We start from the raw sequence: 72,089 nt of genomic DNA, 5'->3' as shown, positions 1-72,089 counted from the left end.
GTGACAGAGCCGGGCTTTCTTCTGTACCTGGGTCTGGTGTGGGTGAGGCCAACAGTGTACATTATAGGGATGGTGTGAGCCACATGGGTGACTGTGAGAGGATGTCTAGGGTCAGAAGACACGGTGGCTCACTAGGCCCAGCATGGCCCCTCCTCTTCCAGATGTGGAAAGTTGCTTTTCCTTAGTTAAGAGGGATGAGGGTTAAGCCTCATTGGGAGATGTCACTAGGAATCCAGTGGACACTGGGACCCACAGAAGAGGAAGAAGGAAGTCAATCTCCCAGTCACAGGTGAATACACTCATCGCTGTTCCACGAGGAATTGCAATAATTGATTTGGGGTGTTGGAGGGTACGGTGCCCAAACGGCACCCTCCCTTGGGTACCACACTTTTCCATGTTGGACATCAGAAGGCACGTTTTCAGTTGTGAGGTGAAGATGAGCTCAGGGTGGAAATGCATATAGGGAAGGGAAATGCATATAGCCATCCTTCCAAGGATGCTTTCAAGAAGTGTGGTTTTCCCTTCCTACAGATGAGCAAACAGAGAAGGTACATTTCCTGTCCAAGGTGACACAGTTCCAAAGCCACAAAACTTGGCCTCTTTGTCATTTCCACTGGGCCATGGTGACTTTTCTTAGACTCTGCTTCGGTTTCCATCCCTCACAGCCAATCCCTGAGCCCCAATGCGGTTGAATGGAAGGGTGGGCCATCCATGTAGGAAGGTCTGACTTTGGGACACAAATGTATTTGATGTTGAAGCATTTGAGAATGCTGGAAATGGGAGGGAGTCCCTTTCTCAAAGCACAAGATGAAGGGACATTCTGGGGCCGCACCCAGGTCTGTTTGTATTTTACTCCAAGACAGTAGAGATTATAGGCATGCATCACCTTACCCAACACTTGAGTTCTATCCAACCACGCCCCCTGAGCCTGTGGGTTTGGTAGGTCACTCAGGCTGTAGAGTCATTAACATTTTACACTGTAGAAGTATTTCCCATTTGCTTAAAAGGAAATCTTAAAAGTGAAGAGGTGTTTCCAAACTCTACTGAGGCAGAGCCTCTGAATTGGAGAGCTGGACCATGTAGTCTCTAATCTCCTCAATGTGCAACGTGGAGGCCCAGAGTCAAGAGAGGAGGTTCCCAGGATTCCAGGGGAGTTTGACACAGAGCCCGAGTCAGCACCTGGCTGCCACCACACTCTATCCAATGCTGGTGCCTCCCGGCTGTGCAGCTTCATAGACGAATAAGAGTTGATTGAAAGGGTAAAGGATCATAAAAAGCATGCCATGCCTGAAGAACAACTTTAACACATGTAAAGAGAGGCCCAAAGATTTTTATTTTTATTTTCAGTTTAACACACATCAAAACCCAGCAGGTCTTCCAACACCAGCAATTTGCATTTTCTGAAGCCACCTCAGTGAGCAGCTCTGAAATAAATTAAAAAGAATGGTCAAGGCTGAATGCACACGGAGGTTTCCATGTGCTCAGCTCAGCAGATTCAGGTATGACCCCTACAGAGCTTGGACTCTGAACCGGCACTAACATTCTCTATGCTCAATGACCATCTCGCACAATGAATTCATCTGTGTAATTGTGCTTAGCTGTCCCAAGATTAACTCCATGTTTGCATGAAGATCAAAATGCTTGCTTTTAGAAGTTTGGTTTTCTTCAATTTCTGTCTTATCTGGGGAGGCATGCATGCTTGGAATTTCCTGGGCTTTTCTTTTTTAAATCTCTTGGAGGGATTGAGAATGGGAGGGCAAGATGGGGTGGGGTGGGATGTTTTACCTTCTTATTGTTCTTTTTTTTGAAACAACAATTGACAATTTTTCTTTGATATTCTTTTGTCAAAGGCAAGCCAGACCCTAGGGATCTTAAAATGGATAATAGCATTATGGCTTGAACCCCTGCCCCCTACTCCTATGCTAAGTAGGACATGACCTAGAATTCTGCTTTATTAAAAAAAAAAAAAAGATCTAAGGGCTGGGGATGTGACTTAGTGGTAGAGCACCTGCCTAGCATGGGAGAGGCCCTGGGTTCCATTCTCAATACCGCCAAAAAAAAAAAAAAAATCCTAATGGATTAAATTTACATACATACATGCACAGAGTACCGCTCTGAAGTTCCTATCTCGATATATATTTGTGTATGCATATACTTCTGCTCCACTTGCACTTTGAGTTTTTGTTTAGTGCCCCTTGGTAGTGAGATGTCTGCTCTGTGTTTTTCCAAGGACAGCCACTTCCGAGCCTGAAGGAGGCCGACCCACATTCCTGCGCTGGAAGGGTGGTGGCCTGATTCAGATCAACGGGGTTTACTTTCTGATTTCACCTCACTTGCACTTGAGTGACAAGTTCTGGGAGAAAAGTTGGCACAGTGCACCGAGGTCTATGATAGGGAGCTGTGGGGGACAGACAGCAAGCCGTCTGAATGGGGTGGAGTGTCCCCACTTAATCATTACCGCTGCTGACATTAGTGAAAAACAAGCAAGGCATAGTGTCTGCATGGGACCTACAATGAATGGATAGGCGGCCAGATTCTTAGGAAGTGGGAGGTATAGAGGGGCAGATGTCGGGGAGAAGCCTGTGTGATATTGCAGGTTCAGTGTGCACTTTTTTTTTTTTTTTTAAGTGGCGGAAGAATCCAAACCTCCTTGGCTATTTCAAAATCCTAATATCAGGGAGGAGCCGGTGTTTTTCACCCTTCCTGTGTGAGCCCAGGACACAGAGCAGCTTTGAGAACAAACACATCCTTTCTCAAAATAGGAGGCCAACTATTTACTTATGCAAGCGATGCTATGAGAAGGCATTATAGATTGAGTCACAGCTGTTGAGCTTTGCACTGACCACCAAAAGGCTCCTTCCCAGGGAGGAAAAATCCTGAGGCTCTCAGTGGACTGGCTCAAATAACAAGTCAAGGGAAGAGCTGCCTCCGCCTACCTGTTGAAGCTGCCCAGGCACACCCCAAGACAACTTGCAAACACAGACGACAAGAAGGGACATCAAAACCTGCTTTTAAAAATCATGTTGTGACCTGTTCAAAGTTGGATAAGCAGAACTAGAGCATGAATGGAATCCTAAATAAAAAAAATCATTTGTTCAATCCAGTCATTCAACAAATATTGAGTGGGATATGCCGACGTGGCTTGACAGGGGATGTGTGGTAGGATTATCCTGCACCCTGAAGGGGCCCGCTTGAAATTCGAGGTTGCATTTAAATTGAGAGCCTCTGGATGGAAGTGCTTAGTCTGTTCTGTGAAATGAGATCTGGGCTGGAGACACTGGGAGATGGAGAGATACTGTACATTTGGTTGAATGAGTGATGCCAGGTCCCTCCCTTCTGCAGAAATTCACGGGTCCAGTAGTCTTCCCGGGGCATCCACTGCTGGGTGTTACTTAGGAAAGAGCCCAGCGAGGTCACTGTCACTTCAAGGACCCAAAGAGAACAGCTTGCAAGAGGATCTGCCTCTACTTCGTGTATCTGAGATTAAATTCAGATCCTGCAGCTAGAAAGGGATTCCCAAGGAGGCAAAACTCTCCCACTCGGAGCAGTCAACTTTGGTCCTGAGGAAGCTTCAGGAGGGCTGAGTGGAAAGAGCCATGCAGTGGGGGGTAGGATGTGGGTTGTCCCTTGCTCAGTTTCCTGTCTAATGGGTGGACTCAAGTTCACTGAGCTTTTGTCTGACTTCCACCGTTGCCCTGCCCTGGTGGCATCTCCCTGTCCTCTTTGCCTGGCCTGGCCTGTTTCAGACTCAGAACTGGCGCAGCACCAGCGAGTTCATGGTTTTACAGACCCCGAAACGTGCTTTGCAAATAAATGACGAAGATAATTAAACGTATTGCATGCAAACCCCAAGGTCTTGGGCAAGGACAGACCTTTGGAATTGTAAGAGGAGTGGTAGAAAACACCTGTCCTTGAGTTTTAGGAGGGGCAAGTGACCACGGACAGGAGATACTCAGGTGCTAGGAGAGCTGTGTGCCAGTGCGTGGTACTCTGGGTGGTGGGGTGGCAGGTGGGCAAATCTTTAAGAACAAATCAAAATCTCTAGCGAGGAAACCATTCAGTCTTTCCGAATCCTTAAGGGGTCTATAGCAAGGCTGGGACATTTTAACAACTTAAACTTGGTAATCTGACCCTTCTTCTCCAATAGCACTCTCCCCTAGACCCCACTTTGTATCAAACAGAGAAAATGGGGCTCAAGGTCAGAGAGTTTATGAGTCTAAAATCTTATATATCGTTCTGTTTTATTGTCTTTCTTTTGGTGCCTACTTCCCATGGTAAACAATATTATTTTCCCAGTTTTAAGTAGTTTAACAATTCTCTTAAAATACACAAATTCAAATTAAAAAAAAAAAACTGAGTTGATCCTATAAAAATATTCATAGTGTAGGTGCTACCCAGGTATGACAACATAGGACAAATGGCTCCTGGGACACCACCAGTAAGCTCTAGGTTCCAAGAAATAGTCCTGCCCCAAATCCCTGGACCTCCTTCCCCAGCCAAGCCTTGCCCAAGCAGCCACTGTCCTGGTATGTGACCTTGCCCCACTTTACCTTTGCACTGCCCGTTGAAGTCTTCAAGGCCAAGTCCAAGCCTCACCTCCTAGAAGCTTCTAGAAGCCAGCAGCCTGCGTTCAAATGCCAGCTCTGTCACTAACAGGGTGACCTTGAAATATGTTACTCAGACTCTTTGAGCCCCAGTTTCCTAATCTATAAACAAATAAATAAATCCTATAACATTTACTTACAGTTTTATTTTTCAAAGATTCAATGAGACTATGGGAGTGAAACTGCCTAGTTTATAGAAGGAAATTAGGAAATAGCTCTGTGATCCCAGCAATTCAGAGGCAGGAGGATGGCAAATTCTAGGCTAATCTCAGCAATTTAGTGAGATCCTGTCTCAAAATAGAAAATGAAAGGGCTGGGGATGTAGCTCCCCTGGGTTCAATCCTCAGTACCTAAAAGACAGAGGGGGCATGGAAATCTCCATGACCCATGTGGTTTCCTTCTGGACAAGCTGAATTCACTCTCCCTTGTCTCTGGTCTCCTTACCTGTACGATTACCTTGGACCAGAGGTATCTGTGTTGTGGGGTGGGTCAGAAGCTCATTTTGCTCGTGCGATATCTCCATGCCTTTAGCACATTCCTGGTTCAGATAATGACACTGAGCAGCCCCTCCAGGTGTGGCTCCCTGTTTCCTGGGATATTTGCTTCTGAGTGTGCCTGGGCAGCTCACAGCATCTCCCCTGCAGGCCTCATGGGCACCCCGAATCCAGCCCGTCTCCACCTGAGCTTTGTGGAGCCTCACCTCCCCCCAGTTAGAACAGTGGTTCTCAACTGTGGGTGTTTTGGTGTCCCTGCCCACCCCCGCCCAGCCTAGGGACATTGGGCAGTGTCTGGAGATATTCTTGGATATTATGGCTAGAGTGAGGGATTCTTACTGGCATCTCAAAGGCAGAGGTCAGAGATACTGCTAAATGTGCCCCAATGCATAGGAATGACCCTGTCCCGTGTGTCAGTGGTGCTGTCGCTGAGAAGCCCTGACCCCAAGGCACCCTACAAGGTGGGCCAAGGTCTTCTCTACTCACAGCCCTCCCTCCCATGGCCCTAGTGAGATGATCCAAGGTCTTCAGGTAGAGGATGAGTCTTGCTCCCCACCTGCTGTGCCCCTGCTTTTTCTGTCCCTGCTCTCTGGCCCTTCTCTCTCTCTGTGTCCTTCACTGATCTGCTGTGCCTCCTGCTGTTCCTCCAATACACTTCTTGCACACCAGGTGCCCTGTACCCAGAATGCTCCTCCTTGGACATCACTCAATTCACTCCTCATTCCTGAAGTTTCTGCTCAAAGGTCTCTTTCCCAGGGAGGCCTTCCGGGTGGCCTCATGGAAAGCCACGGCCCTCACCCCTCACTCTCCCCCTGGCGCGGGCTCTGTGCTTCTCCATGGCGCAGATGATCACCTTACACCCTAATTCATTTATTGTATTTTTTTTTATTATTTTCTCTTCATACTAGAGTATAAGACAGACAAGAAAAGCTTTTCTTTTCCTTTTCATTTCCTTTTTTTTTTTTTTGCTGATTCATTTTCTTTTTTTTTAAATTTTTTTATTGGTTGTTCACAACATTACAAAGTTCTTGACATATCATATTTCATACATTAGATTGAAGTCATTTCTTGATCTTGTTCACTGATATTTCCAACTGCCTGGTGCTCAAAAATGATTTACTGAACAATGAATAAATCAATATCATTCTGTTCCCTAGTTGTTCCTCCTACCTCTATTTTCCAGCTAATTTATGAAGCTACCACTCGTCTGACACCCAGGTACAAAATCTAATCTGAGGTTAAGCTTGAATCTTCCCTTTTGCTATTTTTAACAGCTTTAGTGAAAAATGTGATTCACTTATCATACGACTCACCCATGGAGAGTGTGTAATTCAGTGGCTTTCTGTTTATTCCCAGTTAAGGAAGGATCACTGCAATCACTTTCAGAATGTTTGCATTGTCCCCAAACGAAGCCCTGCACTTCTTAGACATCCCACCCCCAAAACACACAGCCCCCTTCCCCCAGGCCCTGGCAACCACTCATCTGCTCTTCACCTCTATGGGTTTTCCTTTTCCAGACATCTCATGTACATGGAGTCCAACATTTGTGACTGGCTTCTTTGACTCGGCATAACTGTTCAAGTCTCACCCATGTTGGGGACTATATTACTAGCTCATTATTTCCATAGCCATTGGATAGGTAAACAACATTTTGTTCACTCACTCATCAGTTGGTGGACATCTGGGTGGTTTCTAGTTTGGGGCTCTTATGCACAAGGCTGCCATAAACACCTGTGCATGAATTTTTGGGTGAACATACGTTCTCATTTCTCTGGGGTGTTCCTGGTCACGTGGTAAATGTGTGAGGCCTTTCCAGGAGGAGAGGAGGAGCATGCCAGCTGTTTTCTCCTCTCTTTGAGCTGGCTGGCGTTCTCCCCCTTGAATCAGTGCCCTGCTCCGTATCCAGAGAGACTCCTCTGTAGTTCTCCCCTGGAAGGCTGCAGGGGAGTCCTAATGGGGATCTCTCCAGTGGGTCACCCTCAGCTGCACCCTCAGCTTCCAGGGGAGGGAGTATCAATGTCCCGGAGCCCGGGCCACACCTCACCTGATTACAGCAGCCTCTCTGCAGGTGGGACCAGTTACTGGTGCTTCCTGATGCTCCCCAGGTGACTATAATGTGCAGCCAGGGGTGAGAACCCTACAGGGCCTTCCTTCCTTCCTTCCGTCCAGGCTTCACCTGCCACTCAAATCTGTGGCCCCACCCTCTTCTAGAAACCCCTCATAACACATCCTGAGCTCCCAGATGCTCACCACACGTGCCCACCATTCATCCACCATGCTTAACCACACGCACTTTCCCAAGTGCCAGCTGGTCCCTGACTCCATGCCTTGGGAGACCACCCCCAACCTGAAGTGTCTTTCTCCATCTTTTCATCCTCCACTAGGAGGTCTTCCTGGCTACCCTCTCTTGATGGGCTGGGTGGGACCCTCTGTCTCCTCAGCCCTGAGCCAGCCTCTCTGCCACCCCAGGGACAGCCTCACTGAGCCTCACAGCCTCACTCTCGAGGCCAGGGCCCATGTGTTATCCATCTTTCTAGCTGCAGACCTGCAGGTGGTGCTCGTGTTCACTGGTGGCATGTGGGGGTGGGAGGGGGAGGGGGAATGGATGCCTACTGGTCCACCTGGGAGCAGGGACCCCCTAGGCAGCCTTATCAGCTGTTCACTCACACTCTTCTGAGCCCCCAAAATAATCCTAGGGTATGCAGCCGGCCCCAATCTCCTCCCTTCCCCTGGACCACAAGTTCCAGCACATTCCTCTCCCAGGGTGACCTCTACCTGCAATTCCCCAGCCTCAGCCAGGTGCCAGGAGGTGTTGGCACTGCAGGGGTCAGGGTGGGGCAGTCTTCCTGAAGCTAAAGACAAAGGCCCCAACCCAGACAGATGGCATACAAGTCTACCTTCAAAGGGCCAGACTGAGGTGAACGTCCTTGTCCCTTCTCCACCATGAATTTCCAGGCTCAGGAAGGCAATTGCCCTCCTCATGACAAAGCTGTAAAGAGCAGATATGAACATGGGTAGAGTGCAGACTGTCCCTCTGGGCGGGGCGAGGCCCACCTGCTCGCTACCCATGGGGCTTCCTCTCCCCTGGCTCCCCACACTGATTTCTCTGTCTCTGGGGGGAGTTGGAGGCTGTAGGGTCCAGCTGCTGCTGTTGGAGGCCTCCATGGGTCTTTGTCCTGGAAACTACTAGGTTCCTCCCTGCTGCTCAGCCCACATTGAAGACCTCCTTTCCCCAAGATCAGAGGAGCACTGTGAAGGGAGTCCAGCCCTGCTGCCACCATGTGACTCTGGTTGACTCATTTCCCCTCTAGGACCTTCGTTCCCTTGAGGTTTAGCGGTAGGGCTGGACTGGACAGCCCTGGAAGGCTTTGCTCCAGTGGAGAGCGCCGCTGGGTGAAGGTTCTCCTCTCAGGTCTGAACTAGCAGAAGAACCATGTTTGGCAAGACCAGCGTCAAACATGGCCCAAACCAACAAGCCTGGCAATAACTACTCTTTGTATTTTGATTTCTTCTGTGTTTGGCCTCGCCATAGCATGGTGGCAGAGCCATGCAGGGGACAGCACTGGACAAAGGAAGCTCCAAGACCCGAATTCATGCCTGCTCCACCCTCGATGAGCAGTGTTATCAGGGGTAAGCCACTGTTCTCTCAGAGGCCTCAGTTTGCTCATCCCTGAAAGGAGACATTTGAGCTGTGTGTGGTGGGGCATTGGCGCATGCCTGTAGCCAGAAGTTGAGGCAGGAGGATCGCAAGTTCAAGACCAGCCTGCTTCAGTACTACTGAAGAGAGAGAGAGAGAGAGACTGGCTGATTGATTTAGTACTTTCCCAATTAATTCAACAGACTTCTTAGAGCCTTGGGGGGTGCCGGCCTGGGCCTCGGGGGAGATAGGAAGGTGAATAGGACAGGAGGAGCTACTTGAGGTCTGGCAGGAGACTGCCAGGTAACAGGCATTTGTGATGTACTGTTGCAGTATTAGTGTTCTATTTCTTTAAAAATATTTTTTGTAGTTGTAGGTGGACAAAATGCCTTTATTTTGTTTATTTTTATGTGGTGCTGAGAATCAAACCCAGTGCCTCATGCATGCTCTACCCCTGAGCTCCAGCCCCAGCCCCAGTATTGGTATTCTTAGGGAAGACAACTGGAATTATTAAGAAGGCTTGGTTCTACAATCTTCAATACCCCCTTTCTTCTTGGCTAGAAAATGCTTGCTTTAAAATTCAGTACTAGGGCTGGGAATGTGGCCCAGTGGTGGTCACTTGCCAAGCATGTACAAGGCCCTGGGTTTGATCCCTAGTACCACAAAAATAAAAAAAGAAAATTCAGCAACAAATAGCTACAGCCCACGTTCTCAAGCAAAAGGTGGTCAGACTCTATCCAGTCCAGGAACCAAATAAGACCAGTCTAGTATAAATTGGTCACCTGGCCACTGAGCTTTCTGATAGGTTGTTAAAGAAGTCTGGGGCTTGCATGAGAATACAAGTACGATGGAATGAGCAGAGGGGGAAGGCCCACACAGACCTGCAGGAATGAGCAGGGAGACATTCCCAAGCCATGCGGAAACAAGGGATTGGGTATTAGATCAGCAGTGCAGACAGCTAGCCAAGTGCTTGGGAAGTGATGAAGTCACATCTCGGCCTCACGCCCCTCATTCAAGGTGCACATCTCTATTAAAGTGTTACATGGTGGCACAGGAGGCTGAGGCAGGACAATTGAAAGTTCAAAGCCAGCCCCAGCAACTTAGTGAAGTCCTAAGCAACTTAGTGAGATCCTGTTTCAAAATAAAAAAGTAAAAAGGGCTGGGGATGTAGCCCAGGAGTTAAGTGCCTCTGGGTTCAATTCCTGGTAGCCAAAAAAAAAAAAAAAAAAAAAAAAAAAAAAAAAAAAAAAGGAGTTAGATGTCAAACAATAGAGAATTGGTTAAATTATTGTATATCAATACAATGGACTATTATGAAGTTATTAAAGCCATGTTTTAGAAGAATCATCAATGCTTACAACCTACCATTAAGTAAAATAGTAGATTACAAAAAATAAATGTCTTATGACCACAGCTTTGTAGTTCAGTTCCCCATGAGATATATGAGATTGTGTGCTTGCACAAACACACATTTGAGGTGTATTTAAGTCCACATGTACATACATACAAAAGTCTGTAATAAAACATTGAAATGATAACACTGATTTTTCTCAGGGGATAGCAGGTAATTTTAACATACACACACTTATGTGTTTTTCCCCAAGTATTCCACATTAAAGACAAGCTACTTTTGGAAAATACATTTTATTTAGAAAATTGTTTTATAATAGCTCTAATATTAAAATAATTGGGGCTGGGGATGTGGCTCAAGCGGTAGCGCGCTCGCCTGGCATGCGTGCGGCCCAGGTTCGATCCTCAGCACCACATACCAACAAAGATGTTGTGTCCGCCGAGAACTAAAAAATAAATATTAAAAAATATTCTCTCTCTCTCTCTCTCTCTCTCTCTCTCTCTCTCTCTCCCTCTCTCTCTCCCTCTCTCCTCTCACTCTCTCTTAAAAAAAAATAAAATAAAATAAAATAAAATAATTGAAACACTTTGATAAAGGAAAGTGAAGACAAATTCAGGGAGCAGACCCTATGAAGACTGGGAACCCACTGGATTGAGCCATCCTATTTTTCCCAGGACGGTTCCATGGATCAACCAAACACAACTTTGTAATTGCTCTGGCACCTGACACCTGATGCCTGGCCTTCTCTGGAGAGGAAAATCCTGGCCTACTGTGGGAAAACCACCGCTGGGCACAGAAGATGGATCAGGGGTGGCCAAGCTAGTCTTGTATCCATTTCGAGAGGAAAAATAAAGCTGATGGTTTTTGTTCTCTCAATTATGACTTTTCTCCTATAGTATTTTTTTTTGAGGAGCTGGGAGCATAGCTCAGTGGTAGAATATATGCCTAGCATGCAGGAGCTGATGTCCATCCCCCACCCGCCCCAAATTTCTTTAAAACATATGATACCTAAAGTTACTCTGATACGTTAGAACTCCATATGAGACTCAGACTTAGTACTGATTATGTATTTAACTATCTTAAGTTCTCTGTATCACCATTTCAGCAGACACTGTTTCAGGAGAATAAAGACTACAACAACCTAGGTCTGTGTTTCAAAGTTCCCAGGTGATTCTGCAACACCGCTGTGCACACAGGTTGAGAACCACCATTGTAGCATGTTCCAAAGTGGCAGTTCTCAGACTTTGCTGCCATTGGAATCACTTGTGCAGTTTTAAAAACTTCCAATGGCAAGGCCATGTCTCAGACCACTAAACTCAGAATCTGTGGGCACCTGCCCATCGATGGGCCTTAAAGGTCAGGCGAGGTGGTGCATGCTTGTAATTCCAGCAGCTTGGGAGGCTGAGGAAGGAGGATCATGAGTTCAAAGTTCAGCAATTTAGCAAGGCCCTCAGCAACTCAGGGAGACCCTGTCTTTAAATAAAACATAAAAAGGCCTGGGGATGTGGCTCAGTGGTTAAGCGCCCCTGGGTTCAATCCTCGTACAAAAAAAAAAATCACTTGGATGATTTCAATATACATCTGGATTTGAACTAATATTTTTAATGATAGCAACCCAATAAACAGCTTGTAAAAGCAGAATCTGAACTACTTTGTGTTCTCTGTCTCCCTCTGCTGGCCTTTCTACCACACTGCTGTAATTTACTGCCACTGGGTATCCAAGACACTGTTGCTTGCTGGTACTTTTAAAAATTTGCTAAGAAAATTAAAAAGAACCAAAGAGGACTGAAATTTTTAAGGAACTGAATAGCTATAAAGTATATTCTTGTCTGTCACAGGATGTTCTAAGAGTTTTAAATGCATTAAGATAGGGCTGGGATTGTGGCTCAGAGGTAGAGCGCTTGCCTAGCACACTCGAGGCCCTGGGTTTGATCCTCAGTACCACATAAAAAAAATAAAGATATGTGTCCACCTATAAGTAAAAAATAAATATTTAAAAATGCATTAAGATAAAGCAGCTAAGAAAAATTTTGCAGTATTTGACAAATAAAAAGCAGCCAATAAATGTTAGTTATGACCATTCACAATAAAGCACAAATTAGAGCCCTTCTTTTGAGTACCAGTGATTCATTTTTAATAAATGGTTTTAATTCATTACAAAATATTCTTAGTCACTTAGTCCTATCTGTCCCTGGGAAATTGGCTATGGGTAAGTAGTGAGAAGAAAAACTGGTCTTCTGGCTAGAAAGACAGTTTTGATTTTCTTGCTTTGACTGCCTCAGAAAGCAGTTGTTTTACTGTTTACTTCTATTCATTGTATTATTTTCTGAGTTGATTTATTTTCTTCATTTCTGCACATAATCATCTGTGAATTCAGTCTCGCAGGCTGGTGTTATGTGAGTAATGATAATTTGGAATTACTTGAAAAAAATTTTTTAATTTTATTTTTGGCTTATTTAATCACGTTGGCTATTAAATTGTGTACAATATCGGGAGACAGTAATGACACTTAGGTTTGCTTATTTTGGTTCTGATTTTTTAAAGGAGAAGTCACTGCTAAGATAAATGTTTTATTATATTGGTGAGGTATCTTTTAAATTCCTTATTGTTTTAAAAGGAATTTTGCTTGGAAAAAAGACACTATTTTTTATACTCTTATAGCATCCATAAAAATGACTGTTTGGCTTTTTCAATTTGGTGTGATAGCATTTTTAAATTAATGTGAGAGCATTTTATTAATAGAACTTGCCAGCATTTCTACAGTAAATCCTAGCTGGACATGGGGTAGATGAGAGCAACACTTCTCATGACACCCCCCAGAGAGGGTGTCCCACCAATGTCCTCCTCTCCCATTACAACCGTAAGCCTCTGCTCCTGATGGTGGTGGTGGTCCTCAGGGATGTGGACAGAAATGACAAATGCACAAACACTCATTATCTGACACTTGGTCCCCACTAACCCTGGCACAATGTCGTCAACCAGTGGAGCTGAGGTCCCTTTAGCTCAGGCTTGAGGACTCAACGTTCCACCCCACTGTGCAGATGGAGACATCCCAGCCCAAGGAGGATGCCAAAGAAAGAGCAGCAAGGGGCCCCTGCCAGGCCTGAGCCGGGTGCTTCTCATGTTGTGGGACCTGCTTCTGAACAACTCTGTGAGAAACTGTTAGCCCCACTTTAGAGATAACTTGCCAGAGGACATAGTTATTAAGTAGCAGAGCTGTCCTTTAAAACTGGGTGTAATTTTGGAGCTTGTACAAGCTGGATCTGTAGATTCTGAAGACTGGCTCTTGGGATGGGTGAAGAGGCAGAAGCAGAAAAAGGGTCAATGTGGCCTATCCCTTGCTTCCCCTTGAGGAACTTGTGGGGACAGTACCGAGGCTCTTGTTGGCAGACTGGAAATCCTGTGGTGGTGCCTCTCTACTGATGGATCCAGGTTCCCGAGACACCCCAGCTATCGCCTCACCTAAAAGTACAGCTGAGGGAATCCAGCTGTTGTCCTCACAGAGACTGCTGGAATGTTGGCAGTATCTCTGCCCAGGACGCTGAAAATGAAAGGAAAGAAATGTTTGATATTTATTGAGTGCCAGAGATGTTCTAAGAACTTTCCATGTATTAATTAATCTAATCATTTTAACATCATTACAAAGAAGATACCATTATCTCCATTTCACAGATAAAAGACTAAGGCACAAGAGGTTAGGGAACTTCCACAGACAGAAATCTACAGAGACTGGGTTTACGCCCAGGCTCTTTGTCACTATCATTTTAATGAAGTAAAGGCTGAATGAACCAAAGTAACTCACTACGCTCTTAGGTTGGAAAGATGGTGTGGTATCACTTTGGTCAACATTCACCTATGACTACCAAAATCAGAGTAACTCACAACGCTCTTAGGTTGGAAAGATGGTGTGGTATCACTTTGGTCAACATTCACCTATGACTACCAAAATCAAGGAAGCCTTTGTCTCTATGTTCAAGAGGAGGTTTCAATCTGCTCTCATCTCTGTAGGACACCCGCCTCACTATTGACTAATATCACAGAGGGGGTTACATGGATGTCTTTCTAGAGTTTTAGAAAAGGGTGGCAGTTAGCAGGTTTCATACTGATCTCAGAAAAGGTTTGAAGATGAGTCTCAATGCTGTCCATCTAATGAAGAAGGCTCCAGCTATTGTAGCTCCAATCTTTCTTTTAAATATCAATACGAATTTCAGAGTATAACATTTTAAAAAACTTCTTTATGGTGTTGGGGATTGAGCCCAGGATCTCATGCATATTAGACAAACTCTGAATCACTGACCCACATCCCCAGCCTAGAATTTAATGTTTGAATTAGAATTCTGAATCAGCAGGGCTTTTTGCATTGAAGTAAGTTCTAACTCTATTTTCTGGGTGGCTTCAGTACTAGTAGTGTTACTGAGGCACCAGCCCAAGGTGTTGACAGGTGTCTGCCCTCTGATGCACGTGCAGGAGGCCTCAGTAAGAAAAGCAGCATCCCTTTGAGACTGATGCCCAAACCCAACTCCTGGAATTTCTAGAGATGCTTAATCTTTTCTTTCCCTTTATGTGAACATTAACATCCATATCAGGCCTGGAAACCTTTGTAGAAACTACAGGTTCAAAGAAAAAAAAAGACATAAATAAAGGAGATTTTGTTTGAGATAAGCAAAAGATAAGAATGACATTTCACAAGTATTTTATCAAGAAACCCACCAGTAAAGCTCAAAAAACCCCCAGGCCATTAAGGTATATAAGCCACATTTTTACTTTTATGAAAGTACAAGTCAAGAAGCTGCCATTTAATGTATTGAAGACAAAGAAGTTCCAAGATTTGAGAAGAGTCAGAATTCCTGTAGGTTAGGACAGGTTGATTCAGTCTCCCGGGTCCTCTACAGCAATCCATATTCAGAATCATCTCCAAAGAAGGTTAAGTTTAAAAAATGTTCTCTGTGTTTTCACTGTGCCTGTGGTCTAATTCTTTGGAAACTAATTCTCTACTAGTGGAAAATGAAGACTTCAGGAAATCTGGGTGCTGTGTCCCCTTGTCACTGCCTCGACAGCAGTTTTCAACAACATGTTAAAGGACAGAAAAGAGCAACTAAAAGGCAAAGAGAAAAACTGAAAACATAAACCCTTAAAATAAATATCTAAATGGTAATTAAGTACTAGATCACCAGAGCCCATTCTCTATCTTGATTTTTATTTATCTTAGGTCAAAAGTAATTGTGGAATATTTTAATTGGTTCTTAAATGTCCCCAAGTTCCTTATTGAAATAAATTCTAATAAACTGTTGGCAGGCAAAAGACAAATGCAAAATCTAAATGTAAATAATTGTTGTGTGAGAAATGACTTTCACCACTACTTGGGCATTATCAAAATATAGTTTAAAAACCCTTCTTTGCAACCACTGAAATTACACAAGTAATCATTTTTGAAGGCACAAATTAAAAGGTGGAAAAACCACCATAAATTGAGGCTACTCTTCTCAAAAGATAATCTGCATAGGAGTTGGTGTTGTGGCCTAGGCCAGGGCTCCTGCATGCCAGGAGTTCACTCTGGCCCCTGAGTCGTGGAGAGGCTGAGAGGATCCTTGAGGTTGGCACTGGGGGAGCCTGGTACAGCAACTACTTACTAAGAGGAACTTTTTCAGGATTTTATCAGCTGATGCAGTTGTTCCAGTGCAGACTGACTAAGCATCTGCTCTGCTCAAAGCTCTAAGTGTGACCTGACCAGAGCAGGAGATTGTGGCCACACTATTTTCATTAGCTTATTATAAAAGAAAAAAGTTCCTGGAGATACACAACATTCTAATTCCTTCCTTTTTCTGAGACTAAACACCCTTCACAACTTCCCAGTGTGCTCAGCCAACACTGCAATCTGACACCTGGGGTACGGGTTGCCCAGGTTAGAGCTTTCAATACCCTGACCATGACCTGTGCAATGCAGCCACTCTCCAAAGCAGCTGAGCCCTTTGAGAAGACGTCAAATAGCTGCTAACCTATTATAAATAAACAGTGGATAAACTGTTCCTGCCTGTTAAGATTAAATCCCACATAACCTATGCTCAAGCTTGCATCTCCCTATGACCATGTTTGACATCTGGAAAGTATGGTGGAATAGTCACCGATCTGACAACTCTAGAAGTGCCACTTGTGACCCAGAGGCATCAAAATAAATAGTCAGAATATTTTCTAAAAAGTCCATGACGGCTCTTCTGGTTGTGTCCCCAGTTAGCACCTGTATACTGCTTATATGCTTCAGGGCCATTTTGACCATCTGGTCTCTTTCTTGTGGGCTATGGGCTGCTCCAGGATCATCTCCCTCTGTTCCGGATTTTAAAAACTGTAGGAGATAGGACCGGACCATATCTCCATTCAGTTCAAGGGTTTCTTTGATGCAGGGCAGGTCTGAAGCGCTGGCCAAGCTCAAGAGGTGAATCAGTGCCTGGCAGATCTGGGTCCGTAGGCTGGCACAGTACTTGAACTCCAGAAAGTCTGTGGTGTCTTCACTCTTCTGCAAGGCAGTGACCAATGCATTCCAGATCTGAGCATACTGCTCTACAGACCCATACTGCTCTCTCTTGCTTGGGATGGAAAGGGCAGTGGCAGATCTGATACGCACTTTGAAGTTCTTGCATGATGTTACAACAGACGTCAGGGCATCGTAGGCTTGGGAGGTCCATGGGGCTGTCCCTAGGAAGAATATCATCATTAAAACCAGTAAAGGTATAGAAATAAGTTGGCGGGGGGTGCTGTGGAGGAGGCATGCACACTAGTGCTCCAGATAGTCACCAAATGTGCCCATTTATTTCTTATAATAATTCCGTAAGATCAGGGTGGTGAGTGAATCATGGTGGGATCTTAGGTAAGTGACCGGATACTGACCCCCAAACCTCCCTCTTCACCTAGCCCAGCCTGCAGCATGCTTAGGACTTCTGCTACCCAACATAGGACTTTGACTGATTCAGAAAAAGATTTCTTTTCTAGAAAGATTTTCTCCAAAGGAGCAAGACTTGGAAGGAGCATGGAATGAACTGCAGCCCTACCTGTCCTCTCAGTTGGACGTTGCTGAGCAAACCCATACAACTGTATGCAGCAGCCCTGTTTATGCTAGCAAAAAGAATATTTCCTAGCCCAGATTAGCATACACACATATATTTGGCCATAGCAAGCTTTGCATTTTATTGTGAAGAAAAAGAAAACTTCTAATTTCAAGATTTCTTTCTTCTATTCCCACAGGCTCAGAAAAATCTTCCTGCTTCCCTCCTCCCCAGTTACCTTTGTTTTGGGGTGTCCTTATTCTTCAAGACCAGCCTGAAGTAGAATGTAGCTTCTTTAAGTCTCCCAGCCCTTCCTTATTCTTTGTTGCCTCTGAAGACAGGCAAATAGGCCCTTTCCAATTTATGGATGCTATTGCCATTTACAATGGACCACTGTTTGAGGTCCTTGAATCTCACCATCCCAATGCCATCTCTAGTCAGTTTCCTGTCTCATTTTCCTTTTGCGGTTGCTGATAGCTCTATCTCCTTAATGGAAAATGTCATGAGGCTACTCTCTACCAGCTCCCTCTGGTCCCCTTACTTGATGCAGGCTCTGCAGGCCCAGAAGATTTCCTCCTCTCTTAGATTCAAGTTTTGTCATAGAGACAGACATATAAGGCAAATGCTGGCCTTCAAAGTGAGTGCTGTCTGGGGCTATAATCCATACACCTAAGCAGCTGCTGGCCCTGAATGGTATTTCCTGCTACATGTCATGTTATGATGATATGACTGACAGAAACCCTCCTTAGATGTGGCATCTACCTCTGTTCTAAGGGCTCACAGGATTTCATATTTGTACCTTTTTTTTTTTAAAAAATTTTTATTGTTGGTTGTTCAAAACATTACATAGTTCTTGACAAATCATACTTCACACTTTGATTCAAGTGGGTTATGAACTCCCATTTTTACCCTGTATACAGATTGCAGCATCACATCGGTTACACATCCACTGTTTTACATATTGCTATACTAGTGTCTGTTGTATTCTGCTGTCTTTCCTATCCTCTACTATCCCCCATCCCCTCCCCTCCCATCATCTCTCTCTACCCCATCTACTGTAATTCATTTCTCCCCCTTGTTTTTTTTTCCCCCCTTTCCCCTCACTTCCTCTTGTATGTAATTTTAAATGGTAACAAAATATTCTGTTGAATATACATAAAGTAATTTATTTTGCCATTGCCCCAAATTTGGGGTTCCATTGTTTTCTAATACTGTGACAAAAAACATTGTGAAAAAAAGTTTGTCTGCAAGAGTGAAGAGGGAAACCTTCTTACCAAGAGGAAGGGCAGGATTTTTAAACACATTTCCCATGGCGTAACAGGCATTCCATCGAACTTTCATGGCAGCCTCGATCAGAACAGTAGAAATCAGAGCCTGGATAGACTCCTCAATAATTTCAGCAAATATGGGTTTTTCTATATGAGAAGGTTGCAGAAAATGAAGCAAGTTTCCAAGGGCCCGAACTGCATTGCTTTTTACCTACAAAAAAATGTAAAAGCCTTAGAAATCTGTTTTGCCAGAGATGTTTCATAAAGTATAATTTTTGCTTTTAAAACCCCAGGAGACACTAGATTTCTCAAAGCAGGAGGACTAATGAAATGTACATCCTGTAAGGGTGCAAGTCCTTGGAATTCTGCAAGGTCACATCTGGTTAATTTTCTGAGCCATCGGAAAGGTGAGGTCTATACAGCTCCTCTCCTGGATTGCTGGTGCTAGACTGCACCTCAGAGAGGTCTGTCTTTCCTTATAGAGATGGAGCACAAGGAGGCCTAAGACAACAGGACCAGGCTGCTTTGCAGCAAGGCTAGGAGGAGAAGCTAGGCTTCATCATTCCAGCCCAGTATTTTCTATTAGATCAGAATGTCTTAATTTTTGCAACATGCCAGAATCATCCAAGGCTTTGTTTTTATACCCATTTCCTGGACTCTAACCAAGAAATTCTGATTGAATTACTTTGAGGTAGGGCTTCCTAGGTGATTATTAGGTTCTCAGAACCACTGTACTAAATAAAGCATTGGTCTGGGTCAGGTACTATGCTAGGTACTTTACCATAAGGCACCTCAGAGTCTAGTGAAGTATATGCAATGACTCCCATATTCCAGGTGAGAAAACTGAATTTCAGAGAAGCTAAAGAACACACCAGAGTCACCTATTATAAAAGGGGAAGCCAGGACTTGAATCTATGTCCACTTGACCTAAGGCCCAGGCCTATGCTTTTTGAGTTTATATTATGTAATAGGAGATATTCAAAGCCAGGGGCTCCTCATCTTTTTGATTTGTTAATTCCACTTACAAATGTTTTGGGAAAAAACAGAATAATATTAGAAAAAATATGAGTATAACATGTAATATTAAAATGGGCTCTGATATTTTTCAGGACATTAGAGACATAAAGAAACTGTACAAGTGTAGAGGGGGGCCTAAGTATATCCTGAGTATACTTTCCACCCCCTTTAAAGAGGAGATATTTGCTGTGACAGTTTGAGGAACTTCACATCACACTGAGCTACCAGCTATGGTACAACTATAAACACAAGTATTTAAACAAGAAATACTAGGTGTTGTTCTGAGTCTACCTTGTCCTTGTCCTTGGAGGCTTCTATTGCTGACCGCAACATTTTCAAGAGCAGGAGACCAGAGAACTCTTCTTGGAAACTTGGGTCTGGTGTTTCCCTGTACCACCCAAAGCATACAAAATAGGTTAAAAGGTAAACCCCACTTAAATATGTACATATAAAAATATACTCACTTAGTATCAAAAACTGTAGGAAAATAGCGTAACAAAGCTGTTCACACCACAGCAAGAACTTACAGTATGTATGTATCTCTCTCTTGCTCTCTTTTTTTCCTAGTGTTACTGTGGATTGAACCCAGGGGTACTCTACCACTGAGCTACATGCCCAGCCCTTTTTAGTTTTTGAGACATTGCCCAGGCTAGACTTGAACTTGTGATCTCCTTGCCTAAGTCTCTTGAGGAGCTGGTATTACAGGCACGTGCCACTGTGCCTGTTTCAGTATGTACTTGACTCAGCAGTTAGATACCAAGGAATGTATCCAAAGGGAATACCTCAAAAGGGAAATTTTATGCACAAAAATGTTCACTGTGGACAGAAGCCTACAAACCTAAAGTCTAAAACAAATGCTTAGGCATAGTGGGTTAAAAATTTATCACATAGCAATGACCAAATAAAAAATAAGTACTTACTAGAAGCCAATAATGGAGAATGCTTATACATGTGACTTTCACGTCACTTTTACAGGGTTAAGAGATAAAAAGCAGGATACTTGTGTATGAATAACAACAAATATTTCTGGGAAGGGGGATGTGGGTGTTCAGGTAGGAGATAGGTTTTACACTGAATATGCCTTTGTACTATTTCAATCTTTAAACTTGTGAATATATTATTTAAAAAAATATAAATATTATATCTTAAAAGTAGAGCAACCATTACTAAGGTTTTGGATTTCTATTTTTATATTTTCTATAATGTGGATATATTGTTTATATCAGCATACAGTATTTTTATATATGTAATTTTTTTATGTATATAATTGATACATATATATTTTATACAAATATATATAAAATATTATGAATGTTTGTACATAGAATTCCCAATATGTGTTAAGAGCATCTAATTAATCTTATTATTTAAAGGAATATAAAAATAAATCAGTAAGACTGACTAATATGGGGGAATTACTGATAATTCTCTCATAGTAGGGATAAAAGATACTCTCTTGGGACCTTCACCTTAGAAGTCACCCAGGGAAAACAGGCTGAGTCACCTACATGTTGACAATCAGAGTGTCTGTTAGGTTGCCCAGGGACCAGGCTGCTTTGGCACGGACATTCAGAGACTTGTCTTGAAGTGACATCAGTATGGCATTTGCTGTGTCTGCAACAAATATGACATCCTGTAAGATGAACCAAACACTGCATTACTTTGAGTTCACAATGCTGCTTCTGAAATTCTCAAATTTATTTTACCCAAAGCTACAACCCTTTATTGCAAATTTTGACTCAAAATCAAAATTCATTTACTCAATCAATTCATTTACTATTTTTTTAATATTACAATTTGGATACTCAAGATACCCATGCCATGGATACCCAATCAGCTGAACTCTTGTGAATGTCTTACAACCTGGCCTATGACAGTTATCTGTGAATTTTGTCCTTGGGTTGATTTCCACCTTCAGGAAGCGGTGTTCTGACAATAAAATACATTTCCAAAACACACCCTATTCACTAGACACTTCTCGGTGAGAAGAAGATCACAAATAAGAGTGAGGGAAACTTCATTTCTTTTTTAGTAAAACATCCATCAGCTTTCTAAATTATTACTATCACATGGTACTGTCTCATAGCCATTCATTAAGCATTCACTGAATATCTAGGTCCCAGGTGGTGTGCTAAGTAATTTGAAATAAATGAACTATAGGCATTACCATAATTTTGTAGCAATTAAAGAAATCAGAATACAAAAGAAGTTAATTTCCTTTACTGCCCAACTCAGGAGCTTTGTATCCACAAATAAGCGGTGATATGGATTATAAATAGAAAAAGAAGAGCTAAACAGGCTCACTCTGACCTGTCTGAGACAAGGAAAAAGCACATAGACTCCAAGGGCCCTTGATGTCGCAGCTTTCACTAAACGGTTCTTGCTGTCATTCAATCCGAGTAGCATTGTAATGCACAAAATCTGCCTGTCATTCTGCAATGAGAAGGGTGACAAAGGGAAAAGCAAAAAGAAATAATTATGAGCCAAAGTTTCCCCAAAATGACTATGAAGTACCTGTTCATATTCAGGAGCTGAATGCACTGTGATCTTGGGGCAGGCTGCCCTGTGTTAGTGCAGGTTCCATTCAGACTCAATGTTGACCTGAGAATCCACTTTGTGCAAGGCACACACAGCATCTCATCACATCCAAGCTTTCTACTGTGTAAATTAGGCATTTTTTTATTCTTTTATTCCATTAAAGTTGCATTTTTTATAAGAGCTAATTTACATAAATAAAAACAGATGCAAATTCTGCTGAAGATTAAAGAAAAGCAGCAGTTTGGATACTGCTATGGTCTAAATGTTTATGCCCCTGCCACATTCATATGTTGAAACCTTAACCAAAAGGTGACAGTAATAGGTCCTAGGGCCTTTGGGAGGTGATCAGGTCATGGGGACAGAACCTTCGTGAGTGGGATTAATGCCATTTTAAGTGAGGACCTGAAGAGCTGTCTTGCCCCTTCCACCCCGTGAGCTAGACAGGGCCACCTATGAATCAGAGATTGAGCACCTAACACCACCAACTCTGTAGATGCCTTGATCTTAGAACTTCCAGCCTCCAGAACTCTGAGAAATAAACTGCTGTTTTTTAAAAGTCACCCAGTTTATGGTATTTTATTTTAGCAGCCCAAATGGGCTAGGACAAATACCATGTGTTGGCATCATATCTAAATATTTTCACCTACTCTTATGTTATTTTTCACATGACTCCCATCTTAAGATAATAATATTAAGTTCTAGAAAAATTAAGACAGTCCCAGAGCTACAAAGACCCAGCATTTAAGCCCAGGTCTTTTAAACTCTGGCAGGAAATCTTTCTGAAATCTCATTGCCTTTGCAGCTGTGCTAACTCTTCTACCACCCGCCTTCTAAAGCACCGCGAGAAACAGCTGTCTGACAGATTAAAAGTTCTCCCGTTTGTTGTTCCCACTGCCCTCCGCCAAATTCAAATACAATAATCTCCTCTTCCTTACAGATAACAAAGAAAATATTTCAAAATAAAAAAGAATCAAACTTGAGCTGTGATGCTCAGGGCACAGTTTGAGAGGAAGAAAATGGCTTGAGTTACCGGCAGACTGCTGAAGGCCTCGGGCAAGATGGAAGACAGGGCGTCACAGGCGCTCGCCTGGAGAGTTGGGTGCTCTGAACTCTGCAGGGCTCGAGGTAAAGGACCTTTTAGCATCACAGTCCAGAACATCACCACCTGAAAGAGGCACAGTTAGAACTACAGCCTAAGATGCACAGTGGAACCAAGTGAAGCTAAGCCTACCACATGTGGCCTTAGCTATGACATGTTTCCTTAAGGAACTGGCTTTCTGTAAATGCTTCATTGGTTCTTCCATGGTGATAAAAAGGACTTTAGAAAACAACTAATCAAATCCTCGTATTTTATTGACTAAGAGACTACAGTGTAATGAAGTCAGACAGCCATGGTGACAATGAGGAGAAGGATGAAGATGACAGTAAAACAGCTAATGGTTTTCAGAGAGCTGATCACATTCTGGGATTTGCTCTAAGTGCCTGAAGTACTTCAACTGATTTTAACCCTCAGCATAACTTACATCTCTTTTTTCACATAAGGAATATGAGGCACAATGAGATACTATAACTTGTTAATAGGCAGCAGAGGTCAACTAGAATCCAGATAAACCAACATTTAGTTAGGGCTCTTTCAACCTGATCCCCTGTGACAGAGTGTCAAAATAGTCCAGGGACCATGTGTTCTAGATCAAGGAGCACAGGATCCAGAGGCTGAGTTACATAAGTCCTGCAGCTGCTGCTTCCTGTCTACAGCCTTGGGCAAGTGACTTAACCTATCTAAACTTTGGTTCTTTTTCAATAAAATGGGGCAAAGATATCTATGTTGTAGAGTCTGTGATAATGATACTGTGTGCAAAGTTCCTTCCACAGGACACTCTTTTAAAAAAAGTTCTTACACAGTGGATACTCTTAAATTAGGCAGTAGGCTCTTTTTATAGCATTTCAAAGAATTATATCACTTCAAAGTCCCTCAGGTAGACATTTGAATGCTTTTATTTCCATGCTTTATAAAAATCCTGGTTTTTGCATTCCTTTGCAAATCCACCTGTGGTTTTGGTAACCCCCGTTTCTGTCCTATATATATGGGCCTGGGTTTTGCTGTATATTCATGCAATAGTCATATCTTCCTCCTACTTCAGCTCCTGGAAGCCCAGTCTGGGCCCTCCCTACTCCAATCCATTATAATGTAGACAGGTGTGGTTGCCAGCCTCCAAGGTACCCCAGAGTTATTCTCACCTACTAATGTTTACACCTCTGTGCAGTCCCCTCCTGCACTGAATAGAGCTGACCTAGTAACCAAGGGATGCTGTGAAAGTGACAATGTGAAGCTTCTGAAGCTAGGAATAAGACACACTGCAGCTTCCATCTTGCTCTTCCTCTTGGATCATTTGCTGTGAGGGAAGCGGGCTGCCATTCAACATGACAGTCAAGCAGCCCTGTGGAGGGGGTCCCAATGGGGAGGAACTGAGCGACCCTTCTGCCAAAGCCAATGCTAACTTGCTGGGTACATGAGTAAACCACCTTGGAAGAAGAGCCTCTAACCCTGGCAAGCTGAAGTTGACTGCAACCCTGGGCGGCATCTTGACCACAGCCTCATGAGACCTGGATCAGAAGAACCACATGGCTAAGCTAGACCGTGTGAGAGAATAAATGTATATCACTTAAAGTTGCTACATGGCTAGGGTTGATTTACTACTTAGTAGTAGATAAGTAGTATAGAAAGTCTGTCTTCTTTAGAGATGAGTGTGAACAGTTAAGAGGCCATCCAAAGCCACTTTCTAGCAAGGAGAGAAGTTTGGATTCAAACCTAGTTCTGTCTGATAGCAAACCTCATCTTATCTCTCTGTGAATGGTTACATGAAATCTTTAATGGCAGCCCCAAGAAGGGAGGAGGGTTAGACATTATTAATATACTTGAAGGATGATGGAAATTGTGAAGGGAAAAGAAGGGGCAGGATGAAGAGGGCACAGGGAGAAAATATCACTCACACTGAATTGATTTTGCTTTTGGCACTGAATAGAAGAAACCTTTAATGGTAGCCTCATCCAAACAACTGGCAGTTGGGGACAACAGAAACAACCTGAGATCACAGGATTTTTAATAGTAATCATGGTTTCTCCCATAATTGGGGGTTAAGGAAATTAACATTCACTGAGCACCTACTATGTGCCAGCATCTTTACATTTCATTCACTTTTTCAGCAATCTTATGATTTAAGGATTATCCTTCCTCTTTACGATGAGGAAACTATGCTTATAATCCCACAACCATTAGGTGATGCTCTCCAAATCTGATCTTATGCCTTCTGATTCAAAATCTTTCCACCATTTTATGCACAAGAAACACTGATTTTATTATTCTTGGTTGAACCTTACATATAATCCTACTACATACTGAATTACAAATAAAAACTATTCATGTTAGTTTCATGTCATGCTAGATTATAAACCATAGCTTGTGACACTGGAAGAAATAATTTCATCTATTCCACTTTATCACTGAGGTGCCAAATAAAACTGTAACTGAAGCATTAAGAAAAGCAAGAACTATGAATAGATATGCATTTACCAAGAAGACTGGTACTCTCTGCTCAGGTGCTATGGTAGAATCTGGTTTATATTGCTGTATTAAGCCTGTGCCCAGTTCTTCCAGAAGCTGCCGAGGTAAAAGAAATAACTGTCAAAGCAGAGCATTAGAATTACAGAGGTAACAAATCAGCTCACTTCTGTTTGGAGATCACTTCAAATCATAAGGAAAAATAATTTCTAAGAGATTTTCCTTCTTTTCTCATTAACTCTTATAAAAGAGGAATTCTTTTGAGGAATAAAATCAATAGCTATATGTTGTTAATTTAATACCCAAACAATTCTTTGGGTTTATAGGTAAGAATTGAAAATAGAGGAATGTACAGCTCCTTTACCGGAAGACTCCTTAAGAAATCTGGCTTCTAATGAAAATTACCTTGGCGCCATGAAGCTGAATGGATGGATCTGCTTCTCCCATGCACTTGCAAATCACCTCTCCAAGTTCCATCAAGTAGACCTGAGCCACAGAAAAGTAGCCCCTTGCCAGATGAGCCAACACCTACGCAGAAAGCAGGAAATTAATCTCAAAAATCTGAATGCAAGGTTGCAGTATCTAGAAAACAATTTCAATATTTGAGAAATCACTTACACTTATCAGGTAACTGAAATCTGATGTGAATGAAATGAAAAACAATCAAAATCTTTATTTTATTGCTAACATCAAGTAACTGTATCATAATTTTATGATGCTTTATAGTTTATTATTGTTTTTCATTTAATATTATCTCATGTCTCTGAGTAATCCTTTGAGATAGGTATTAACTGAATTTACAGCTGAAGAAACTAAGGCTGAAAAGGTTAAAGGATATATTTAATGTTATCCAAATAATCAGCAGCAGTTCTAAGCCTATGTCTTAGACTACATCTGAGAATAGAAAGAGCAAATACTTTTATTCAGAGTTAAAAGTATATTCCTTTGAAGGAGTATTTATTTTGTTTCATTAAGCAGATGCGAAATGAGAGAATTTATTGAGAATTAAAGATTTAAGTTGCAGAATTCCAAGATTAACCGTATAATTCCTTTCAGAACTATTATACCTATTACACCCACCTGTCCCACCTATCATATAATACCTGAGATAACTACAATAGCTTTTACAATATTTTACAACCAAAGCCCCCCACCCCCGCAACCTGATCAAAATACCAAAATAAACCACCCACAGCTAAAACACAACTCCCACTAATGTCATGTGGCTTTTTAAAAAAAAATTTATTTTCTGGTGTGGATGGACACAACACAATGCTTTTATTTTTATGTGGTGCTGAGGATCAAACCAGGGTCCCACCCATGCTAGGCGAGCACTCTACCGCTGAGCCACAATCTCAGGCCCAATGTGGCTTGTTTTTACAATATTTTATATGCCTACTTCTCACAGTCACCCTATGAAAGGGGAATGACCACCTCCTTTCAGAAAGGAGGAAATGAAATCTTTACCTGTAGGGCCTCCAGTCGCATGGGAGATGGTTCAAAAGTGCTTCCTGCTGCAGAGCCAGTATCCCCACCTGAATAGCAATCCTCTTTGGGCAGTACAACAGTGGAAATACAAAGTCGAATGAGCCAACAGGGCTCTAAAGACCCCTTTGGTGAGCTAACTGATGTTTCTTCCAGAGAGGATCCTGCAGGGGCTTTCTTCCACCAATCAGCAGGGCTGAGGTGAGGAGTTGCTGAATTGCTACTGCTGAGTCCAGAAGAACAAGGCTGTTGCAGAAGTAGCTGGACTTCAGGTAAAGGTGCATGAGTGGACACTATAGCTCCCAAGAGTGTGAGACTTGACACACGGACATTGACATCTGTCAAAGGAAAGTCAGAGCCTATTACCTTAGGAACCACTCTGATAAGGATCAGTTACCTCTGCAGGTAGATAAGAATGATTAGATCCTTGTTTAATTAGGTCTAATTAAACTTCCAGACCTAATTTCAAGTTCGTAAGAAACACATGGGACAACATCATAAAGAAACAATCTGACACTGAGAAAATATTACATAATCCATAAGACAACTGACTGTGAGTCTTCAAAAAATCAGTATTATGAAAAACAAACAAAAAAGGGTGGAGGGACCACACAATTAACAAAGACTAAAGTGATACAATAACTGAATGTAATGCACAAACCTTGAATGAACCCAGAATTAAAAAAAAAAGCCATTAAGGCTAAAATGTCCAGCACCATTTGTTGAAAACAAATCTCTGCTTACTTTGTCATAGAGAAGTTGATTATATGAACATAGGTTATTTCTTGGCTCTCTACTCTGTTCCAATGATCTGCCTATCCTTTTCTACACTGACTTAGTTACTAATGTTTTATAATAAGTTTTGAAGGTGGGTAGTGTCAATCCTTCTAACTTTGTTTTCTCACCCAGTGCTATGTGGCTACTCTGGGATTTTTTCCTTTTATAAACTTTAGAATCAGTTGACATGAAAATAATGACTTGGGATTTTGACTGGGATTGTACTGAATCTATAGATAAGTTGGGAAGAACTGACATCTTGATAATATTGAGTCTTCCTATCCATAAATATGAAATATCTCTACCATTTTTTTAGTTCTTGAGGAAATTTGGGTTCTTTTATTAATCTTTTTGTCACTAAAAATGATGAGAGGTCTTAAGGTAGGAGGAGTTTATTTTATCTTTCTGAGTCCTGCTTTACACACTGGTGTAAGGAGTGGACTGAACTTAGTTTACACAGCAGGATCTCACTTAGGCCTAATAAAAGTCTTATGGAGGGCTGGAGTTGTAGCTCAGTGGTAGTTGTGCTCACCTAGCACATGTGAAGGCACTGGGTTCAATCCTCAGCACCATTTAAAAGTAAATAAAATAAAATAAAGGTATTGGTCCACCTACAACATATATAAATCTTATAGAGTAGGTATAATTCCTGCTGTTAGGAATTTCAGGCTCAGTAAGGGCCATGGCAATGGGAGTGTGCTGCAGACTCTCAGACTGACTCTAGAGCCAGTGTTCTTCCCATGATGTCACAGAAAACATCTGTTTCCTTCTTGCTTTACAATTCTGACACAAAAACTCATCTTTTCCAAATGTGTTCTGATCTGAAAGCTTGCAAAACTTTCAGTTTAACAGAGTAAAATAGGAAATAAGAAATAAGACTCTGCACTTGGAATCTGAAGTTCAGGGATGTTATCTGAGCCTTCAGAAGAGATAACATTAAAGAAGTTATGTTCTGTATTCCAATTTTTTTGTTTCCAAGAAGATGATGATATCTGCCTGTCCTTTCATCCATTTTCTACTTATGCCTAAAGCTAATAATCCACTTGCACTTGGCTCATTCCTAATTCTAAAGGAACACTCTAGTCACTGCCATGAAGCATCAAAGGGGTATTAAACTTTACAATTCATTCTCCATCTCATTTTCTTCTGTAGGGGTTTGAGGGGGAAAAAGTAGAACATCATTGGTAGCTGTGAAAAGCTGAAGAGAAAAAGTAGAGATCTCTTAAGAGTTGCAAAAATGCTCTGAATACTTTTAAAAAAAATTTACTAATACTTTCCATTTGACTGAATAAAGAAGTAATTGGTTTTAAAACACTACCAACCTTTGTGGCGGATATAAGGTTTTATCTGGTTCCAGACTTTGGTCAACAGGCTGAGTTTCAGACGGTTGTAAGGGGCATTTGATACTAAATTTGCAAGGCACTGTAAATCACAAAAAAATAGCTTATCAATAGGCCTGACTAAATCACAGCATAGAAACAAAATTTCATAGCACTTAGTTTAAAAGGTCTTTTATGCTTAAGGAAAATCCTTTTCTTTTCTTTAAAAAAATAACTTGTTTAAAATTTGATACATTGGTACAATTTAATACTAAAGCAAAAAGAGTATTTTTAGCAAATCATTTATTTGGACATAGAGATATTATAGGTTATATCAGACAAGTAGGTACAATCTTCCAAATAGGATATCTTTAATACATTTATTATTTAGTTATATTCTTAGGTTAAGTTACTTTTGGACTATGTAAGATATTATACAACACTGAACCAGAGAAATCTTTTCTGGAACTCACAGGTACCTTGGAACATTTACCTTAATTATCTGAGTTAGGGTCTGTGAAGACGACTCTGCCACCAAAGCTAACAAAAGACATCTGTGTAACTCCCTAATGCTGGAAGCAATCATAACAGAGAAGGGAGTGAAAGCCCTTTTGTGGTCACTGGTATCTTCAGCAACAGACAGAAACTGCTTCGAGCCTTCCAGTATAGCAGATAACACTTGCAGAGCACAGGCACGTGTCTGAAATTTCAGGATGACCACACTCGTTAGTTAAAAATCAGGAGCCACAGTCTCTTTTTCCCACATATATTTAATGTTCAAAGTATTTAAGTCATCTTAACAAGAAGACTAAAAGGCAATGAGATTATCTATCAAGTCCTGAAAGCAGCCATGAACTAGCCCCTTTGTACCCCACATCTAAAAATGAACCTTAAATCACATTGCTATTAGGTTTTCTTATAGTAAGGCATAAACATAAGTAACACTATAACACAAAACCCTGAAATTCTAAACATGAGAATAATTTAAAGATAGAGGCCTAGTTTATTCAGCATACAGCCAACCAAAAAGAGAGAACTAAAGAACCCACAGGGTAGGAAAAATATTCATGACCTAAGAGCCTATTTTGTATCAAATTTCCTGAGAACATTCTGCTTTATATTCTATTCTGAAGCATCTAAGTGCTCTAAGTTAAACAAGACGGCAGGATCTAGTATACACTCAGCGAGCACCATAAGTGATCCAACTTTTAGAAACACTCTCATGTGTAAGAAATAATATTGCTCAGCCAATTTGGAAAGCAGTATGGAGATTTCTTGGAAAGCTGGGAATGGAACCACCATTTGATCCAGCCATTCCCCTTCTGGGTCTGTTCCCTAAAGACCTAAAAAGAGCATGCTACAGGGACACTGCTACATCGATGTTCATAGCAGCACAATTCACAATAGCAAGACTGTGGAAGCAACCTAGATGCCCTTCAATAGACGAATGGATAAAAAAAAATGTGGCATTTATACACAATGGAGTATTACTCTGCATTAAAAAATGACAAAATCATAGAATTTGGAGGGAAATGGATGGCATTAGAGCAGATTATGCTAAGTGAAGCTAGCCAATCCCTAAAAAACAAATGCCAAATGTCTTCTTTGATATAAGGAGAGTAACTAAGAACAGAGTAGGGAAGAAGAGCATGAGAAGAAGACTAACATTAAACAGGGATGAGAGGTGGGAGGGAAAGGGAGAGAGAAGGAAAATTGCATGGAAATGGAAGGAGACCCTCATGGTTATACAAAATTACATACAAGAGGAAGTGAGGGGAAAGGGAAAAATAATACAAGGGGGAGAAATGAATTACAGTAGAGGGGGTAGAGAGAGAAGAGGGGAGGGGAGGGGAGGGGGGATAGTAGAGGATAGGAAAGGCAGCAGAATACAACAGACACAAGTATGGCAATATGTAAATCAATGGAAGTGTAACTGATGTGATTCTGCAATCTGTATACGGGGTAAAAATGGGAGTTCATAACCCACTTGAATCAAAGTGTGAAATATGATATATCAAGAACTATGTAATGTTTTGAACAACCAACAATAAAAAAGAAAAGAAAAAAATATCAAAACTAATGTGTATTTTTCACAGGTTTTAATATTAAAAAATTAAAATTATTAAAAAAAAAAGAAATAATATTGCTTGTAGTGAGAATATCTGATAAACAAAATAAAAGCAGTCATGGGCTATTGTATGTCAGGAAAGTGTCCATGAATCAAGATTCTCTTTATAAGGTTAAAAGATTACTTTTAATTGGTCCTCAGATGATTTTGTGGTACTAAAACTCAGACATGAAAAAAATAAATGAAAGGCAAATGAACCAAAACAGAATATAGGTAACAAATGCAGATCTATTACTACAGAAAAGATACTGTGCCCTCTTTGGCCAGTTCACCCCAAAATGCCAATTAAACACTTTTGGGTCACATTTTTTTTTTCAAAGCAGAGAATCAATCTTACAATTCTAGGATCTAATCTAAATATTGACTCAACATGAAACAAACATAATCTGAATTTGGAGTAAACAAAAAGGTTTTCCAGAAAGCCTTCAACTATATTATCTTCAAATAACCAAATAATAAATCACTTCTCAGGTCTTTTGAAGAGTGGCATCATAAAAAAAAAATCTAAAGATTTATTGCTCTGAAAACAAAAGTGAAATATGTAGCATGAGTCTTCAGAATCACACACGCCCACTTAAGTTAGGGGACTGACATTAGAAACCTGTGCTTATGTGTGAGGAGCAAGACCATGAACACAAATTAGCTGATCCAAGAACTGAGATCAGGTGCTGGCAAACTCTTTCTGTAGAGGGCAATAGTCCATATTTTATATTTTAGACTTGTAGGTCATACTGTCTCAACCACTCAACTCCGCTCTGGTAGAATGGGCACTGTGTAAAGGAATAAATGTGGCTGTGTTCCAATTAAACTTTACTTACGTTACAGATAATGGAATCTGAATTCCACATATTTTTCACATATCATGAAATTTTATTCTCCTTCTAATTATTAAAAAAACATTTAACAGCATCTAAATTATTCTTAGCTTGTAGGTCATACAAAATAGGTGGTGGGCTAGATTTGATTTGATTATAGTTCATAGTTTGCCAACTGATGATTGGATGGCTGGTCTGTCCTGAAAAAGATAGATGTTATACTAAAACTTCATTTCTTTGGAAGGTAATTAAAACTCACAATTACAGAAGCTCACAAACGAAATGAAATTAAAAATCAAGTTGTGAAAAGAAATGAACTGATGTTCAAAAAGACAAAAAAATTGTCGCTCAATTAACTTCGGTATCTTAAGGAGGAAAACATCCATGATTATCACAGATGGAAACAAAAGGGATGTTATTGAAACTTGTTCATTTTATTCCCACTGAGGTATAAAAATGCATAGAAAATTTGATACTTTTTATAGTTCTGAGTTAATTTCCTTTAAATCCTGTTTAATGTATCTTTGTTATCATAAAATTGTTACTTATGATACTGAATCTGGTTCAAGTTCTGCTTCATTTATTCCCACATCAATATATAATATCCTGTTTATCCGTTCCAATCAGCACTTCCAGCAGAAATTACTGGTGTATAAGCAAATCATAATAGGTACAACTCTCCAGAGAGCTCATTTTGTTGATTATGCTTTACTGTCTGAATATTTACAATGATGGATGACTTTTCAATCTTATAAACATCAGTGTGCATAGTTCTGCCAGTGTGTATTCACCTCCTTGGACATGAAGGCTTGTCGAAAGTTAATGAAATAAAAAGCGCCACCCCCTTTTTTGCTTTTAGAATATAGCAGAAATGTTTGCTGAAATAGTTCAGTCAATCTTAATTTTCTTCCTTCTTATGTTTGTAAGTTCTCAAAATACTTCTGATAAAGAAGACAACTCTCCTGAGAGTAGGTCCTATTAAGGTTTCCATGCAGAGAACCAAGCTATTCTCTTCTTTGGCTTTGTCCAAATATTAATTTTTTTTCAGTGCTACAGATTGAACCCATGGTCTTGTGTATGCTAAACAAGCACCCCACCACTGAGATATAGCCTCAGACTCAAGTACTAATTATTATTCACATGTTTCAGGGTTATTTTTTTATGGATTACATTTCCAAAGTTGATTGTCTTGAAAGTGAATGTATCTGAACCTTGTGACAGGGATAGTAGATTTGGAGACATTCAAGTAAAGTTTAATTGTTCCTAGTTGGGCATATAAAAGTAACCTGATTACTTATCACTCCATAACAGTTAAAAATTCTAACCTTTTCATTTTCTTATCTTGTTATGCTATTATCTAGACTTTATTTGTATCTACTTTTCATAGTTATTTCAAAGAGAAATAAAAATTCATGATGGAATTTGAAAGTCAGGATAATTCCCAAGGTATTAAAAGAAAGGTCTGCCCTTTAGTTTGTTCTTTAGGCCAAACTCTTGATGTGTCTCCATAATATGCCTTTATAATCCCTGAGAAAATTGTACAGAAGAAATTCTTACATTAGTCATGTTATTTTTATTGAAAATTTGCTCTGTCTCTGCTGGAAGCATAAAATGTGTATTCTGAAGCACATTTCCTACATGGAAACATAACTTCCCAAGTACTATCACATTACCAAATCCTAAAGAAAATTTCTCAATTTTCTCCTTCCCAATTAACTGATTTAGCATTTCAAGTTCCAATTTCCTGAGAGTAATCTATTGTTTGTATTCCAACTGGAAGACTCCAATCACTTTTTCTTCTATTTCTCACTAGAAAAAGATTTTCAGCACATCTGTTTCCATTTTTTCCTCAAAGTTTCTAGAAGTCTAAGAACCTCTCTCATCAACATCAACTACTGCAAACCTTTTCCAGCATGTGGCTTGGTGCACAATTAATTACACTCAGTTTGCAGAGGTATGCTCCAAACTTCATTGTGGACAATAATCCCCACTTATTTAGACCCTGCCAAGCTAATATTTTATAAAAATCTCGAGGAAACCATTTGCCATTACACTAAACTGAATAATTTCCATTGTCTTTTCTTGGATGGCTTGTTATTTCTGCTTCTCCAGGACTTGCATGGGGCTTTAAGCAGGATCTAGCACATCTCCAGAAGGAAGAATTTCTTCTGCACATTTTTCTTACCATATTTCTTGTGTACACTGAACATAAACAGCAAGAACATGTCTAAAGGGGACCCAAATCCAGGAGATGGATAAGACAGATCACTGTGCCAAATGTAAAGCACTTTAAGTCAAATGTAAATTTTTTTTTTTTTTTTAACTGAGTGCTTAGCCACTGAGCCACATCCCCATTCCCTTTTAACATCTTTTTTATTTTGAGATGGGATCTTGTTAAGTTGCTTAGGGCCTAAATTGCTGAGGTTGACTTTGAACTTGTGATCTCTTGCCTCAGCCTCCTGAGCCACTGGGATTATAGGTGTGAGTCACTGCCTGGCTTAAATGTAAACATTTAAAAGATTATAAATTATTTCAATTAACTCAGTTTCATCAGATACGACCTCATAGCCTTTCTGTATTCATCCCCTAAGACTGAATGTTTCTCATTCCCTTAGCTGCCCAGCAGTTGGAGTGTTAGTGGTTAACTTGTCTTCTACTTGCCCCACAGCACCATCTCCTTGGCCACACTGGCAGTTCCCCCTAGTGAAAAGCATTCAAATATGCATTTAAAATTCCTTGTAGTAGTTTTCCCTTTAATTACTAGAATGGCTTCATTACTGGTATCTTTGCTACCATTCATTTTTCATTTTTCTCCCATTTATTACTGATTCAGGTGAGCTGCAAAATTTCTGCTAATCTAGTTACTTACAGTATTTGAAATGTACCACAAGAATTTTATTGTGTATAATTAATGCTAACATAAGCTTCCAAAGGATCATCTAGAAGTTTTTTTTACACAGTAATTAGCTATTCAAGGAGATGATCATAAGATGTTCCAATCTATAGTGGATTACTACCCATTTTAAGGAGAAACCTTAATTAAAATTATTCACTTTCAATGGGTAGTTTAGTTCTGAGGATATCCAGATGCCATTTGGCATAACTTTTTAATATACTTTATTGTAAGGGGACTCTAAATAGCAGGCTACTTTCCTTATTTGATTGAGACTAACTTCTAGAGAGGAACTCACCTATTTAAGCAGAGGCAGATATTTGAAATATCAAGATATCATGAAATATCTTGCTATAGCCATCCAGGCTAACAAAACCATCTTTTTCCTTTTTAAAAAAATAATTTTTTCTTATTAAAATATGCAAATATTTATAGCTACGCATGGTGGTACAAGCCTGCAATTGCAGCTAATTGGGAGGCTGAGGCAGGAGAATCCCAAATGCAAGGCCAGGCTGGGAAATTTAGTGAGACCCTATCTCAAAGTAAATTTAAAAAAAACACTCACTTGGGGCTGGGGCTGTAGCTCAATGATAGAGTGCCTGCCTTACACATATGAGGCACTGGGTTTGATCCTCAGCATCACATAAAAATAAATAAATAAAGATATAACAACAACAACAAAAAAGCACTCAGTTGTAGAGTGCTTGCCTAGCATATGTGAAGCCCTGGGTTTGATCCCTACTGCCACAAGAAGGGAAAAAAAATTAAAAAAAAGAAGCAAGTATTTATTATACATGATTTTTTTTTAAATACGAAGAAAATCAGTGGGATCCTACTATATACACAATTCTATGTCTTGTGCTTTCACAAAACACTATGAGCATTTTTCTGAGCATTACACATCCTTTATAACCATATGTACCATAATAATTTCGTTGAGTTTTTAAGTCATTTCTGATATTTTGCTATTATAAATTCCATGATAATAAACATTTTCATAAATGGGAGACACAGCAACTTCAGTGGAGCTCAAAGGAGATACCCAAGTTACAACTCTGTGTGCTCAGGTTTCAGAAAGCCTGAGGGCAAGAAGTGGCCTCTATTAAATTCCCATCAATGTGCTATTCACAGAGCCCATTTCCTATCCCCTCTTATCTGTCCAGGAGTTATCAAGTCAGCAACTGGGTCAGGATTACTCAGAGCAATATTCAGTTAAGACTAGATGGTGCAGAGATAAAAAACAATATGTGTAAATTTTCTCTTCTTGTTATAAAGCTTAGAATTTAAATGCTCTTACCTTGGGAGAAGGATCTTTTAATGCAAGTGTCATTAAGGACACAGATTGTGGGCTTCCAAGCTCAGGCGTATCAGGAACAAAGGCCGACCAGTAGCCATACAGAACTTTTTTTTCTATTGATTTTATAGTAGAAAGAAAACAAGCTAATGCTCCTTGGCGAACTTTGGCTTGGTATGACCTTTCATATCCAAAATAAGGAAGAAAAGTTTTTAAACAGCTTTTTAAAAATGCAACATGAAATGCTATTTATTCTAGACAATTAAAATCATACATTGAGAAATTAAACCTACAATAACCCCTAAAGATGTTGCCATGATATTAAAAATTTTTTAAAGATATGATCAATACATGTTAAGGCAATTTGCTTATCTAATAAGGTATTAAGGCTGACAAAAACCACAACGCAATAGAATATAAGTACAATACATCAATACATTTTGATGTTAGGAAACTAGTATTAGATATGAAACACTGCAGAGTATCGATCCACCCATTCAACAAATATCCCATGAATGACCCCATGTAGGAATTAGACATTATGATGGGTTGGAGGACAAATGAAGCCCCTGCCCATGCTAAGTGGAGGTGATTGATGGAAAGTTCAAGAAATAATAACACATTTGAAATACACTAGGGCAGAGGTTAAGCCAAAGGGTCACACAGAAGGGGCTCTTAAACCAGAATGGGAGGGATTGAACAAGTTTTCCCAGAGAATATGATTTTTGAGCTTATTTTGAAGAAGAGTAGTTGTTAAAAATACAAAATGGCCAAAACAACAACAATAACAACAAGAACAAGAACAACAGCAACAAAAAGAAACAGAAGAAAAGACTACACCAGGGAAAGGAACATACAAGGACAGATCAAGTGAGCAAAGCAAGTTCAGAGTAATGCAAAGCTCCACACAAATGAAAATTCTCAAGTTTCATCCCAGGCAGCAGTCAGGTTTTTAAGCAAAGCTATAAACTGACATGCAACTTAGGATATTAAAGTATAAAAATATAACAAAATACTACTACCTCATTTTACCCTGTAAGCCTCCTTCAGCATCAGAATAGTCTGACTCACTACTGCTGATCCTTTTCCAGCTGGAAGTGGTGAAGGGTGAGGAGACCCGCTCTTTTCCCAGAGTTCCACTTCCATCTATTGGCAAACCTTGGACGCCCGGGGAGGAGGAGCATCGAGTATTCCTGTCATGCATGTTCACTCTGCTTGTGCCGGGGCCTGGGACTGCTTCCATCTCACTACTAGATTCTTCTTCCTCTTCCTCTCCTTGTGGGGTTTTCCTTGGCTTAATTTTGTATTTTTTCTTTTTATTCTGATTTTAGGAGCAAATGAAGACATACATATGATAATTATTTATAAATGACTTTTAACAAAATCACTGGTACTTCTTCATTTGAAAATGACTAAATATGTTCCCAACACATAGTTTAAAGAAACAAGAAATAAGAGAAGAAAAGAAAAAAGTAACACTTAGTATCTATGCATCAGACACAATGCTGAATACTCTCACACACCATCCTGGACTTAAGAAATAAGGCATGAAGTCCATGGGTCAGAGCAAAACATGTGGTTTGGGTTCAAATTCTACCTCTGTAACTCTGGGCAAAGCACTTAGCTTCTCTGAGCTTGACCTTCCTGATCTGTAAGTATGAGGCATCTACTTTAAACAGCATAGTGAAAGTGTTCAGCCTTCTCAATAGAGATTACCCCAAAGAATTAAAGCCTATGGAAATGATGCTAGTGTCTATTTTCTTAGCTCTCCCAATTAAGATATGCAAGATGGTAATCCATTACACACACTGCTGGTACTAGGGCCCTGGGGCTACACAGAAGAAGATGCTAAATAAAAGCCAGTTTCTTTTTCCCTACTTTCTTCTTTCTGACATCTAAATATCTTTGAAACCTGTGCCTTCTTTCAAATTCTCAAAAGTCCTTATCTTTTGAATTCTCAAAAGTCCTTATCTGTAAGAGGGAAGGTTCTTATCACTTCTACCTCAGACTACTGGCTGTGGCCCAGACCCATACTCTTTTATTTACTACCATGGTGGTTCTCTTAAGATGCAAATTCAATCACATCAATCTGCTATTTAAGATTTTTTCCTCACCTATAAGATAAAAACCCAAATTCTTAGCATACTATACAAGACCTTATGATTTGCCTTTGCTGCACATTTATTTGCCCTCCCCTTTCCCTTCATGAACCTGAATCTCTACCCTACAGTTAACATATGAGCTATGCACACTCATTCTCTTATGTACCTTTTGTTCCCTCAGAACATTCTTTCCTCTCTCTGTACTGTTATTCACTCCTGAATCTTAGTCACTACAGCTTTTAAAAGATTCTTCCTCCTCTATTTGGACAGGGTATCCTGCATGTGTTTTGAATACTCTGCGAATATTTTGATGAAAGAAATCCTAATATTACTGTGAAGTTTATTTATGCATCTTTGCTTCCCCCTCCAAACTCCTAAGAATAGCCAGTGTTGGTATATTTCACAATGGTATGTTAGCACAATGTCTGGTGTTTGGTCAATGCTGAATAAGTGAATGAATGAAAGAATTCTTAATCTTAAGCATTTTTTTTTAATCAGGTATTACATTTTGGATATAAAATCTTGGCCACATTTCTGTATGCTATAGGTTCTCCAACAGAAACATGAAGGAGACAGCAGCTATCAGGGAAGGCTGAGAAATGTGGTAAATGTCAGAAGTGTAGAGACATTGTGCGGACCGGTAGGTGGTCTTCTAATGGTCTACAGAAGGGCTACCAATTTATGGCCCATTGTCTGTTTCTGTGAATATAGTTTTACTGGAACACAGCCATGCCCTTCCATTTACACAGGGCATCTCTGGCTGCTTTTGCACTATGACCATGAAGTGGGTAGTTGCAACAGAGAGCTAAAATATTTACCAGTCAAGTCCTTAACAGAAAAAAATTTGTCGATCCTTGGTTTTGAGAAGTCTGGGGATGAGAATGCTTGATTTTGTATATAAAGTGAATGCTCATTTTTGTAAGGTGTTACACTTTCTGGACCGCTTAGAGCATAAAGTGCTTTAAATTGTACTTTCAATAGTCTGATAAATTTAAATTTACTTTGCTCAGTACCTTAAATTGAAATCAAGTTCAAGGTGGGCTTTTGGGGCAGTGGCAATGCAAATCATAGAAAATACACAAAGCAAACTATTCAAAACAATCTGCAACTTAAATTCAAATAGACATAAATGTACCACCGTTGGTCGAGAAGCAGTGGATTCTGACTGTTGTGGTTTGACAGGTGGTCGCCCATCATACTGAGGAAGTGGAGTGGGGTATAACACCGTGGGCATCTCTATGTTTAGTCCAGGAAGTCCATGAAACATGGCTTTCTAAAAAGTGATGAATAAGGAAAACACACACATAAATATAAATCTTACAGCAGAATTATGCAGCATGCTCTGGATCAGGACACAAACAGATTACAATTTAAAGACTATTAAGTAATAAAAATGGGACAGAACCTTGACACCTTGAAAGTTTAAGGCTTAAAGAAGAGCTTAATCTCATCTATCCTAAAGCTGGATCTGGTTTGGCCACATCAGATTAGGTTTGATTTTAGCATACCTTTATATAATTATTTAATCCCATCATCTTATCCAGTTATTTTATCTATCCACTAATTTTTAAACTAATTTATCATTTTTATTTAGTCATTTGTCTCTAAATCTAGCTGTCTGTCTCTATTTGAGGGTAAAAGAAATGGCACATGGGAAAAGTTAAAATTTTAGTTTTAATAAAGCTATATTGTCACAGATAGCAATGACTTCAGGTGAGCACAAAGGCTCCTTTTTTTTTTTTTTTTTTTTGTCTGGGTTGAGACTGCTGGATCCCCAGAGTGGTGAGTTCATGTTCCCCTGCTTGGCAGGTTTGGAAGCTAGTGACAGCAGTGTGCTGACACATGTCTTAATTAACCTGCCTTCTACATGACAGAGGATGCCAGCAGAAGCCCTGGCTCTTTTCTCAAGTACAATAAGGTAAAAGCTGGTTCAAGATAAGCTGTGATTAAATTATCTTCAGATCTTATCTCACAACTTCTTCCTTCTTAAGATTCAAAGATAATTTTTAAATTTTGGTATATTTATTTAAAAGAGGCTATTATCTATTCTTAATATTAAATATGCTTATATATATGAACATTGTATTCTGCTCTCTTAGAATATATGAGAACTTTTGATACCTTCAAAGTTAGCCCTTGAATGATGATATGAAATGGTACTCACATCTGGGGTTTAAATGGGAAAAACACGAATTATAATGAAGAAGTGCCTTACCTTTAGTACAGCTAGAAGAGCTCCAAGTTCATCAGTCTGTGTTAGTTTCATTTTTCCACCATTTAGAAGTGACTGAATGCCTTTTAATGCATTTTGTAACAACTAGGGGGACAAAGAGAGACTTAGTTAGAAGGCAGAATAAATTTTGGTTGTCCAGGGATCTATTCTTCAGCATCACTTAAGATGAAAGAGGAAAAGTCTCTAGATGATGAAAAAACCTTTTGAAACACACAAAGCAGAGGTCAAGATCCAGAAAAATGACCTGATAAATCACTCTGAGTTATCTTCTAGAAGAGTACTCTTGAGAAGTCTTATAATACAGACTTATAAACCAGCATATATAAATAGTGGGCAAGGAAAATAAAAATGAAGAGATTTAGTGGGAAGACTGTGATAAGAAATGAAAAAGTAATAGTAGAGATCAAAAGCAGGGAAGTTCTCCAATATGGCAACCTCAGTAGCTCTTAAAGTCAAAGGTGTAAATGTAGAAGCAGATGGTAAATGATAAAAGATGATAAATGATAAAAATGTAATCTCTAAAGGCAAATTCTGGATCAAAATTGATTTCTTGATTTAGTAATCTCACTTCTAGGACTCCATCCTTACTCCCTAGAGGGGAGGATGTGAACTGCAGCCCTGTTTGAAATAGAGGAAAAACTTTTAAAAAGCAATTTTTATCCATTATGATGATCATGAGAATGATTACCTAAGAAGCTAACCTCCTAAATGTGAAACTCAGCAACAACAGTTGCAGGTACTCTGTCAAGCACTTTAAAAGCTCTATTTTTATTTATATTTCACATGAACCCTACAATGTAGTGACATTAGTACCATTTCAGCAAGGAACATGTAGGCTCTAACCAGTTAAGTAATTTGCCCAAGATCTCCTAGCTACAGAAATAAGAAAGCATGAGGTACATTAAGAGGTACTGAAAAAAACGTACCACAGACATTAAGATTAAAAAAAAAATAAAGTTTCAAAACAGCATATTAAACATGATTCTATTTTAAAAAGATAAACATACTCATTCATATATAGAAAAAAAATCTAAAAGCACAGATCATCTCCAGTGATTATATCTGAGTAGGGGATTATAAGAAACTTTTACTATCCTGGATCTGTAATGTATGATTATGTCAACCTGAATTTAAAACATGGTAAGAAACTACCATATTTGCATATAATTCTTTTAAGAAGAAATAAAATAGTACAGATATTATTGAAGTCTACTTTCTTCCCTTTCATCTTAAACATCAGGTACTAGTCTGAAACTAGACTGTTTTTATACTCAGGAGGAAAAAGAATAAGAGCTTTCTTTTAAAACCTAAAATGCCAAACAAAACAAATAAAAAAGGTTTCTTGTAATTTAAATCCAAAGATATGGTTCAGTCTTTTTGGCTTACAAACATTCTATGTAGATATATATATATAGAGAGAGACAAAACTAATATAGCAGCCAAAATTAAACTTGTTGGTAACAGCCTCAGTTCAACTCTTGCTTCTAGACATATCTACATCAATTTGTAAGATCAGCAATAGTCCTACCTACCATGCAGAAAGTTATGTCATCCATATCTGATGATTTTGGAGACTGTAAAGTGGTCAAGAAAGCTTGGAAGCAAATATTTTGGTAAGGCTCCTCCAGGTAAGGCTGTCCTGGCACACTAAAACACATATAGAGAAAACAACTCAGGCTGTGTCCTTTGAAATGGTGCCTTCAAAAGAATAATAGCAGTAATAGAAACTAATAGAGTTGTAATACACCCCTGAATGTGACTTACTTAGAAAAACTCTGCACTAAGGTGGTTAGTTACTGCTGTAGGACAGGCACAGTCTCCAGTAAATATAAAGAAGGATGAATGGTTTCCATAGGGAAAAATTACAGAAATTTGTAGTGGAAGAAGTATGGACAAAGAGAAATTTTTTGAGTTCTGCTTTTCATTTCAAAGAGAAAAATAATGCAAAGAGGTTCTGTTGAGTTAGAATCACATGACTGAACCTGTATTTTTAGCCTCCATACACCACTGTGCTACCTAGATACAAATTCAAGTTTGTGCTGTTCATTTCCTATTGCATATTGTAGACTAATTACATCTTCTTAAGAGAGAAGAAACCAACCTTGACAGATAAATCTCACCAGAGCTTAAACTGGTACGACTATACCCTTCTAAAAGACAATATGACTAGAATTCATACCAATAGAAAATAAAACATTGACTATCACTTTTAGCATATATATTTTTTCTTCATTATGAACTTTATTTGATTAAAATCACATCATATAATGACCTTATTAAATAACCTGGGAAATGCAAATTGGGATATTTTTTCTAAGTTGCTCTTGTTTGAGACAGATGAAACAATCTATAAAAGGGCCCGAGAGATACTATCTTCTAACTACTGGGAAAACTGCCTGGATCCACATACCTGAGACATAAGTTTGCCATGCAATGCACTGCAGCTCTCCTGACTTCCGGGTCAGACTGAGCCAAGTCACTCAATGTTGTTAAGAGGCCGGTCTTGCCTAGCAAGTCTGGGAGGTACTAAAACAAAATAACAGTCAATGTTGGTTTAGGGAAAACTTCTAGGAAAATATTACTATTTAGACAGATTTTATTTTTTTAATTAAAGGGCAGTTAAATGTCAAAAGACTAGCTATTAAAAAAAAAAAAAAGACTAGCTGTTAGGTAAATCTTTCAGATGGTTAGTAAATATGCCAAAAAATGGCAGAAGGCTCATTACTAGGTATTTGCTAAAGCTTTTTAGACATGGCTGTGCAGATGATGGGTAATGATAATAATGATGGTTAACAGTTAAGAGTGCCAAGTATTTACAAGGCTAAGACTGTAAATCAAAGCTACATGGCCAATTAATGGCAGGATAAAAACCTAAAGATAGGTCTGTTGACTCTAAAGCCTCTGCTCCTCATCTTTCAAAAAAAAAAAAAAAAAATCAGGACACAGTTAAAATTACCTTTTGACATTTTGAGCCATTACAGTAAACCAGAGCTGCCAGGGCTTGAAGGATTTCCATGTGTGTCCAGGAACTACACTGATGAATAGCTGAAATAGTATATTCCATCAGGAAATCCAAGTTCTGTTCATCAACAATCACCTACCGAGAGAGGAAAAAATACAGATGATCTAACTTCTTAAAAATGTTTTTGTCTTTTTAGATATTATCTATGCTTACCTGAATCAAGTTGTGCAAGGAGTATATATATCCACCTTTTTGGGGTCGAAAGGATCACCTTTGGGGTTGAAAGGATCACCTCTAAATCTCTGAAAGTTTGATCAGGTTAGAGGCCTTTGGCATGTCCCAGGGTCTTGTTCACTTCTTTCCCTTTAGTCCCTCCACTCAAAGTAAAACCTTGTAAATTTTCCTTGAACTAACTATACACTGATAGCTATAAATATTAACCTACAGGACTTAAAATACTGAATTGTCTTAATTCAATTAAACTACTTTATACATAGTAATCACTCAATATATGGTGAATAAATATGCCTGCTAAATAGCTACTGTGTTGCTAGCATGGTGTGGGGAATACAATGAAAAATGGCACATCTCTGTCCCCTCTTATTTTATAATCTTCTTGGCACAGATCAGGCTAATCCAACTATCAATTTATGGACATGACAGGACAAATAGTCATCAAATGCCAGAAAGCTGGTTATGGACTATAGGTGTTTCAAGTGCACCCCTGAGACTAGTCAACATTTGGAAGCCACCTCCCATTAGTTTGAAACATTCTAAACTTGAAAACAGCCTATCTCATGTAGTAGACACTGTTGGCTACCTATCAGCATCCTTCCCTCATGGCAGAGTTCTGATTCTACTCAAATGCCCATTTCTCTCACATAAAACCTCTAGCAAATCCTAATTAGTTTAGTAGTTCTCAACCAGAGGCAATCTTGACCACCAGGGAACATCTGGCACAATGTCTGTAGACATTTTTGATTGTTACAATTAAAAAGGTGCTATTGACATCAAATGAGTAGACGTGATGATTGCTGCTAAACATATCCTACAATGCACAGGACAGCTTCCATAATAGAGAATTATTTAATTCAAAACATCAATAGTTAAAAAAAAAAATCAATAGTGTAGAGGGTCAGAAACCCTGAAGTAAGTCCACTGTGGCTGCACAGTGTAATCATTTAGGAAGCTTACGCCCTCTAGGTGATGCTAATGTGCAGTCAAGGTTGAAATCACTGTTTTAAGCCACTCATGGTAATTCCATTCCCTTTTTCAGAGACTGGTTTAGAGAGATGTTTATATGACTTAAGTCTCCAATGAGATATCAGGAGAGTCAACTGGAGAATTTATGGGACAAATTTCCTCATTTGTAAATAAAAGAGACACAAAATAAACAGGGATAATCTGGCTTCTGTGGAATGTTATTTAGTTATTTTGCATAGGATGCCTAGAATGGAGGCAGCCATCTTATGACTATCAGAGAGGCTGAGTATAACACACACTAAGGACTGCAGATGGAAAAATGCTAGTAAATCTCTTATTATTAAGGGATTCTAGAGCTGCTTCCTTTGGGAGTTGAAATGTGGCATTAATTGTTTCTTCTTTTTTATTGTTTTGGTACTTTGGATTGACTTTTCTGTTTTTTTGAACCCAAAGCATCCTAGTAGACATATGCTAATTGATAACGCTTTTCACTCTCAATTACATTCATGTACTCATGTGTAAGAGTCTTAATCCTAAAAATAAAAGTGGGTTTATCTAGCAAGTTGGAAAAGGTTCTAGAAATAGGTAGGGAGCTGCAGTTTAGATCTTGATATAAATAACTGGTGTCTTTTTATCCTGGTGTACCCTCTTCCCCAAGCTACTTCTTAGGTTTTATGTACATAAAAAATAAATAACAAAAATGATAGTTTGAGGAAAGAGAAAAAACATTGGTAGGAAAGAATTCTGGGATCATTTCAATCCTGAGATATATCTTGGTCAACCGTACATACCATAAAAAAAAAAAAATCTAAGGTCAGGAAGCCTGGTTGACACAGTGGTTACTGAATCAATAGGAATACTTCTAATATGCTTCTAATAGACAAACTTCTAGAATTGTGCAGAATAATGTTCTTCTGGTCAGAGTTATGTTTGTTTTAGTATCATTTTTATTTTTTTGGTACTGGGTATTGAACCCAGGGGTGCTTTCCACTAAGCTGCATGCCCAACATTTTTACTTTTTTTTTTTTTTTTGGTGGTGCTGGGAATTGAACCCAGGGCCTTGTGTGTGTGAGGCAAGCACTCTACCAACTGAGCTATATTCCCAGTCCCCAGTATTTTTACTTTTTATTTTAAGATAGGGTATCATTAAGTTGCTGAGGATTTCCCTAAGTAGCTGGGGCTGGCCTCAAACTGGTGATCCTCCTGCCTTAGCCTCCCAAGTTGCAGGGATAACAGATGTGCACCACCATGCCCAGCTTGTTTTAATATCATACTGAGGCATTTGCTTTTCCTAGTGTCTCAAAAGATTAGTTTATCATACCTACTATGGATATAGTATTTCAAAAGCATTTGCTTATTCTCAAAGTTCATGATCTGAATCCTAAAGTTACATACATGATTACCTGTAATCTGTTTAGTAAATGGTGGATCAGCTGAGACACTTTGCTGACAAGATGATTCTGATTAAGAGGCACCAGTCGGCAAGCTTGGACAAGAAGAGCACTGACATCCTACCAAGAAAAAAACAATAATAAAAAAAAAAAACACACAAAGGTAACATTCCCATTAATCAAGTGAAAGCCACCCCCATCCCCGCACCAAACACAGGAAAATGGGAGAATTAAACTGAATGTTCCTACTGAAGAACGGGAAAAGATGACATCTGAATGAAATGTGAGGCAGAAAAGATGAAATAACAGCACAAAAATAGGGTGTGCTAAAAAAAGGAAAAGTATAAATATCATTTTTGTCAAACTAAAGACTCCAGAGTCTCTACCATGTATAGACAATAGAATTAAATAACCAAAGAAAGGCTTCCAGCATACAAAAGCACATAATGAAGTTAAATACACCAAAAAATGTAAGCCAACTAGATTTTCAATGTCATTAGGAAAATTGGAAATGACACATAAATTTTATGTAAAATTGGGGAATTATTAAAAAAAGAACCTATTTGCAAATCATATCATTCATTTATTGGTGTTTACTGAATATAAAGGCTCTGAGCACCTACTATGTGCCAGGTAGTAGGCTAGGTCCTTGGGCTCCAAAAGTGAAGCAAACATTTTTCTGAACCTCAAAGAGCTTAGAGTCTAGTGAGGAAGACAGAAATATACACAAATAATTAAATTAAGTGCTGAAAGAATTAAGTACAAATATTGTGGGAAAATTGTGATTATGCAGTCTTGTGTACAGTTATATAGAATCTGGAATGAATTGAAGGATGAATAGAATTTTTGCAAACAGATCAGCTATCAAAAAAACACTTAAAGAAAAAAAAAAAAATGGAACTGTGTAAAGACTTGGGAGACTCAAAACACCAGCAGCAAGAACAGTACCTTTGAAATGCAGACAAGACACAGAAGGAGGAGTGATGGGAGAGAAAACTGGAAAAGCACATATTTTTGCAAAAATATCAAAGCATACAAATAAATCAAAAGTCTTCCTGACTTCTTCTTAATCCCACTCACACTATTATTTTGCTATGAACTCTTCTGGATTTTTTCTGCATATATAAACATATGCATATTTTAAAATTCCCCTCCTTTCTTGAACCCCATATTGTCTTGTATAAATTATTGGGCAATTTTGATTCAACCATTTACCATATGTATAGATATTCCCAGATCAGGCTTTCATTTTTATAGGTAGTTTTTTTTTTTTTTTTTAAACCAAAGAAAAAAATCACTCTGGCAGCACAGCAAAAGGGTTGGACCAGAGGAAGGCATTCAGTTTAGAGAAGACCAGTGCAACAGTCCAAGCTAGAGTCATCTTGCCAAAGGCACTAGCAATGGCAACAAAGAGAATGTATGGACTGAGAAACATGTTTGAAAGAGATTGTGAAGAATCTGGATCCGACAGGCTCCAAGTCAAAGGAAAGGGAAAAGAACAAGGGTTTGTGTTTTGCATGTCCTGGAGGATGGGATGAATTGGGGATGAAAGTGTGTAGAGGTTAACATTCATTTTTAAAAACTGTCAAGCTTGAGTTGCCTGTGAGCATGAGATGGCTGTGGCTCAAGTGTTTAGAAAATTATTAAGTGATATCTAAGACTTGGTGTGTATAAAAAAGATTTCTCGGATAGCGAAAAGAACTTCTAAAGAGGAGGCAGAGGGGGTAGAGGAAGAACGGAAAATTCAGGGACTTTGTTACAGACTGAGGCTCCACTTCTAGCTGTTGTTTGCCAACAACGTGATAATGGATCTTTGTAAACTTCAATGTTTCCATCGGCAAAAAAAACGACCTAATAATTATGCACACTTTAAGATTCCTGGAATGGTTCATGGTTAAGTCAACATTAAATAAACAGTAGTTATGAATTTTATTGACAAAAGGTTTGGGATGCATAGAATGGAAGTGGAGCGTGAGAATGGAAAGGTGGTGCCAGATGCGAGGTGTTAGAGCAGAAATCATCAAACTGGGCTTTGAAAGATGAGAGTTTGCCAACCACTGCAGAATCTTTCAGACGGAGGACAGCAGAGAATATGCCAGGATCAGAGGGAGCAAGTCAGCCTGGAATTAAGTCATCCGGGGCTCCGGGTGGGAACAGCCAGGAGAGGCCCGCTGGAGTTAGCAGCTGGGTTCCCTGAGGGTGGGGCCGTGGCAACAGCGCGGCTCCCCTTCTCCCACAGGCGAGGCGCCTACCTCTGCGGCCACGCCGCCGCCCTCGCTGTAGTTCTCGGAGATGAGCTGGTCAAAGAGCAGATGGATCTCGGTGCGGGCGGAGCTGCTGTCCTCCGGGCGCAGGGCGCGGAGCCTGGCCGACAACCGGCGGAACCCATTGTCCTGCTCAGGGGGCGGCTCCCGTGGCGCCTCTCGTGCCTGCCCGCACGACAACGAGCCGGCAACTTGCACCGCCGCCATCTTCCCTACGTAAGGCCCCTGAAAATACTTCCGGGGCATTCCCGGGTTCTGCAATCCAGTTCCGGAATGCCTAATAGGGACCAGAAAGGCAAAGGAAGAGGTTTCCGTGACTGCTGTACCCTTCAGCCGGGTACCCTGCAGGTGCTGTCTGAAATCAGCTTAAAAATATTTTGCCCGCCCACCTCTTCTGAGCGCAGACTGAAAAGTGGGGTCTCTATTTGTCCTCTCAGAAAGTTTGTTTTTGGGCAGGGCTGACAGTCCTGTTGAGTACTAGAGTTTCAGCTTAGGGCTGGAGTTGGAGAAGGGTTGCAGTAAATGGCAATGGCGGAAACTGCTGGTTCTCAGAAGTCCTTCTACTCCTCTTACAGCTTTTAGAATCCCTGATTTTTCCCCAAGCACAAATGCACCCTGACTAAAGGTTACATTACCCAGTATTCCTTGCAATTGATTCTATCTATGTGATTAAAATCTGGCCAATAAAATATAGGGCAGCTTTCCAGTACTTTGGTGACAGCTGAGTGTTTCTTTGTTCCCTTTGCTTCTCTTCTGACAGTGAGTGTTCTTGTGGGTCATGAGCCACCTCTCACCACTAGGAAAATAATTTTGAAGTTTAAATTGAACTATAGAAAATATAACCTAACTGGGGGTGACCTAGTTGGCATTAGAGACCCCAAGATTTTCTGAAAGCTTGAAGGCGAGAATGGGAAGTAAAATAGCCATTTAAACAATGATCAGTTTTCAGTCACCCAGGAGGTGAAGACTGGACACTCACATTTGGGTAGACTGAGAAAAGCATCTTTAGGACTTTTGAGTTCTACAAATCTTCACCTCTGGCTCCTGGAAAAATCTTGAAGTCATCTGAATATACATGTTTTATCCTCAAAATAAAACACTGGTCATCATTGAAAATTGTGAATGTGCTTTTTAGCAGAGCTAGTTCTTTGAAGAATTTGAGCTTCTTTGGGGAAAAATGTTTATTTATTTTTTGTTTGGATTTAGATTCCATTATGCTTGTATATTATTGTTCATTCTTGGAATAAGTGTACATAAGTGTTATATATGTGCATGTATGCATGTGTATTTGTGATACTGTTCAAGCATTTTCTCAGAGAAGATCAAAAGCTGAAACCTAGTCTCTAGTTGTTTTAATTGGGACTCCCTCAAAATAGAGCCTCAGACAAGATTGGTATGTGAGTCATCTATTCAGGAATAAACAGGGAAGGAAGGAGAATCAATACAAATATATGCTATTGAGTTGGGCATTGCAAGAAGTTTCTTATCAATCAATCCTTGGAGGTTTTTGTTTTTAGTTGTAGATGGACACAATATCTTATTTATTTATATGTGGTGCTGAGAATTGAACCCAGGGTCTCACACCTTCGAGGCAAGTGCTCTACCACTGAGCTACAGCCCCAGCCCAATCCTCTGGAGTTTCTGAGAAATCTTATGGAATGCTCTCAGAACTCCCTCCTGAGGAATGGAGGACAGAAGCATATATCTGCCAGCTTTTGACCTCTATTGTCAATTATCACCTGGCTAGGCATTAGCTCTGTGGTTAACATGCATCAATGTGCAATGTTTCCTAGAGGAGTCTCCTGTTGCATAGTTAAAGCAGCCCTGAGGCAAAACTGAGATGGTTTGGGATATAGAGTATATGTTTGAGGCAAGGTTCTGACAAGTTATATTGACAACCACTACTAAGTAGTTTACTGAGGTAAATCATTGCTGTAAGTATAGTTCTAAGCGTTTAAGACCAAAAGTATTTGAAGTAGTGCTTAAGAGATGTTCAACACACTAGGATAGAAGGATGTAAGGCCTGGTCCTTACCATACTGGAGTTGGTGTGAAGAGACTGGGAATAATCTGGGTTTAGAGGGGTTTGTAGTAGGCTACAACATAGATTACCCATATATAGTGTTATTTAATATTGAATGACCCAGATATTGTAAAGTATACCAATGTCAATCTGTTGAGTCATGATAGATTATATCCTTATGGATAGAAATAAATATTCCTATTTCATGGTGATCAGCAACTGAAGGAAAAATTTATCAAGCTCTCAGGGAAACTTTTGAAAGCCCGTTTCACTGACTTGAGGTTAGACAGTAGCACCCCAACACCCACCTCCAACTCTGAGACTATGAAAACTAACAGTCTCTCCCAAGAAAATTTCCTCACACATCTTTGATCCTTGGCACTCTCAACATTTAAATAGTCTTAGAGTGATTGCGGAGCTTTAAGGAGTGTTAAACAAGTTTATAGCCATTTCCCTTTTAACTTCTTCATTGCCTGATCTGGAACCTTATTCTGGAATTGCATTTCTTTCACATTTGCAACGTAAATCAAGCTTGCATACCCCCACTCTAGTTCACATCCTTGTATATCTTTTCAGAACATTTATGATAATCTGTAGTTATTGTTTTTGTTTGTTTGTTTATTTACATGTTATCTGTTTCCTCTTCTAGAATGTGAGTTTCATGAAGGCACAAATCTTGTCTGTGTCATTGACCAATGTATACTCAGTGCTAGCAAGCACATGGATGCAGTAGGCATATACCTATACTTGTTGATAAAATGAGTAAATTCACTGTTTTAATTGTTTATCCAGGGCCCTCTAGTTTCCATCTATTGGGTGATGGCACTTTTTATGAAAATGCTTTGTAAAATGGCACTTTTTATGAAAATGCTTTGTAAACTATGAAGTTTTATAAATTTTGCATTCAAATGATGAGATCTTATTATTTTCTCTCTTTATAGTGAATGAAATAATGCTAGAGAGCTTAAATAGTTTGTCAAGGTCCACATTAACAGCATTGGTCAAAATCAGACTTTAACCTAGGCCAGCTAAGTCTTAGGTCTGTGATTATGAAGAACATAAACAAGAAATTATTAGACATTTTTACCTCCCATATTTTTTGTAATGGGGAGAAAAACAGAAATGAGGGGCTGACTTTCAGTATCCAGATTAAAACTAGAAACTAGAGACTGGGAAGGAGAATTGGCCTTGTGTCTTGTTCTAGATTCTTGTAAAATTAAGGGTCAACAGCCCATCTATTTTGTAAAAATAATAATAGTAATAGTAGTAAACATTTATTGAATATAGTTATCTCTTGGAGTTCATGATTCATTGGTTCTAGGACTCCCTGAGGATATCAAAATCTGAGAAGGCTCAAGTCCCTTATATAAAATGGCATAGTATTTGCATATCACCAGTAGACATCTTACCATGTAGTTTAAGTCATTTCTAGATTACTCATAATATCTATTGCAATGTAAATGTCATGTAAATAGTTGTTATACTATATTGTTTAAAGAATAATGAGAAGAAAAAAAAGGTCTGCACATTTTGTGGCAGGCACAATTTTTTTTTTGTTCCACATATTTTCATCCTGCAGCTGGTTGAATCTATGGATTCAGAACCTGTTTGGATATGGGGAACCAACTGTTGGGACCACTATGTCAGGCACTATGCCAGGCACTCTACAAGAACTAAACTCTTTGTAGGTCTATGATGTCTATACTATTGTACAAATGAGGAAACTGAAGCACAAAAATGTCAGGATATTTGCTGAAGGCCATACAGCTGCATGTGTGCCTTGGTTTGAAATTCAGAGTAGATGGTCCTAATTACTGTGTTATAATGCCTATCCCTCAGAGTTTGATACGGGATAAAAGTGTAGGCCCCAACACCTATCTTATGTAATTATGTAATTAATTTTATGCAAATTACTAAATTTACCCAAACTCATTTTTACATATGAAATGGTCATAATAAGCATAGTCAAAAGATTGTTGTAAGAATAACTTAGAAGTTGGGCATAGTAGCATATGCTTGTAATCCTAGCAGCTCAGGAGGCTGAGGCAGGAGGATCTTGAGTTCAAAACCAGCCTTAGCAATGGTAAGGTGCTAAGCAACTCCGTGAGATCCTGTCTCTAAATAAAATATAAAATAGGGCTGGGGATGTGGGTCAGTGGTTGAGTGCCCCTTAGTTCAGTCCCCGGCATCTCCCCCCCCCCCCGCCAAAAAAAAGAATAACTTAGATAATGCTTGTGAAGAATTTAACATATTCCTTGTCACATTGAAAATATTCAACAAATGTCATGTATATTCCTCTTCACCTTCCTCATCTTCACTGCCACCTCTCATTAAATAACTCAAGTAGTGTGGATGCTTTTAAAGTGATTATTTATTGAAACAAACACCTCCTCTTCCCTTCCCCCATACTACTTGTAGTCTCAATCCACAGGTCCTGATTTTCATTTCTCTTTCCAGTCAAGAAGCTCCAGAAAGTCCCATCATTTCAGGAAGAAACTACAGGAAGAGATGAGCAGTTATTAGAGAAGATGGCCCTTAAGAGAACTCTTTGAGAAATGGACAAAAAATTTATATGTGAGACCTACTGTTTTGGGGACCTGGATCCACAGAATACAATTCTGAAAATCCATAGCAGCTGCAAGTGGCCAGCAAGGTCCTGAACATTCCAAGGATTGCAGGTGGATTGGGCAAGTAATGTGTTTTGAAGATAAATGGTTTGTTTAAAAATGTATACTGATTCTATTGTGTTTAGTACAACTTAATTTATAATCAAAACTGAATCATGGTAGCTTTTTACTATGCTTTCTTCAATTAATAGCTACTGAAAATAAAGAAACTACCACATGGGTCCCCTGAAATATCTTTTAATAGGAGAGGGATGCTTATAGGTCAACAAGGCAATATCTATCAAAGACTTACAATGAATAATGGTCAATAGTTATACTTGGTCAATAATTATGCTTCTTAGAATTTACCCCAAGAGAATTAATATGGGAATGATTAATTTACTATTCATTATAGTCATATTACTAATATAAAAATAAGAGCTATCTTAGAGGTTACCAAGTACATGAGCATATATGATGAGTTTAATGCCAGTAGAGATGATGGGATGGAGGACTCACTATTAGTACTAAAATTTTTCACTAGTGATTTTTAAGTCAAATAATTGAGAAATTGAAATAGGTACAAGATTCTCATTTTAAAATACATATTATATATTTATGTTTAAAATATGCATCATCATGTTAAGCAGACATTTTGGGGGGTTGTGGGATTATGGGTTATTTTTATCTTCTTTTTTTTTCCTAAAAAAAATAGCCTGATATTTTTTTCCCCCAGGATATACCGGGTAAGGAAATTATTTTAAAAGTTTGGAAATCACTATCTTGTGATGGGATACATCTTTTATTGGGGGTGAAGAGGGAGAGGCTACTAGAAGACAGGCTTCTGTCGCACCCAATTTTGGAAAGTCTAAAGGGAGCCATATGTATAACCTGCCTGGGCAGGGCAAGTTTGGGGAAGCAGGATGTTTTTACCTGTGTTTAGTCGGAAGCACAATCATGTCCACACCCGGTGCTGACACAGTGCTCCCCTGGTCCACAGTCCCAGTCACCTCTGCAGAGCTCAGCACAGGCCCCTAAGTTAGAACAGACCAGCTGAAAACCACTGTGCCTGAGGCTCAAGCACTGGGGATGACAGTCCAGTTTTAAGGAAGAAGTTCCACTTCTTTCTTTCAGTTTAGTATTATAATTTATAAATGATTACTGGCAGACTAATACTCATTAACGTATTGTATATTTCAGTTAAATAACCTCAATAAAGTAAAGCCTACTTTAGAGATGGGGAGAGAGTGTTTGTGTTTGTGGAGGATAAGTGCAAAGAGGCCCCCCAAATGTCCTCACTTCCCCACACTGCAAGGAAGGGGAGACTCACATTTACTGACTGTCTTCAAGGGTCCCCTGCAGTTGCGATGAGTCTAACTATCCCCATTTTATAGGTTTTTGAGGCTGGGATTCACAGATATGACTTGCCTGCTAATAGATACAGAAGTGGGATTCACCCCTGACCTGCCTGGTCCCTCGGCCTTCTGCTGGCCCACATGGTGAAATTGACCTGACACGAAGAGCACATCTCTAAATTTCAAGGAGTCACTCTTGACCTGAGTGGAGAGTCTCCAAGTTCCCAGAGTCTCAAGATTGGTTTTTGGAACCAATGAAGTAGGACTAAAGATCTGGTTAAGATCTCACAGGGGCTTCTAGCAAAGTACCATGCAGTGCTGTAGATGAATGTATGCTGTGCCTAGATTGGCTACTTTGCTGTTTTCAGGAATTGCTCTACCTGATTCTATCTCTGGACTTCTCTTGGCTTTTGTTTCCTCCTCTGTAAAATGGGGCCCTTAGATCTAGCAGGAAAAAATAAAGCTCATTCTCCATTGTGAACTCCAATCAATGGAGGTGGCTCTTTGGTACTGTGCTGAGCAGACTCAGATGCCATATCCATATTCAGAGAGAAAAGAGTGCCATGATTGACTAGCAGTATCTGAGGGGTGTAACAAGGGCCCTGGGGGATGTCTATGATGTACTTTATAGGAATTAGTGTGATCCTTCCATGTTCCCAGGAGCTGTTGTTAATTTGTTGTGAGGACATCAAAGATCCCTTGTCCCCACTGATGGCAGTTTAGTCACTCATAAGTACTTACTGTTGATTTCTTATTATATATCAAGCATAGAGGAGGTTATTCAGGAAATATAGAGATGTAAGACAAGCAGCTCGGAATCTAACAGTTGAGATAAGACTTACATTCCAAGTACTAAAAATAAAGTAGCAGGACTGGTTGTGGCTCAGTGGTAGAGCACTAGCCTAGCACATGTGAGGCACTGGGTTGGATCCCCAGCACCATGTAAAATAGATAGATAGATAGATAGATAGATAAATAGATAAAACAAAGGTAGTGTGCCCGTCTACAATTTAAAAAAAAATTTTAAATGTTAAAAAAAACCCAACAATATTTCACAAGTGTCCCAAGAGACCTGATCCAGAGGACTCAGGGGGCTCAGAGGAAGTAAGTCGTTACTTCCAATTAGAGTAATTGTAAAAGGTGAATCTTGAAGAGCAAGGATATTTTGAAGGCAGAATTAGTGGGAGGAGGCAGGTGGAGTGTTGTGAGAAAAGAATTACTAGCAAAAATTCACAATGGGAAAATGCAACCGGGTTGGAGTGAGGGGGAGGTCAGTGACGTGCATAGCGTCCAAAACTTAAGGAGGAACTTGTGCACAACCTTGCTATCCAGTGCAGCTTTAAATCTTGAACCCTAGGCACCTCATTGGTCTTACTCCCCACCCTGGAATAAGAGGAATCCAGAAGGAATGGCAAATGGAAGTCTGCATAAGTATTATGAGTAGCTGGAAGCTAAGCAGGAAACGGAAGCAGGAGACAAACAAACAAACAAACAAACAAAGGCAGATGTCCAGGACCTGTGGACTTGAGATTTCATTTGATAGGCCAAGAGAGGTTATTCACTTGGGAGGATCATTCTGGTGTGGGAGCATAGGATGGAACAGGATTCAACAGCCATGTAAACTGCAAAAGGAAAACTCCAGAGTCAGGGAAAGGTGTTAGAAGCTGTTGAGATGGAGCAATCAGGCCAGAAACAGTGGGGCAGTGAGAGTTGAAGGAGCAGGTGAAGAAACAGTTTCAAAGAATGGACCAAAATGGATGGGGCGGGAGGAAAAGAGCAAAGAAGAGAGAGGAGTAAATCGAATCCTCTAATATTTAGGGAGAAGAATAATATTACAGTGAAAGATAATCCAGGAGAGAAGAAAGCTTGAGGACTAAAGGAGGACAAACAATATTAGATGCTGTGGAGGTTGAAGACTTTGCAATTGAGAAGTCAGGGGATTTGTCAAGGGGACCACGGGGAGAAGCTTCAGGAGAATAATGGGGGCAGGAATCCACAGCCTGGATTCCTGCCCCCATTATTCTCCTGAAGCCATTATTCTCTTCAAGCTGTTAGGAACCAAGTTACAGAGAATTAAGAATACTCCTTTGAAAATGGTGGTGGTAAAGGGAGAAGAAGTCGTGATGGTTCACGTTTAGCATGCTACAGCAAATATTTTCTCCAGATAATTCAAGAAAGAAGCTAGTGAAGAGGGAGATGGAGGATGGCTGATGAGGGGACAGAAGGAGAAGAACAGAGAGTCCAGATGGTGGAATGAACCAGGAGAAAGAGAAAGAGAAAGCAGGGGCAGGAGAGAACTCCTGCTCAGGGAAGCTTCGAGGTGGCCACCAAAGTGTGTGTGTGTGTTGTGTGTGTGTGTGTGTGGGGGGGGTCCTTTCAGTGTCTCTTTAGGAGAATCTTTCCTCCTTCTCCCCCTTCCTCCTGCACACTGAAATTCTACTTTCTAGAGTTTTCATTTGAAGAAGAATAGGTCCGCATTCTGGCTGGACTCACCCAAAAGTTGCAATGGTCTCACCGCAGCCTGAAGCTCCTGTAACTCAAGGCTGAGGAAGATGAGTGCCGCAAGGAGAAGGAAGCCTCCCAACTTCATGTTGCTGTTGGAAGTCTTAGGTGCCCATGTGGCAGGGCTCAAGAGTAGCTGAGATTTATACCCTTCCACCCAGTGAGCTGGCATGCAACCAGGGCCTATGGACTGTGGAAGCCTAAGCGCTGCCCAGAAACTGGCATTGCAGGAGACCACACCATACCTGACCCAGGGAACACCATGTTATTTAAGCAAGCTTCTGTGCCAAGGGAACACCCTCCTCTACCCAACAAATAGGACTCCTAAACTGGGAAAGCTAGGGTGGGGTGGGTGGGGTAGGGAGATGGGCACTAACCTTCATTACGTGCTTCCATTCAATTTTTCATGTTGAATGTTAGTATTAAATGTCTGCTGTGGGCCAGATATGTACTACATGTGTGGAGTATGTCCAGAGAAATTCCAATCTAGGATCTGGGTACCAGGTAGCAAGGGTGCCACCTGCTCTTGCACGTCTCCCCTCCCTGCTCCCAACTTTCACCTCTATAATTGAGAGCATGGGGAGCTATCAGAGGTGCTTCCCTATCCCTGCTGGTGACACAGTGGGCTACCTTATTCTCCGTCTGCCTTCGCCTGATGCTCTCTGCTGCTGGGCACCTGGCAGGTGCAATGGTCTTTGCCTGAATGATATATGTCATTTTCTTGAGATAGAGTTCCACTTCACCTTGTTTAGAAAGTAGGGTATTTCATGTTTGAGGCCCCAGATTTCCTATATACATGTTACTCTCCTAGGGTGCCTCTCATCCTGCAGTCCTGGAGTGGGAGGTGGGATGGGGTGTAGAAACCAACCAGCTTAGGAGTGAGATTTCATTTCCTCCTTCTTGCAGAAACTTCTGATCTAGATGAGTGATTTTCTAAACTACTCCCTTCCTTCCCCAGTGATTCTAGGGGGGAGGGCATGTACAACTTTGGCCACGAATTGTGTCTCACAAGATATATTAATGTGAGATAAAGAAGATGTTTGGGCTGGTTAGAGGTAGCAGGATCAGTTTGCAGCCTCCTTATAGGTTCCTGGGGAAATGGTTGACTTCAGTTTAGAAAGTAGGGTATTTGAGTTTTACTGGGTTCCTAGTTCTCGGACTACAGGAAAAGACCTCCCTATTATAGTTCATTTGTCACAGTTCCTGAAATGCTGCCAGCTGTGGTCCTTTGGGTAAACAATTGACCTCATAAATCCCTAGTATTTGAGAGAGTTAAGAGGTACAGTTATAGTCCATGCATAAAGCAGTTTGCAAACTGTCTTTACTCAATTCTGCCTAGCTCAAAACTGAGATTAGTTAGTATTTAATTTTTCTAACAGGACTAAAGCCTGATAAATACCTTTAGAGTCTCTAAGCACTGAGAAAGTTATGATGATATCTCCATATGTAATCCAGATTTTTTTAATATTTATTTTTTGGTTAGACACGATACCTTTATTTTGTTTATTTATTTATTTTTATGTAGTGTTGAGGATCGAACCCAGGGCCTCGCACATGCCAGGTGAGTGCTGTACCGCTGAGCCACAACCCCAGCCTTGTAATCCACACTTTTTAAAATACTAAAACTTGAAATAGAAATATTTTTTTGAAATGACACAGTATGTTGAAATTAAGCTAATTTTTTTGGGGGGGGAATGTCTCCATCTGATTTCAATTTGGGTGTCCTAAGCATGTGCTTACTTGGCTCTGTAGGTTGCTCAGAGCCGAGTGGGACTTTCAGAACCTTGGCAATGGCTCCCAGCCTGCCTGCTTGCCTCCTCTCTTGCTTCACACACACTCCCCACTGTTCCTGAACTGGTTGCTGTACCTTGCCTAGTACATCATGTTTTACTAACACAGCCAGGCTGTTCTTTGAACTTGAATTTCCTTTTTTCCTTTCTTCTCTCTATGTCCAAATCATTTTTATTCTATCAATTTTTAGCCCCAAATGTAATGTCTAAAACTTTTCTTATCTCCAACACCTGGGAGAATAACTTTCTCTTGGCATTTGTCATAGTTCTTATCATGAATATTAGACTTAATTACTATATTATTATTAGTAGTAGTATTTTATTATTATTATTATTATTATTATTATTATTATTTTACATTTCTCTTTCTTGATGGCTGAATGGGGTCTTATTTATCTTTTGTCTTTAGTGCTCAGTGATTGGTACATATTATTCTCAGTAATTATTAAATGAACACATGTTAGAAAAAGAGAAAGAAATGAAGGGGGATTTTGGTTAAATACTGGGGTCAACAGAACAATGGTAGAGTGGGTAGGATTTGGGGAGCAAGAGAGACCATGGGTCTGCATAGGTACCATAAGTTGTCAGAGTGGAAGTTTCAGAAAGACACAACTGGCAGGAAAGACCGCTTTGGAGCTGAACACGCTTCCATCTGAATCCTGCCCTGAGTTCACTCGCAGGATATGTGATTGTAGGCAAGTATTAATATCAGTGAATAAAAATCTACATTCATTTTTTTCAAAAATACTCTTGATGTCCTATTGTGTGCCACAACCTGTGCTAAATGCTGGGAATGTGGTGGGAGCAAGACAAGCTCGGCACTTGCTCTCATGGAGCTTCTACTCTGAGATAGGAGATAGAGTGAACAGTAACCATGTTGGTATAAAAGACAGAGACTATTGTTCACATAAATTTGAAGTGAAAACCAAATGTCACCCAAGACTACCAAGAGAAATCCCATTTGCGTTTGCACAAATGACTGGGCTTTCCACCTACCCTAGAAAGAATCAGCAACCCCCAAACCGTTCCCCAGTTGTTGGTGCATGATTGTCCTACCTGGATTTAACTGTACTGTGGCTATTTTATGCTGCTAGTTAAGTAAACATTTAACTGTGGTCTATAGCACCTCAAGATTTTTTTTCTCTTGTATCAACTAAGAAGCTTAACAAGACCCATGCCTGAATAAAAGCCCATCCCAGATGTGAGCCAAGGGTGTAACAATTCATTAATGCTCACCTTATTCCAGGTTAAACTCTTCACAGATGTTTTTGTGTTTTTTACTCCCAACAAGATAGTGAGGTGGTCTGCCAGGTAAGACTCCAAATGCCAAAAAGGAGAACTTAGTATGAAGATGCAAGGGGGATCTTTCTGCTTTATTTTCACATCTATTTAATCTTTCACTCTCTGCTGAGCTTCTTTCAATTTCTCAAGCCATGGGGTGGGAGGAAAGTGATCACCAGAATGAGGAAGGAGAGAATTTGGTTGGCCCAGTTTGAGCTAGGCATTTCCCCTACTGTTCATACAAAGCTGCTGAGAGCTCTATGTATGTTTTGTGGGTGGGGAGCATTCAGGGAGCCACTGTAATTAGAACAATATTTTAAATGTTATTCAGTACAGACAGGCATCCCTACCATTATTGACATTTTACAGTTGAGGAAACTAAGTCACAGAGAGATTTGGTAATATGCTCAAAATAATAGTTAAGTGGCAGAACCAATAGTACACATTATTTATTGTCAGACTAGGTCCAAATTCTTAGAAAATAATTTTTGACTCTTCTCTGGAGTCAAACATTGAGGACATGGAATTTTGCTCCATCTAGCATTAGTGTCTAATGATGATCAAGATTTCATTAGAAGAGGAAAACCACTTTGAGTTAGGCTAATTGCTATAGACAATTTTGAGTGCTCAATCAGATCAAAGGTAGATGATGTCATCCGCAAAAAACTGTAACTGGGGTTTTATGAGAGCAGAACATGGTCCTATTTTCTGGCTGTGCATAAAGGACATGGGATATGAAAATAAGACTGATGAAAAATAGCATAGTGGTTAGGATTCAGGGCTCTGGAGAGGGAAGATCTGGTGTGCACTGGGTTCTACCACTTGCTAGCTGTGTGACCTCAGGAAAACTAATTTCCTTTTTGGATTCTCACTTCATTCATTTGTAAGCTTGGATCATAGTCCCTACCTTGTTGCTGGGCAGGCTGAATGGAAATTAAAATACACATTCATGTTTTTGGCACAGAGTTCTAAAAACTGGCATATACTATTGTGAATTATTTTTATAAAAGGGAATGTGTGTGTTTCTATTCCCTGGTGTAGGGCACATAGCTTGTATAAAAGTGTACCAGATCATTAAGGAAATACTCCAAAATAAATAAAGAGGAATCAGAACCTGAACGTTATTTTGTTCTCCTGAATAGTCAAACTGAGCCATGAAGGGACCCCAGGGCTTAAGCTAGTATTACTGCCAGCTCAACAATTGTATGTGGGTTAATGGATGTCCATATGGAGATCAAGAAGCTCAGCAGGTAATCATCAATTTCTGACAAAATAGTCATTAGCCAAGGTAGAGTCAATAAAGTCACAATCATTCTTCTATAAAATTTCCACAAGGTGACAAAGAGCATGGTAATTGTCTAGGGAGACTCTCCCTACCCAAAGGGCTCCTGCTTCCAATGAGAACGGGGTGAGGGCGTTGTTGCCACCAATGACTGGCAAGTACTTGGCTGTTCCACTTTCCACTCCCCTGCCCCCTACGCTCTGAAACTAGAGCATGAGACCAAGGATGAAGTTGCTGGCACAGACTACAGGATAAGATCTGGACACCATGAGAATGACAGGCATGTCTTCCCGCCTACAACTCTTTATCTTTTACCTGACCTAGATAGTGTAGCAGTTAAAAACCTGAGCTCAGAAGCCAATTTACCTGGACTCAGATCCTGATTCCAACTTAGCAGACACCTGAGTGATTGAAGACAAGTTATTTTACACCAATATCATGTTACTAGGTGAAGTCCCCGTTGATGATAATTTTGGTTGGGCAGAGACAAGGTAAGATTAATACTCTTCCTCCCCCTGAGCTGGACCAGCATGTGCAACCTGGGTCAAGACACAAACATTTGGAAATCAATCACAGATAGATAGCTGACCTTTCTGGATTGTATAGAAATTTGTTTAGCATTGAGTAATGATGATATTTTCATACAAGCTCTCTGAGTTGAGGAAAATGACTTCTTCTGCCTTATCATCAATACTACTAAAGAATGGAGATCATTTTGGAGGAAAGAAATGGGGTGGGGAGAAAGGAAACTGGCCTACTTTGGCTACTTTTATGCACATTTTTTTCCCCTTGCAGTCACTATGGCATGTGACAATTCTAGCAGATGTGATACACCCACATCTAGTGTGAGGCCTTTGACTTCCCTCCTCTCCAAGATCTTCCTTCTGTTGCTTGATGAAGCCCATATGCAAATTCTCTTGGAAACCACATGTTGGAGTTGGTGAAGACCCTAAGTTGAATTACCACTGGGATGAAAGCTGCATGCTCATTAGTATGCCAGTTTTGGATTTTTATGGGGGAGGAAAAAACTTCCACTGAGTTAAAACAATAACTCAGAGTTTATTTGTTGTAGCAGCTGAATAATGCAATGTGAATTCTAATGATCAAATCACTTTCAAGAAACCAGTTTGACTTCTTTCTTTTATCTGCCACCACCATCAATCACCACCAATGTCACCACCACTCACTCTCCTCTGTGCTCCTAAAGACAGTTATTTTACACCAACTTTTGAGGATTTCTAATTTCTTTGGGGGGTACTTTTGGGGATTCCTCATTTCTTGGAGTCACTATTAATTTTTTTCTGAGTAATGGTAGTGGCACAGATGGTTAAGGAATACTACATTGTTATTACATCCAAGTAGTGCCAACCCATACTGTAATGCAGATACAATTTCATTCTTATGTTAGTCAGATTTCCATCACTGTGACAAAAATATCTGAAAAAAGCCGCTGTTAAAGAGGAAAGGTTTATTTCTGATCACAGTTTCAGATCCTAGCCATTGGCTCCATTGCTTTTGGGCCTGTGGCAAGGCAGTACCTCATGGTTAGAGCATGGGTGGAATAAATGGCTCACCTTATGACACCAGGGGGGCAAAAAAGAGAGAAGGAGTGTGTGTGGTAGCCCCCAATATTCCCTCAGGGCATGACCTCAATATTACTTCCTGCAGCTAGGCCTCAACTTTTAAAGGAACCACCTCCCAACAATGCCAAAGGCTGGGGACCAAGCCTTTAGCATGTGGGGCTTTGAGTAGGGGGTTGTGGGAACTCTCTTCCAAACTATAGCACTGCCTATAGGCTGGTGAGGCCCAAGGACTTTGGTGTTACATCATTATGCATTTTGTTGAAACAGAAGAGGGAATATTTTTGACTACTGGAATTTCAATATGCAATTGAGTGAATGACGCTCAATGAAGAGGAGAAGGGTAGGGTTGAGAAATGTTTTGCAGTTTGATCAGTCTGAAATGAGTACAGATTTCTGGGCCACCAATGTTCATTGCACAAATGTGCCAGTCAGAAGGCAGTTGTTCTCCCATTGAGCATCTTGTGTCTTCAGACTGTAGGAACTTTGCCTGCCACTGTCAGATGAGATGCTATTCTCATAGCTCAACTCACAGGTCCCCTGTGTGTCTACCACAGTTTTGGAAGGACTGAAGCCACACAGAGGCTGTTTAATAAACTTGAACCAACATTTCACACTCTTAGTCTCCCCAAAGTTAACCAAGATCCTATAATGAGTCACTAACTGGGCTTCAGGAGACCCTCCAGTGTCAATTTTTAAGCCCCTGATCCTCTTCAGCTTCTTTCAAAGGGATTAACTGGATTCAAATCTCCAGTTAAACACACACCTTCCATTTTTATTTTTCAAGCTAGCATAGTGTAGAAAAAAGGGGGTTTTAGATTCACTAAGCCCTGGATTCAATGGCAGGTGCTGCCATAGCCTGGTGATGTGACCTTGGTGATCTTTTTAGGTTTCTTCATTAAGAATTAGAGTCTCATAATACTCAACTCATGAGGCTGCAATAATAAAAGGAAATAATGTAGGGAAAATATCTAGCACCCAATAATATATCAAATAAAATACTCTCCTTCTCCTCTGCATTTATTTCTTATCTTCAGTTAGGTGTTAAGATCCTAAAGTTAAGAGGGTAATCTTTAAAACCTCTGTGGAACACTGAATACCATTATTAGAATCACAATTTTATTGTCACTACCTTATGCACCATTCTCAGCTACTCTACCAAGTCCCAAGGTCATCTGTGTTGGGTGTGATAGCCTTCAGTTCCTCCTGCATAGCTCCAGGGATTCTAGTATGAAGTGATGTTAAGGCTCTGTGAGTATCAATAGTCAAGTTTCAATGTGTGCAGCAGACAGAGATACTTGGTTGGAGTGTTGCAGTGGGGTGGAGGTGGGGGTTGGAGCTAATCACAGGGAAAGGGAGATATACTCTCTGAGGAGGAAGAGGGTGGTAGAAGGGTGAGAAAATGGACCAAAAAGTTCAGATGGACAACTGTGTATGGATTGTCAATGGTAGAGAGAGTGGTTGTTGGATTGAAACATGGAGTCAAGGTATGATGATTACAGTGACCCAGGAATAAGATAGATGTCATAAAACAATAGAGAGATAGAATCACTGGAGTGAAATGTTTGATTAAATAAGATAGGGTATTTCCAGGATATAAGTGCAGAAGTTGGACTTAAATAGGAGTAGGGATTTTTTTCCCCATTATCACAGAGGGCAAAGCAGAGCAAACAGGTACAAATCTAGGAGAATAAAAAGGAAGGGGACTTTTGCCAAGTTGTGTCTATTTTCTCAGTGAAGAACATAGTGTGATATCTGATGAAAACTGATGGTGTATCCTGGAGTGAGAGGAATGAGATGGAGATCTGAAGAGGGAGAAGTGTGAAATAGTCATCTTGAATCATGGGAAATAAAATGTAATAGAGATTTATAGGCTGCATTGATGTGAGATCTATAGGCTGCATTGATGCCTCTCTGGTCTGTGATGGAGAAGAATGACCTACATAAAAGAGAGCCAACCTCCTCAGCAAGTCTATTCTAATCAGCCTTGAGGAATGAGTGAGTGTAGTCAACATAAACAGAACTGCCCAGTTGAGCCCAGCCTGTCAATGAGCCCCTGGCCAACCTACAGATTCATCAGAATGATTGTTATGTATATATTTTTAAATAATTTTTAGTTGTAGATAGACACAACACCTTTATTTTATTTATTTATTTTTATGTGGTGCTGAGGATCGAACCCAGTGCCTCACACTTGCTAGGTAAGCTCTCTGTCACTGAGCTATAACCCCAGCCCCGATTATTATTTTTAAGCCACGTGTTTTGGCGTGTCTTGTTGTACAATGCTATTGTGAATATAATATCCGATATGAGGAGTCAGGATCTGGCTTGAGGCTGCCTCCAGTGCCTGGAGTCCCAGCATGAGGAAATGCAACCTAACCTTGATGTACCTAATTTGAAAACCTAACTTAGAAGTATGTATGTGAGGGGCTGGGATTGTGGCTCAGCGGTAGAGTGCTTGCCTAGCACCCACGGGACCCGGGATTGATCCTCAGCACCACATAAAAATTAAGGCATTGTGTTGAGTCCATCTACACCTAAGAAATAAATATTTTTTAAAAAAGAAGTATATATGTGAGATGTAGATATTTTTTTCCCAAAAAACTAAGAGCTCATAGGCTGTGTTCTAGTACAACTACTCAAGAACTCCAGGATTTATCATAGGTTCAGTGAAACATTTTCGTGAATGCTATAAAGAGTTGAACAACTGTTACATGTATTTTAAGTCATGAATGATGTTGTACAGAACACTTTGGCCGCAATCTTGGAAGCTGTTTATGTTGATTTGCTAAAAGAAGATACAGAATGCCATGTCAGATTTAAAACTCCTGAGGATGCTCAAACAGTAATGAATGCAGATACTGAAATTAAAAAAAAAAAAAAGAACATTGCTGGAAACTCGAGGTCCTTTCTGGTGATCATGAACAGAGATATTGCAGAAGATTTTGGTAGACAGGACAAATTTAATCATCCTCAGGAAAGAAAAGAGGCACTGAGAAATTAATCACCAAAGCTGAAAAGATCAGACTAGCAGACTTAACAGCAAGTTAACACATTAGATTTTCTAAATATGATTGAAATATTGAGGTTCACCTCTTAACTTCACTGAATTCTTAAGTGATTCTTAGAAAAATCCATTTTTATTAATGTAATACTACATAACGAATGTATTTCTAAAATCTACATTTGATTTAAAAAATACCTCTTATATGTAATTTTGTATAACAATGAGGGTCTCCCTCCATTTGCATGCAATTTCCCTTTTTTCTCCCTTTCCCTTCCACCTCATGTCTCTTTTTAATGTTAATCTTTACTTCTTCCTCCCTGCTCTGTTCTTAGTTGCTCTCATTATATCAAAGAAGACATTTGGTATTTGTTTTTTAGGGATTGGCTAGCTTCACTAAGCATAATCTGCTCTGGGATAATAAAGAAGGAGGGAAATGAATTACAGTAGATGGGGTAGAGAGAAAAGATGGGAGGGGAGGGGAGGGGGGATAGTAGAGGATAGGAAAGGTAGCAGAATACAACATCACTAATATGGCAGTATATAAAAATGTGGATGTATAACCGATGTGAGTCTGCAATGTGTATTTGGGGTAAAAATGGGAGTTCATAACCCACTTGATTCTAATGTATGAAATATGATATGTCAAGAGCTTTGTAATGTTGTGAACAACCAATAAAAAAAAAAAAACCTTTGTTCCTTAAGTTGTTAATAAGACTTTTTCCCTAGAGAGAAGTGCATTGTATACCATAATTTATTATTAAATACTTTATTTGTTGAAGTTACATAAGTCAACCTTAAGTAGTTTCATAAATAAACATTTTGAATATATATATATATATATATATATATATATATATATATATATATATATATTATTTGTGGGAAATAGTCGAGTGTCAGAAAATCACAGGCTACCTACTGATCAGATCGTGTCTAACTAAGGCAAATTCACAGACAAGTCCAATAATGCTGGTTCCTGTGCCTCATTTTCCTGCTCTGTCTATGAATATTCCTATCTCACTTGCAGAGTGTAGTTCTATGAAGATCTGGTTCTGAGGGCTGCTGGATCTGTGAGAATCATTCCTTGCTCAGTTCAACTCTGTTGAATTAAATTTGTCTAAAGTTCTTTTTTTTTTTTTTTGCAGGAGAAAAGAGAGGATAAGTGTAGTAATGGATAAGGAGGTCAAATATTTGTTGGAGGTGTAGTAGTAATGGAGTTGAACTAGCATCTTACATAGAAATAATAGCCCAGGTTGAAAAATGCCACAGGAATAATTTTGTTAAGAAGAAAGATAATTTTGGAAGCGATCACTCCATAATCCACCTAATAATCACCAGAATAGAACACTTAATCTGAAGTTATTTTAAATCCTTAGATAGCAGCCAGGAAAATCAGCTAACTTTGGAATAAAAAAGACATTTGGGAATAGTCATGGGAGGAGTCCAAGGCTTGCCATTATCCCAATGGATAAATCATCCTAAAATGTCTGCTGCAGCCTACCGAGTGGGTGAACAGTTAACTGAATGCAGGTTGTGAACGAGCCTGAGAAAATGAAAGTCAAAAGAAATATATTAAGAAATAAAGACAAAGGACATAAAAATGGAGATGCAGCGGGATCCAGTGGGTGATCCAAGCTCAGATGGAGACTGGATCTAACAAAGGAACAAAAGCCCACACATTTATTATGTAGGTGTGAGCATTAAAGGGTTTCAGTGTGAAAAACTTCTTGGGGTAAGCAGGAAGTTGAGAAAAATAACTTGGCTGGGGCTTAGCAGTTTACACCCATCTCTTCTACCTTCGGGCAGCTGGTCTTTGAAATCAAGGCTTTTGAACTACTGAAGTCCATGACAAGAATGGAATTCCCCTACCAACAGGAGTCACCTTGCAAATGGGTGTTACCCTGGCACTCTTGCACCACAAGGTTCCCAGAAGCAGCATCACACTGCCCATGTTCAAAGCAATCTGCTCACAACACTAAAGCATGAAGATTATATTTACACTTTCCAGACAGTTCTGGTCTTTGCTGTCAAGCAGCTTTCTCCACGTGCCACTCTGACTTCAGTGGGCAAGGGGCAGGTAGAACCCCTCCTACACACCTGCAATGGCCAGCGGGGACTCTTCCTCCTCTCCATAAACAGCTATCTTCTACACAATCTGAAGAGTGACCACACCTGGTAGTGCAGCATTTTTGTCTCTTGGGACAAGATCTATCTCCTGTGTTCATTTCATCACAAAGTCCCAGCAGATCCTGTAGGCAATCTTGGATGATTTCTGTGTCTTTGTCCAGTTGAAAAATAAAACAGTCTATTCAAACCCGGCTACTCTGTAGAAGAATGGACCGGTTGCCAAGAGAGAGGTTGGAGTGCCCCATCTCTGAAGGATTGTGAGCATCTTCCCTTCTTAACACCCCAAGAGGACACATACCCATGACCAGAAACTATAATATCCTGGAGAAAGAGCATGTAGCATTATCACTAACTCCCTTCTTTTTGTCCCTTTGGGACTAGATAGTTAAATCTCAGATCACAAAGCCAGCCTCCCACCCATTCTGTGTGTACTTAGGTGCCAATCAAAACTGAATCCTACAGCCTACTGGTATTCTCTGCCTGAAAGAGAACCTAATACTGTACCCAGAGCTGCTCAAATAGGGTCCCATGAATCAGTAGCATCAGCATCCTATAAAAGAAGTGCAGATTCTTGGGTTCTTGGGCTACACTCCAGAAAAGAACTGAAAACCAGAGTCTGAGAATCAGAAGCCTAGATTTTAATTATCGGCACCTCTTCCCCAGTGATTCTTATGCATGCCTATGTTGGAGAACTGTTGTACAATCAGTCCCATCAAATTAGGGGCTGGAAAATGCAGGCTGGATATTATTATACTTGCAGATCAAATAACATAGGTCTGGTAGGTGACAATTCTCTACTTGGTGCTTCATCTGTGGGAGAGACCTCCTTCATCTGTGGGAGTCCCTGACACACCCTCCCCAGCTCCCAAAATGCCTAAGCTTGGCCCATGAGCCAGAGATAATGTGAATGTGTGTTAGAAAACTTTATTTTTGTAGTCACATGTAGTCTTAATTTCTCTGATCCTAGTTTCCTGTCTACTTTGATGCATGTACCATTTTTGCAATGGCAACAACTGATCCTAGCCTGTCAGTCAAGAAAGTAAGGGAAGTGAAGATTCTGTGGTGAAATAGCATCTGTCAGGTATAAATGTTGGTAGAATGAATGAATGGACATGTGTGTGTGTGTGTGTGTGTGTGTGTGTGTGTGTGTGTGTGTGAGCATGCGTGTTTAAGAGACAGAGAGAGGGAGAGAATTATAGAAGTTTTTATGTAGCATGTCAAGGTTAGGTGGTTATCTTGGGGAGGAGATTATAGATAATTTACCTTTTTTATTTGTGGTATTTTCGAGTTTTTTATAATGAGCATGTATTACTTATACAGCAAAGTAAAGAAGAGTTCTGTGCTCAAAAAAGTGGGGACAGAGAGCTCTATGATGTGCTTTATGTTGAGATGCACAAGCACGAAAGCAGAGACTAGGGGCATTAGTGTCTTAAGCAAGGAAAGTTACACTGAGCCAAGCACAGTTTCCCTGTTTTGTATGGGGTTTGGGGACTTGGATAGGGTTTGTTGCTTTCACCTGTTTCCCTGGGCTGGAGAAAAGATGCAACCACATCCCTTCTTGACACACCATTCTCCAGGCCCACCATCCCAGGTTCCTCAGCAGGGGTCCCACCAGTTGCTCACAGTAGAACAGATTCTGTGAGCATAAATAAGCCTCAAGGATGGGTCTCTAGAAGTATGGATCATTTCTATGTGTTGGGAACCTTCAATCTCTTCTTTTGTGGTTATTTTGAACTTTATAATAAATTGGTGTAGACTATAGCTACCCAACATGGTATAGAACACTACAACTAATTCCTCCAATGTAACTGTACTTTGGTTCCCATTATCCAGACTCTCACCCAGACACCCTTCCTAGTTTCTGATAACCACTATTCTACTCTCTATTTCTATGAAATCAAACTTTTTTAGTTTCAACCAATGAGTGAGAACATTGGGTGTTTTGTCTTTCTGTGCCTTATTTCACCTAACACAGGGTCCTCCAGGTTCTTCTGTGTTGTTGCAAATAGCATTTCATTTATTTTATGACTGAGTAATATTCCATTGTGTATATATAAGGCATTTCTTCCTCCATTCATTCATGGGGACCTTGGTTGATTCCATCTCTTGGCTAATATGAATGGTGCTGCAATAAACGTGTCCAGGAATCCCATAGATATAATGACCTCATTTCTTCTGAATTTATAACCAATAGTGTGATCATGGATCATGTGGCATTCTATTTTCAGAATTTTGAGGAACCTCTTCTCATTTTTCATCATGGTCGTACTAATTTACATTCCTACCAGCAGTTCCTGCCATGAGGGTTCCCCTTTCTCCACATCCTCATCAGCATTTGTTATTTTTTGTCTTTTTGATAATTGTCATTCTGAATGGAGTGAGATCATGTCTCATCATGGTTTTGATTTGCATTTCCATGATAATTTGTTTTCTGGTTTCTAGATGCCCAGGAGCTGCTCCACTCATTGTATTACTGGCAGCCCCTGCTTTATGGGGAGGTACATTCAACCTTGAATAAAGGGGCAGGGATTAGCAGAGAGTTTCAGATTAGACTTGGCTGAATTAGGCATCAGTAGGTTTTACTGAGCAAGAAAGGATTTTCAAAATTTCAGAAACACAAGACTTGGAAAGCTGAGTCACTGCATAGAAAGGATGCAGGATATGATGTGGGCTTCCTAGTTGATGAGAAAGAGGGATTAGTTTATTGGAACGCAGTCATACCCAGTCATCTATGAATTGTCTAAGGCTTCTTTCCCTGCAGCAGCAGCAGCATTGAGTAGTTGCAAAAGGGACCTATGGTTACATAATTTACAATATTTCCTCTTTGGCCCTGTATTGTCCCTAAAGAAAAAGGGAGCAGTAATACTCCATGTCTCTGAATGCTCTCTTTCTGTTCCTGAAAACCTAGTCATGTTAAGGGAACAATGAGAGCAATCCTGGGCTGGAAAGTCCAGATACATCTTATCTTGAAGGACTCTGGCTTTCTCTTATGCACGCCAGGAACTAGGGTGAGTTAGTGTTATCTGCAGAAAGCTACTTTGTTAGACCAGGATGCAAGAAAAGACCACTGACTCCAATTAAAATCAAATTAAAGCAAGCTTATTATTTCAACCGGCCGGGCTGCCTTTCCCTCCCAAAACGGCGGGAACAAGACAGCCCCGAGGCTTCTTTGTGGCCCAGTTTTATAGCCCAAAAAGTTACACAAGGGGGGGTTACAGATAACAACACTCTGAGGAGCATAACACAAGTTTACATTTTTGCTGGCCCCGGCATCAGAATTTATGGAGATCTTAGAGACTCAGAGAGGGTCATTGTCTGGCCAGGGAAGGCCAGAATTTATGAGGCGTCACTAAGGTTTAGGAAAGGGTTGTTATCTGGTCAGGGAAAACCGGACCTGGGTGAGTTCAGGGCACGGGCAGGCATTCCAAGTAGGTTCAGAATTTGCAGTAATTTATAGTAAAGCCGAAATTATCTTTTCATGGTTTTATGGCGAGATGCCCAATTTTAAAAAAGGTTGGGTCTATCACTTTCTTTCATGTACCTCAAGACAGTTGCTCCTTGGGATGCTGGTCAGTCAGCAAACTAAGCAAGCTGATGATATTGTTGCTGCTGCAACCTACCATACAAAGCCCCTCTGTGAGTAGTGATGGGTGTGGAGCTGAGAGCACTGTGAGAAGGATACCTATCACTCATCCAGCTGGCCACCACTGGACACAACACAGTAAAGGAGAGGAGGCACTGCTTGGCAAAGCACCGTGAGGGACTGAGGTGCTCTCTGTCAGCCTGTTGCTGCTGAACTCTTCTTGGAGCAGTCTGTGATCTATGTAAACATTTCCAAAATAAACTGTATACCTCCCATGCAGTCTGCAGGTATTTCTTTTGGCCTGTCAGCAATGTACCCCATTGCTTGGTCATGACTGGGCTGCATATGAGACAGACCCTTTATAGAAAATATTCCCCAACTGTTGGAAAAAGCAAATAAAAGAGAATACAGAAAGAAAAAGAAGTGGACACAGACCTCAGTAAATCAGCAATGCTTTATTAAGCAGCAGAAGGACACATTTTCAAGAGGGAAAATGGCAACTGGCTACAATAAAGGTCTGAGTGTTATAGGGTTTAGAGGGGCTGAGTCCTAGAAGGAAATGTGTTGGAGGGAGACCTTGGGC

The 72,089-nt window shown here is 40.1% G+C and overlaps 2 protein-coding genes across 2 annotated transcripts; both read right to left on the bottom strand.

Moving 5' to 3' along the window:
• Positions 1 to 14,020: 14,020 nt before the first annotated feature.
• On the bottom strand, positions 14,021 to 48,610 carry Heatr6 (HEAT repeat containing 6). Its single transcript, XM_026398027.2, has 20 exons — positions 48,360 to 48,610; positions 46,120 to 46,227; positions 43,508 to 43,648; positions 42,962 to 43,077; positions 42,084 to 42,198; positions 40,534 to 40,635; positions 39,454 to 39,591; positions 37,239 to 37,537; positions 36,220 to 36,397; positions 29,580 to 29,786; positions 29,090 to 29,189; positions 26,973 to 27,328; positions 25,911 to 26,033; positions 25,518 to 25,604; positions 22,977 to 23,111; positions 21,719 to 21,841; positions 20,917 to 21,041; positions 19,700 to 19,796; positions 18,398 to 18,602; positions 14,021 to 16,776 (listed from the first exon to the last, which is right to left on the bottom strand). Exons 1-20 carry the CDS (start codon positions 48,576 to 48,578, stop codon positions 16,205 to 16,207), a joined length of 3,546 nt encoding a protein of 1,181 aa, XP_026253812.2. The 5' UTR covers positions 48,579 to 48,610; the 3' UTR covers positions 14,021 to 16,204.
• Positions 48,611 to 53,938: 5,328 nt separating this feature from the next.
• On the bottom strand, positions 53,939 to 56,944 carry LOC113189280 (protein Wfdc21-like). The gene is made up of 2 exons (XM_026397995.2): positions 56,848 to 56,944; positions 53,939 to 54,033 (listed from the first exon to the last, which is right to left on the bottom strand). The coding sequence occupies exons 1-2, from the start codon at positions 56,942 to 56,944 to the stop codon at positions 53,939 to 53,941; spliced, it is 192 nt and encodes a 63-aa protein (XP_026253780.1).
• Between the last annotated feature and the right edge of the window lie 15,145 nt (positions 56,945 to 72,089).

The sequence above is a fragment of the Urocitellus parryii genome, chromosome 7 (genome assembly GCF_045843805.1).
Source record: "Urocitellus parryii isolate mUroPar1 chromosome 7, mUroPar1.hap1, whole genome shotgun sequence".
Taxonomy (NCBI): Eukaryota; Metazoa; Chordata; class Mammalia; order Rodentia; family Sciuridae; genus Urocitellus; species Urocitellus parryii.
The sequence above is the reverse complement of the archived record's forward strand: the minus strand, read 5'-3'. Positions and strand labels throughout refer to the sequence as shown.

Bases quoted from the DNA above. Each gene is read 5' to 3' on its own strand.
- Heatr6 (XM_026398027.2), bottom strand. From the start codon at position 48,578: ATGGCGGCGGTGCAAGTTGCCGGCTCGTTGTCGTGCGGGCAGGCACGA. The intron at 43,649-46,119 runs GTAATCATGTAT...CTCTCTCGGTAG, and splicing joins ATTTACTAAACAGATTACAG to GTGATTGTTGATGAACAGAA. The intron at 29,190-29,579 runs GTAAATGTTCCA...TGTGATTTACAG, and splicing joins CCCTAACTCAGATAATTAAG to TGCCTTGCAAATTTAGTATC.
- LOC113189280 (XM_026397995.2), bottom strand. From the start codon at position 56,944: ATGAAGTTGGGAGGCTTCCTTCTCCTTGCGGCACTCATCTTCCTCAGC. The intron at 54,034-56,847 runs GTGAGTCCAGCC...GTTCTAACTTAG, and splicing joins GAGACCATTGCAACTTTTGG to GGGCCTGTGCTGAGCTCTGC.